Source organism: Terrapene carolina, unplaced genomic scaffold (genome assembly GCF_002925995.2).
Source record: "Terrapene carolina triunguis isolate 2854851 unplaced genomic scaffold, T_m_triunguis-2.0 Scaffold66, whole genome shotgun sequence".
Classification (NCBI taxonomy): domain Eukaryota; kingdom Metazoa; phylum Chordata; order Testudines; family Emydidae; genus Terrapene; species Terrapene triunguis.
Window position 1 is genome coordinate 77,573,087 of NW_020664417.1, and position 72,089 is coordinate 77,645,175.

Genomic DNA, 72,089 nt, shown 5'->3' on the forward strand with positions numbered 1-72,089 from the left:
ACATGGTGTGACAGGATCCCCTGGGTGCAGCCTGGAACTGCGGTACCACTGTGCCCTCTTAACTCTCCAGCTTGGGCTGTCTCTCACAATGCTTTGCTAGTGACAAGCAGCAAACCCTTCCAGGTGCTGTGATCATTCAGCACAACAGCATGTGAAGCCCCACACCCAGCTAGATTGTATTAATGCTCCTAAAGCGACTCTCAAATCACACAGAGAAAAGTAACAGCCAATTCCCCTCAGTTCCCCAGCTTTACACTCCAGCGCTGTACCATCTTGCCCTGGTCAGAAGCCTGACCAGAGTAAGTTTATTACCCAGTCTGCCCCTCCCTCAATGTGGAGAGGACATGCATCAGCTTTTGTAAACTGAGTTGAGGTTTCCCAAAACACTTCAACCAAAATATACTGTTTTGGGTAAAGTATAAAACAGATTTATTAATGACAGAAAGATAGATTTTAAGTGATTTTAAGTGGTAGGCACAAAAAGGTCAGAGATAGTTACCAAAGAAAATAAAAGATAAATGCACCATTTAAATCTTAAACCTTATTACACTAGGCACTATTTTCTCATCCCACTGGATGTTACAGTTCATAGTACACAGGCTTCCCTCTTAAACCTGGATCAGTCTCCTCAGATGAAGTTGTCGTTTTCTCAGTGTTCTTGTTGTTTCCAGCATAGGTGGGGGAGGAGAAACACATGCTGCCACTGTTTCCTATTTTTATCCTTAGTCCATGTGCCTAGAAGACACTTGCTCAGACATGTCCTGGTGGGCTTTGCTGAGTCACTGGGTTGAGCAATCCCCCTGGTGTGGTCTAGTGCAACTGAGTCACAGAGTTGAGCAGTCCCCACTGTGTGGTGTGTGTAACCTCTGGATTACAACTCCCCTACTGATGAATGGCCATTTGAACACCTTCCTGGGGAGGGGTCCTTTGTATGTCATTAGCAAATTTACAGCATATTTCAGTAACAACCACACAGCAAAATCTCAATTCCATACACATATACATATCTGGACAGAACAACAGGTTTCAGCAGATTATGGCCTTTCATATGGTATCTTACATGGCATGCTTTGTATGAGCTATCACAACCACATATGAATGATGAATATGGGGGTTACAGGGTGCTATTTTGAGGTACAGTGTGTCTCACATAGGAAAGATGAAGGTAAGCTAGTTCTTCAGTGGCCTGATCCTGCTTCTATTGAAGTCAATCTGAGTTTTCCCCATTGACCTCCATGGTGCAGGATCTCTCTCGTTATGTAACTCTTGTTCATTTTTAAATATGAGTCAACAGTGTGATGCTGTTGCAAAAAAAGCAAACATGATTCTCGAGGTCCCTTCCAGTCCTAGAATCTATGAATCTATAGAATCTGTATATCCAATTTTTAGATCTAGTGGTTTTCTTTTTCTCTCCAAGACATAATATTCATAGTTTAAACGAGTAAAGCCCAGGAAGAGGGCAGGAGTATACGTGAGTGTTGGAGTTAGGTGGAAGAGAGAGAAATTTGAAGAAAAGAGAAGATTGAGGCTGAAGTATCAGAGCGGATACTCCAGGAATAAGGGATGTTATGAGAAAAAGCAGTCACCTGTGAGATAAGAAATGCAGGGGAATAGCAAGATAACCTGAGTTAGCAGAGCATAGGATGTAAATGGGGGAATATGGACAAATGGAGACAATATGTAGGCAAGAAGCTTTATTGGGCCTTGATGGTGACAATACTGAATGTATCCCATCCTGAGGTGACGTACTCAGAGATAAAAATTTCTAGACACCATCAATGACTGCTTCTTGGAGCAGCTAGTTCTGGAACCCACAAGAGGAGATGCAATTCTTGATTTAGTTTTAAGTGGCGCACAGGAACTGATCCTAGAGGTGAATATACCTGAACCACTCAGTAATAGAGACCATAATGTAATTAAATAATTAAACTTAACATCCGGGGGGTGGGGGAATACCAAAGAAACAAACCACAGTAGCATTTAACTTCAAAAAGGGGAACTATAAAAATGAGGAAACTAGTGAAATGGAAATTAAAAGGAGCAGTCACAAAAGTGAATGCCTGCAAGCTGCATGGAATTTTTTTAAAAACACTATAATAGAGGTATACCCTCAATAATAAATAATAAAATAATAATAATAATAATAATTAAAAAAAACAGTAAGAGAACCAAAAAAATGACACCATAGCTAAAGAAAAGAGTAAAAGAGGTGGTGAGAGGCAAAAAGACATCCTTTAAAAATTGGAAGTGAAATCCTAGTGAGGAAAATAGAAAGGAACGTGTTGTGTGCTTGAAATTAATAACGATTCAAGATGGTCAAATAACATGCTCAAATGGAATTATTTAATCAAATATTAACAATCAGATTAATACAGCACTATAAAGAATAAAAAAAGAATATATATATTACTGCCCTTGGTGTAAGGTAAAGAGCTGGCCTCTGTGGTTATTTCTGCACTGCAACACAAGCCCGTGCTTAAGCCCAGGCTCAAGCCTAACTCCCCTTGCATCTACAATGCAATTGCACTAACCCAGGGTCCCAGCACCATGACCCAGGATACTATCCCCTGCCCCACTTGACTCGGGTCCCTGGGAGTCAGCCAGAAGTATCCCACAATTCCATGGAATAACTTCCTAAGTCTTCTCTATCCCAACAATCTGCAATCCACTCTATTGAAAATGGAAGCCAGCCCTCCTTTGCGAATGGCAGCATCTCATGTCAGCATTAGCTGATTCTCTTTGATCACTGACCTGCAAGCACACTATCAGAGAACCTTCTGGGTTTTCAATGGAAAGCAAACCCATCAAGCCTTTTGCAAAGCAAGCTGCATCAAACTTCCTGCAACATGCAGAATGGGCAGTAACGTTTTCCCACGGTCTTAGAGCTAGAACAGCCACATTTTGGAGATGCTAGGGATGCTGGAATATTGTTACTTTGACTCGGGTCTGCACACTGCAGTGTGGACACCAGAGCCTTAAGTTTGAGCACGAATTAGAAAAGTCTTAATGTAGGGTTAAAATACAATGTGGACACTCAAGCCCAGGGTTCCCTAACATGGGTCAACTGACAAGTCCCACTAATCCTGGAGTTACATTGTAGTGTCAACATACCCTGTGTCTCTCTCCTCTGCAACTAGTGGGATGCTGGCAGTTTGCACTCCCGGACTTAACGTTCAAACCCTCTGTATTCTATAGGGTGAGAGACAAAAACTCCTTTTTGGAGGGAAAATTTCCTTTCCATGATTAATTTCACTACGCTTTCTGGTTTTGACATTTTCATTTTACCTAATTCTTTATGAAATTTCTTTTATGGTATCTTTAGGTTACATGATTGATAAGCTAAAGGGAATTCTAATCCGGTCATTATTACTGACAGCTGTGACAACCGACAGTTCTTGCTGAGTTAAAAACATCTTTCAATGGATCCTTATTTCATCCATTAAGAAAACATCTGCAATAGCAAGTACCTCTTATCAATCATAGAACATAATTAAATCATAAGCATCCCTTATCAATCACACAGTCTTGTTTATACCATACTTCTCTAGACACTTACCAGTTTGAGAAGTTTTTTCCCTAGACATTTGTATTTCCACAGACTTGGAGACAACAGTAGTAATGAAGTACAGCCCAATAATTGATCACATGAAGTTCCTGCATTCCGGGCCTTAGAATTCAGACACACTCTTTGCTAATATTGTAAAAGATCCTGTGGGGGGGGATTGTCAGTGTGCAAAGACTATAATATGCAAGAAAGAGGAAAAAAGGATTAATATTTACTAACAGATACTAACAAACATAAATTTGGGCAAGTCAACTGTAAAAATATAATTAAGCAGACCACACAAGAATCTGAAGAGTAACTAGCAAGAGACACAAAAACTAAATAGAAAAAAAAAAAATGAAGTCAAGCAGAACCAGGATGCCTGCCAAACAAACAATTTCAAGATCAAGTTGCTAAAGGAGCACTCAGGGAAGATATGGCCAGCATGAAGAAGCAAAATGAATAATTTGCATTTGTGTTCACTGAAGAGGGTGTGAGGGAGATTCCCAAACCTGAGCCAGTCTTTTTAGGTGACAGATCTTAGGAACTGTCCCAGATTGAGGTGTCAGAGGAGGTTTTGGAACAAATTGATAAATTAAAACAGTAACAGGACCAAATGGTATTCAACCAAGAGTTCTGAAGGAACTCAGACATGTAATTGCAGAACTGTAGAATGTAGCCTATTACTTAAAATCAGTCTCTGTACCAGATGACTGGAGAATAACTAATAGAACACCATGTTTTTAAAAAAGGCTCTGCAGGCAATCCTGGCAATTACAGGCTGGTAAGCCTAACATCAGTACAAGGCAGACTGGTTGAAACTAGAGTAAAGAACAGAATTATCAGACACATTGATGAACATGATACGTTGGGGAAGAGAGTCAACACGCCTTTTGTAAAGGGAAATCATGTCTCACCAATCTATTAGAATTCTTTGAGGGAATCAACAAACACGTGGACAAGAGTTATCCAGTGGATAAAGTGTACTTGGACTTTCAGAAAGCCTTTGACAAGGTCCCTCACCAAAGGCTCTTGAGCAAAGTAAGCAGCATGCGATAAGAGGGAAGGTCCTCCAATGGATCAGTAACTTGTTAAAAGATAGGAAACAAAGGGTAGGAATAAGTGGTCAAATTTCACAGTGGAGTGGTAAATAGCAGGGTCCCCAAGGATCTATATTGGGGCCTGTGTTGTGTAGCCAATTAGTTCATTTTATCATTCATTTATTGTATGTTGTGTGATGTTATGATTAGCTCATGTTATGTCATATATAATCATTGTATGCTAAATAGATTTAAATTGTAGGATTATAGAAGTATAAAATTGATCAGTAGTTAGAAGGGATAATTATGTATTAGACACCTAAGTAAATCAGGGCTGAAACGCAAGGCCTATAGGCTGATGCCTGTAAGATGTCAGCTTAGCCATACTAGGCCATAGGCTTAAGAAACGTTTGACATAAGTAAGTGACCAAAAAGTGACCCTATGCCACAAGATCACAAGAAAGATGTGCCAACTGGTGATATTGCAAAAAATTGATTGCAATGTACTGTTTGAGATCATGATATACCTTGTTGTAACATCTCTTACAACATGTGTCCTGACTGCAGAGTACATGTTGTGCGTAGATACTAAAGAGAATAAAAGGAACTATAAACAACCTCTGAAAAATCCCCCCCCCCAATATTCCTGGGGGGCACAATACAGATAAGGAAAGAGCGCTGACACCTTCATGAACACATACAGAGAGTTATGTGTAGTCAGAATCACAAGATAAAAGAGGGATCCCTGGTTGGGTAAAACTAGGTTACCTATGGGAAATCTCCAGTGGGAAACATCCCACTAATGATGATCAATTGACAAAGCGTCCATCAGACTCAAAGAATATCATTGAGGATGTGAGTACTACTACAATGACACTTATTGCATAGGTCTTTATAGGATTTCTATATACATGGGTAATCAGAATTTTGCTTGTAACTTTAATACACTTGTAACTTACTGTGAAACAGACTAGAACTTGTACTTGAAAATGTATAAAGAACAGGAGTAGTTGTGGCACCTTAGAGACTAACAAATTTATTAGAGCATAAGCTTTCGTGGGCTACAGCCCACTTCTTCAGTATATATAGGCATCCGAAGAAGTGGGCTGTCGCCCACGAAAGCTTATGCTCTAATAAATTTGTTAGTCTCTAAGGTGCCACAAGTACTCCTGTTCTTTTTGCGGATACAGACTAACACGTCTGCTACTCTGAAACTTGTAAACGTATGTATGGTCACTATCCTTGGGCCGAGGGATGCACTGGCCTTGGCTTCCTGCAGCCCCCATTGGCCTGGAGCGGCGAACCTCGGCCAGTGGGAACCGCGATCGGCCAAACCTGCGGACGTGGCAGGTAAACAAACTGGCCCGGCCCGCCAGGGTGCTTACCCTGGTGAGCCGCGTGCCAGAGGTTGCCAACCCCTGTCCTAGAGGCTTTAAATCAGAAACAAGTATCAGAGGTGACGTTCGCTTTGTTGAGCTTAAAACTGTAGCAACCAGAGTCAAACCCAAAGTGGTGTAATGCAACATCACTAAATTTACTTGAAATAAAATAAAATATTACAGACGTTCAACACATTCATAAATGATCTGGGAAAGGGGGGAAAAGGGTGAGGTGGTAAAGTTTGCAGACAATACAAAATTACCCAAGACAATTAAGTCCAAAGCTGACTGCAAAAAGTTACAAAGGCATCTCACAAAACTAGGTGACTGGACAACAAAATGGCAGATGAAATTCAATGTTGATAAATGCAAAGTAATGCACATGGGAAGACGTACAAATTATACATACAAAATGATGGGGTCTAAATTAGCTGTTACCACTTAAGAAAGATCTTGGAGTTATTGTGGATAGGTCTCTGAAAACATCTGCTCAATGTGCAGCAGTCATCAAAAATCTGACAATGTCAGGAACCATTAAGGGACAGATAATAAAAACAGAAAATATAATGCCATTATATAAATCCATGCTATGCCCACACCTGGAATACTGCAGGAAGTTCTGGTTGCCCCATATCAAAGAAGATATATTCTAATTGGAAAAAGTATGGAAAAGGGCATCAAAAATGATTAGGAGTATAGAACACCTTTGATATGAGAAGAGATTAAAAAGAATAGGGCTGTTCATTTTAGAAGAGATGACTAGATGATAAAGATCTGCAAAAACATGAATGGTGTGTAGAAAAGTGTCATTTACCCCTTCACATAGCATAAGAACCAGAGGTCACCCAATTAAATCAATAGGCAGCAGGTTTAAACAAACATGAGGAAGTACTTCTTCACACAACCAACATGTGGAACGTGTTGCCAGGGCATGTTGTGAAGGCCAAAACTATAGTTCAAAAAAGTATTAGATAAATTCATGAAGGAAAGGTCCATCAATGGCTATAAGACAAGATGGTCAGAGATGCAACCCACACTCTGGGTGTCCCTAAACCACTGACTACCAGAAGCTAGGACTGGACAACAGGGATGGACCACTCAATAAATTGCCCTGCCCCGTTCGTTCCCTCTGAAGCATCTGGCATTGGCTTCTGTCGGAAGACAGAATATTGTCTAGATAGAGCATTGATCTGACCAATCATGGCTATTCTTATGTTCCCCTGACAAGGAATTTGAATTGTATATGAAAAGAGATCAAGATGACAGTGAAGGGCTACCAGAAGGGCAACCTGGTCAGATTGGCTGGCAAGGAAGAATTCTCAGCCTCCATCCTCTTTCAGTAACATCTCAGCATCCATTTCCAGATCTTACCCCAGGATCTGTCTTTCACTCCTGTCCCCTCTCTTCACTTCCTTGACTGTAGAACCACCGAAATTAGAGACGGAAGAGACGATCAAGGCAAACCTTCCTGCTTTTATAGTGTAGTCATCAGTGAAAGGAGCATTGAATCATAGCAAATGACAACTAGAAAGTGGACTATCATGGTTTTGACACCAGAAGGAGGGAGATCAGGAATTTCTCATTTGATTTAGCCTCCCCAACACCATCCACTCTTCTACTTTGTTTCCCAGCTTGTCACTGTTGTCCAGAACTAACATGTACTGATGTGGAAGCTAAAATAAAAACATTGAACAAGATTTTGCAGTGTCAGTGTCTGCTCTTTTGTCGCCCCCCCCCCTTCCACATTTTTTCTCCCTGTATCCATTTATGAGGTTCAGTCTTTGTCTCTTTATACAATCTAGTGTGCCAAGATGTCAGCGAGAGTTGCATGAGAACAGCACAGAGCTATTAATAGGGCTCCTGATTGGGGTGTTTTATTACTCAAGTTCTAATCAATGTAATAAGCTGAAGGGAGGCAGTCATTGCAAGTTGATGAGTCGGCAAGAACACTAGGTCCGATGTACATCATGAGGCCCTGAGTAGATGACTGTGAAAGTAATACCATTTCATGGAGACCTTTGGATACATTCCTATAACTATGCCTGGACTTTATGACTAACCCTGAACTACCATTCAGTAGCCAGTACTCTTGGTCAGCATTAGAAGTAACTGAAAGCCATAAAAAATGGCGGCATCCTTTGGATTCATATTCATATTCTCTGTCCCATCTTACCCAGTTTCCCCTAGTCACCATTATTAGCACACTAAGGGAATATAGACAAATTTACATTGCTGTGCACCATTTTCCCCCCCAATGTGAAGAATCCTATCTGTGCAAGAACTAAGGACATACTGAGGGCTACGTTCATCTTCCATCTAAAAAAAAGTGTAAATCCATTGTGCACTTCCTACACATACCCCCAAATCCTTGCACCCTCCCCCACTGAACAGTGGGACCGCTTTAGTTATTCTGCTGGAATGCCCCTTGTTCCCATAAAAAATGTTGGGAATTTTTGTTGTATCCAGTTAAATATGTGCTGTTTCATGTGGCTGCATTATAGAAATGGGACAAAAGAACCTTGTGTTAAGCTATTAAAATGCTTTTGGATCCGTCAGTCTGAGTATCACTGTATAAGTGTCTGTTATGATCAATAAAATGAATTCAATCTTCTCGCTGATTCAAATTCACAATTTCATTGAGACTTTTCAAGAAGTATAACCTAGTCTTATGAAAGTTCATTTAACACTGTCCTTTCTAACCCAGTAACAACAGCGTATTATACCCAGTCTTTGCTACAATGACTCCCAATATGGTTCTCACAAATAAAATGCACTGCTGACCATTGGGCTGTCAGGTTCCCAAACTCTCAAGTTCTCCAAATTTCCAGATGTTTCTTCATGATCTCTAGTGCGTATTGTGATCCTGTGTCCACAGAGCTCTCCAGTCAGCCAGCCTGTGTCTGGCTCTTTCAGGAGTCCGGGCCCAATAAACTAAACACTCATCTCATCCAGCTTTTTCATTTACAGTAGCTGCAATGCAAGCAGACGATAGCCTCAGAAAGGAACCAAGAGTACAGGCATGCATAGCGCCACCTACATTCATAGCCAGGGAAACAAGTGCGAAGTGTCATAACTAAAACGCTAAGCTATGCTACTGCAGTTACGAAGTAAAACTGAAACTAACAACATTAATGAAACTAAAAGAAACTTAAACTGAGCTGCATTGACATTGACTAAAGCAACTACAGAGCAGGGGCAGCTGAACTGCAGCCTTCCCATTCCACTAATTATCTTTCATTATTACAGTAAAAATAAGTTGCTGTATTATGATTCCATCTTTGTTCTGGGTTAGCTTATTAAAGCATTTCATATCTGCATCGTAACATTTTGGCAGCACTTACTTATTCAATATCAAATCTTCCATTTTATAAGCCTTACAGAACTGTTTATCAAATAAAATTTATATTAATTGCTGAGAGTTTTATTCCTGACTTAGTGAAAATTAGAAAGTAAATGTGCTATTTTTCAGGGATAGCTGAAAAGCCACGTGAAACCAAATGTCTATCCCACCTCAAGGACACAAGTGGGACTGAAGAGAAGTGGGGTGAAACCCTGGCCCCACCGAAGTCAGAGAAAGAGTTTTGCCATTTACTTCCAATGTGGCCAAGATGTCATGCTAGGTTCTGTTTCCAGCTCTGGCATCAGCCTAGTGCGTGACCTTGCACAAGCAGGGCCGGCTCCAGGCACCAGCTGAGCAAGCTGGTGCTTGGGGCGGCAGATTGTTCGAGGCGGCATTCTGCCCAATCCTAGGGCGGCACGGCTGCTTTTTTGTTCCGCTCTGGCTGCCCTGTAGGGGGCGGCGGCGCGGAGAACCAGAGCGCCCTGCAGGGCAGTCCTCTTCCTTCCCTCCCCGCCGACTGGAGCGGAGCCCTCGCGGCAGGCGGCAGCGGCGCAGCGGGAGGGGCCGCGTGGCAGTGCCCCTGCTGTAGCCCTGGCCGCCCCCTTCTCTCTCTCTCCCGTCCGCTCCCTCCCCCTCCCCCGCCAGCCGGTCCCCCTGCCCCTGCACTCCGGCCGCCCCGCGGGTTTTTTTTTTTTTTTGCTTGGGGCCGCCAAAAAGCCAGAGTCGGCCCTGTGCACAAGTTACTTCACCCGTCTGTGCCTCAGCATCCTCATTTGTGAAAATGAGAATTGCACCTTAGTTGTTGTAAAGTGCTTTGAGATCTATGGATGAAAAGCACCATATGGGCATGAATCTACTCAAGTTAATAGTAAAGGCCTCCAAGACAAGTCAGTGGAAAATTCTCCTATTCACTTTAATGGGGAAAGAACAAGCCCTAATAGAGAAGTGACTAAATGAAGAAACAGAGGGAAAATAATAATCACACAAAAGATAGTTAACAAATATCTTTAAAGGGCTTAATGAAAAATCATTCACAGGTTTATTAACAAAAATTGTGTGTGTATATATAAAAACCTTGCTCGCTATCTCAGAGAGAGAGAGAGAGAGAGAGACACAGACAGACACACACAACAGCAGTGTTTTTCTGTTATACTGAATGTTCAGAAAGGAAAATTGTCCATTCATGTAGACATGCAACAAAATAAGAGTTGGTCTTTTTGTTTAAAGTTAAAACAGTTTTTAAAAAGACAAGGGGGACGATTACATTGGAGATGTCCTAGAATCTAGTTATCAGAGTTGAGACACTGACAGTGTGTATTAAAAAGATTGGGTGGTAGAATCCATCTCCAATCTGTGTTTCCACCAGAGAAAGTGCAGAGTAAAGAAATTGCGTATTGCCAGCCTGCAACCAATGTGTTCATTATTTATTTGAATCTGTTTATATTCTAAAGTTCAATGAGGATGCTAACCACGGTTTCACAAACAACGGGTGTCTTTCCATTGAATTTAAGGGCCCAATCTAAGTCTCATTAGAGCGGAGTGTTAATGCACCATCTGTGTGTGATTAGAAGTCACAAATGAACACCTTGAGAAAGACCCAATGCAGAAGATACCTGGCTTTGATCTCCCACAAAGCTCACAGACAACCCTAAATCGTATCTGCACAAACCATGGCAGTGTGCGAATGTGGTCACCCAGAACAGACCATGGAACATATAACAACTCGGTGCCCAATTCACAAATACAAAGGAGGCATCACAGCAACTTCGCTACTCCAGACGCAATTATCTGGCTTAACCATCTAAACGTAAACTTATTTTTGTTGCTCTACATTTACATCAGCCATATGAAGAAGCAGCACCTCTCCTCTGTGTTAAAATTTAATAAAAGTTGCAGTTTAATTCCGTACATGTGTCTATTCTCATTTTCCCCACTGCATCCACATCAATGTCAGCTTCCTAGAGAACCCCTGACCTGCTTACTTAATGCTCCAGTAAAGGATCGACATGTTAAACAGAAAAACAAATTATTTTCTTCTTTATTGTTGGCAGCTAGACATTGCATATGATTAGCAAAATGTGACTCCTCATCCTGTGGAATTATAGTATAGTAAAACAGGGAATGTTCTCAGAATAGAAAAAGCTTTCACATCAAGTACATACACAAAAGAAGTGCCAAAAAGAGGATAGATATTTAGAAATTTGGTAAACCTTTTCAGCATTCACTCAGAGGATTCTCCTCAGCCTGTAAGTTAGAATCTTTAGCCAGGTTTTTTGAATATTAACCTGATCCTAGATAAGTAATGTACATTCATGTTTTTATTGTAGCTTTGCCTTGATAAAGTTTCTCAACAAAATTATGAAAAAATTGCAAAAAAGATAAAAGTTTGTTGCATTTGAAATGTAACAAATTTCTTTTCCTGCACATTTTAAGCAAATATTTTTGGAAAAAAAGATGTAGTTTTCTTTCCAAAAGTTACTCCATCCCCTTTTGTGTGTCTATTTTCTGCCTGGTTTTTAAAAGAAGTGAGGGTAAAGTAACATTTAAATACTTGCTTTAACTATTTTACAGCTTTCAAGTAGAACAAAGTGGATGTATTTTTACATCTTTTTCAAGTGTGGGGATGAGGGGGGAAGGAGAAGTAAAGAAGTGAGGGAAAGTGGGAGTAAAGCCCTGCTCATACAGAGATTAACTCACATGCTTACATTTATATCCACGAGTAGTCCAATTGGCTAAGAAAAGCTAAGCACATGCACAATTTTTTTTTCTTTTTGCACAACTGGGACCTAATTTAGAAATGGTTAGAAATCAAATCATCTCTTAAATCATTTGCATTCTTTCTGTGGGAAGAAGGTCTTGAGGAATACAGTGAAAATGAAGAAAGTTGGGAGTAAGATAATCAAAAGATGACAGGCTTGATGAGTTGGATAGTCTTTTCCTGTCCTCTCATTCCTTGGATATTTAGAGCAATTTAAAATGCCCCTTAATAAGGGAAGTAGCGTTTTAGGAAATGCAAGTATGCAGCAAAAATACATTTGCATTCAAGAACACTTTTTAAAATTTGCATTCAAGCATTTTCGCTAACACCATATTTTCCATCACACTTTGATTAGGAAGCAGCTAGAACTGGTCAGTGCAATGCAGCAGCAGGTCATGAGGGAAGAAGCTTTAAAACCTGCATTCACATCATTTTATTTTAATTCACCTACAAATTCCACATACTTCCAAAGTAAGGAATTTGTTTTTAATCTAAAGAAAGAGCAAGTTACAAACTATGAAAAGACATTCAAGCCTACACCCATCACCCACACCCCCTCTATATCAGAGGCTTGATCTTACCCTCCATTAAAGGCAATGGCAAAATCCCACTCCCTTTAATGGTGCAGAAGCAGGTCCTAAGTAAGGGCCCTTGTGCCATGCATCTGCTTCTCCTGTTTCTTCCCTATCCATGCTGTTAAACGTTTTGCATAAGCTTAACTACATGGCAGAAAATGTTTATCACATCCTTGCTCACAATTCCCCTCTCTGTGACACACAGACTCATGTCAACAACAGGAAGTTAAAATTACAAGTCAGAAAGCAAGCAAACCCATTGTCTATAATGCAGAGTTGGAGACATTCCTCACCATGTTTAATCCATTGTATGTGTTAGTAAGCTTTTCTGTCACATTCTACCATGTCAGGTCCACACAGATTGGGAAACTGGATATTTTTCATTATTATTTTACAGAGAGACCATTTCCTAGTTTGCACTAATTACCAGTCAGTGTACTGTGTACACATTCATGTTCTAGAGATTTATTTTGGTGAAGTGGCCATATTTTTTTTTAAAAAGAAGTACTAAATTTTAAAATGTTATTAATTCTATTATACCATATACCGATTATGCAGTGCTTTTTCATCCATAGATCTCAAAGCATTTTACAAAGGAGATATCATTATCCCACCAGGACATAGAATAAATACAGTCTTTAAAGTAACTGATTAAATGTTCATAACTAGAAAAATCAATATTACTAAACTTTACTTACAATTGTGCTTACTGGGAGACCGTAATGATATACACATGAAGGCTGAAATTATCAAACTAGTGACACCATCCAGAGGCCTGATTTTTAGAAGGATAGTGTTCAGCACTTTCTGAGGATAGCCCCTTTCAGGTGACTTCATTTAGGCACCCAATATCATCTAGCACTTCTAGGCAATAAGAACTTAATTCTACTCTAATTAACACTAATGTATAATCACGAGTGACTTCAATGAAGTCAGTGCAGTTATTCTGGTGTAAAACCTGGATAGTGAGAGCAGAACTAGGTCTTTAATATTTAATGTGCATTCTAGGGCTTTGGCCAGGTGGAGGCTGAAATGTTAGCATGTAATAAAGTGTAGGCCATGCTTGGTGTCAAGTATAACACTTGGAATGGTGTGCAACAGCACACAGTGTTAGTTATTACTTCTGAAATGTAGCAGTTGATGCATATTATGTTTTATTTTTTACTACAAGATGGATTATTATTCCTCGTTTTTATGTTGTCGTCTACTTGATTTTCCGAGACTTTATCTAGATTTGTTATTCATCACAGGGAAAACCAGATAAATATTCCTATGCTTGGTGTTTACCATGACAATACTTGTCTGCTCTAGTTCACGTCACTATAAGTCATGCCACCACACTTTGAGAATTTCCTTTTGTACCCCGTTCAGCCAAATTCTACCCATAGCTGAGCATGCATTCACAGGACAGGATTTCCCTTGTTTTGTTGATTTTGAACCTTAGTGCAGAATGAAAGGTCAGAGTTCAGCTTGCAGATCCAGATTCCTCCTAAAGGCAATGGAAGGTATGAGGCAAAATCCTAACCTTTAAGATACTGAGGATGTCTCTGCCTTAGAGGAACAATACAGTGATTGACAGCTAAAATCCTTTACATAATTGCAAGAAAAGCAGGATTGTTTTTATCTTCTTACAGTGAAGATAGCATTCACATTAGCAAAAGAATTGGACACAGTTTAAACTAGACTTATCCCTAATAAAGAACTATGTAAGGAAATTGCAAGCGGTAATATGTAACACAGAGAAACAGATATTTCCCTCAAAGCATTTTCTGTTGTGATTGGCTTCAACAGAACCTTCTGTATTCAGAGTGAGTAAGGGTATCAGAATCTGAGAGCACCAAATACCCACTATATAAATATGGTTAAGAAGAAGCTAGAATTCAGGGCAGTGTAACCGTTTATGTAATGCATTAGGTTAACAAAGTAAACTACATGAGGATAAGCTGATCAGAAATACATTTTATATTGACTTCAAAACCATAACATTTATTGGAAATAAAGATATGTTGAAGACAGAGCTGTTTAAGACAAAAGTAAAACTTTTGAAGAGAATTAAAATTATCCATAGACTCTATGGATGATTCTCTTGGGTATCCATCCTGAAAATACGCTACTTCTCAGACATAGGAATTTTCCTGAACAAGATTTAAAAATATATATATCAAAATTCTGTGATATAACTGTATACTCATTGCAAACCATAAGCTATAGTCTCATCTCTGCTGTAGGGTCTTAATGCAACAAAATATTTAATCAATTCTTCACATGAGGAATCCCTTTCTACTCTAAAGGGCTCCTCACATTCTTAAAACTAAGCACATGCATGGACATTTGCAAATTGATGGGGGTTTTAACTTATGTATCAAATATTTTGTAATTTAATAGTGTGAGTTATTTTCATACATATCAACAGTTCAGGACAAAGACATCCAAGACTGAAATGTCAACATAAACCAAAAATATACCAATATTATCCAACAGATAGCATAAAGGTATTTGTAATCCTTTTGCCACATGTTGGTGCTAGCAACAAGGTGGCTAGTTCAAAAGAGCTATGGGTGCATCTTAAAATTAACCACCGCCACCAGCTCAAGCCACCACACACAGTATCTGGGATCATTACCTTTCCTAGGTGTACTTTTTACTTCCCCACTCACAAGCACTGAATCTGTGTGCGAAACAAGAAAAATCTATATTGGGAGGCAGGGGGAGGGAACACAGCAGTAGCAAAGAGAGAAAACACATTAATATCTAAATGGACAAGTAAAACATTCCCCCACAGTAACTTTGGCAGGTGCCCATTTACTCAGTTCCCCATGTAGCTGTGTCAATGTCCATTAGGCAAATATCCCTTTACCACTTCCTCCTTCTCCATTTGTTAAACTCCACTCATGTTTAGGTGTCAGTAGTTAGCTCTGTAGAGATGCACTTGAGCAGACCTATCTCCAGTCCTTTGGGAAGTGCTAGCTGGTCCTGTCCCGAGGCTCTGTGTCCTAATCCAGCTATTCTGATTTCAGCTTTGTTTAGTGGCTGGGTAAAAGGGGCCTGATCACATTTATGCCGCTCTGCTCCTGCCCTCTGCATCATCTCCCACCAAGAGCCTTCCAAGTGGTGTAGAATCATCAGTGGAGGGGAGCCAGTAGTATACAGGATTCTTCAGCAGAGTCTTTGCCACCAACAATGCACTCATAACTATACAGTGTTTGTCTGCAGTTATGGTGACTCCCAAAGTGTCACTGGAATTCTGGGTAGACAGCTTATGCAAATGAAGCTCTCTCTCAGTCACATTTCCCCCTTTTCCAATAAATGTGGCAGAGAGATCCTTCTCCTTGGGAGCTTTTGTACACAGAGCTTATGTATTTTAAGGTATCATGATGGTTATCATTAGTTACTTGTAGTTCCCACAAAGCACTAGTTATTTTTTATTGTAAGTATAGGGAAAAAACATGCTACCATCATGTGGTAACTCTTGGCAACTGCTGACTTTCTAATGGCAACCAATTCATTTCTAAATAGAAGCAGCTGGGTCCTGAGCACTTTTAAAAATATGGTCCTTACCTGCATAATGCAGCAACTTCTTAATAAAGGCTGCAATAAATATATGACAAATTTTAACCACAAACTGTAACAGGAACAAATAGCTGAAAATTGGATTATATTTCTCTGCATAGGAGAAAAGATGGGCAAGTGAGAGGGAAATGTGTTTGCGATTCAGCATTTTATATGTTAAAGTAATTCTCCTGATATTTTTCCACCTGCACCTCACATTTAAGAAGATTAAACATGAAGGTTAAAAAAAATCACCAAAATACATATTAGAGGGACTTGATAGTATATTAAAGAGAAAAGGAGCATTTCACATGCAAGTCAGACTCAGATCTGGATTAGTCAAGTAATACTGTCGGAGACAGGCTCAACAAAGGAGTCATAGACTGAATTAAATCAAGACAGCCAACCAAAATCACCTGCTATCTGAATGGCCTTTGCTTTTACAAGTCTAAAATCTGTGTGGCTTTTTGTGTGGTTTGGTTTTTAATCTGGATTCCAATTAGCTAAATTTTCAAAGAAGGGGACAGTGGAGTGGGGATAAGTTGGGTTGGATAAATATTTCCAGTTTGGGTCCCTCTCTCTTTTAAAAAAAGATGGCCAAACCAGTGTGGCAAGTTGTCGTGAAGCCATGAATCAGATTTCAAACTTCCCACTGTCCAGGAATTTTCAGATTTTGGGATTCAACTCAGGACCATCTAAACAGATAACTAGTTTTGTGTTCTGCAAAACCCAAACCAGGGGTGTGGTCAGACTTGTTTCCCAGGTTATATAAGTAGAGCTGGGTAGAAAATGGTCCCATTAACATTTTAGAGATTTTTTTTTAAAAGGGGGGAGGGGATTCCCTTTCTGCACTGGGGGAAAAAATAAGACCCTTTAAAGTTTTTAGGTTTTTTGTTCCCCCCCCCCCACTTTTTTTTTTCATTTTTAAATGACAAACCAGAAAGAAAGGATTTCTCAGGATTGAACTTCTGGTAAAAACAAGAACCACCTCTCCATAGCCAGGTGGATAGGGCATGCCCCTGGGGCTTAGAAAACGTCCAGGTTCAAGTCCTTACTCTACCAGATTTAGACTAGAGCCTTGATCCCAGGTCTTCCCTAACCCACCTGAGTGCCCTGACCATGGGGCTATTGGCTAGTGTAACTGAAATTTATTGCAGGACTGTTTCAGAGAATCAGGTGGGTTTGGTTTTTTTGGAAAATATTTCAATGAAAAGTTCCTGACCAGCTCTATTTATCAGAGCCCTTTATTTGCGCAGCCTGACTGTAGAGATTCTGGTTTATTGCCTCTCTTTAAGGAAATGAGTTTTTTTATATTAATCCCTTTCAAATTTGTCCTTCCAGATTAGGATTCAGGCACATAATGGAGTAATGTGGGGAAACGTGCACCACCAGTGCTTGTGCTATCTGCAGATTAAAAAAAAAAAAAAAAAAACTGGCTTTACTTTCTAGTGCCGTCAATCCAGACTAATGTCAATCAGCACTAATGTCACCTTACAAGAGGTAAGTACATCTTTAATTTTCTATTCTGTTAGTGCTTTGGGATGTAGATATATGCACATTTGGTAAAGTAGTTTTATCGTTGCCAGTGACTTAAAATGACTAATGTGTTAACCTGGTCATTTAAAGAACTAATAAAGCCACTAGAAAATTTAATCTAATTTAAACAGAGCAGATATTCTTCTCCAAAAATACACTTTTAATAATTGTCCCTGAGCCTAAATAAATAAAAAGAAAACCAACAATCATTGGTCAGAACCAATTGGTCTGTATCAAACTGTGTTTAATTTAAGATACAATCATCAGATCCTGCCTTAAAAGAAAATTTTCATTTTCTTAAAGCAAAGATCTGCTCTTTGCCACCATCACAACTATTCTGTTCTCTGGTCTTTCAGTTCATTGAAGAATACAAGTGAAAGAGGAGGGACCAGTCAGAGACGGGCATATACTGAAAGTTTGCTTCAGATTGGACAGGAATGTGTGTGCATGCAGGCTTGATCAGTTAGCTTTGAGCACGTGTGCAAGTAGCCTCACTGGCCACAGTGGTACCTGCTCTGGACTTACATCAGTGTACCAGAGATCAGGATCTGCCCATTTATCTCTGGAGATTACAGAATGCAGGATTTACTTGTGTCCATGAAGTTTATCTAGTTTGAAAAACTTATAGGGGACACATGGATGTCCATTTCAAACTTGTGGGAGGATCACAAGCAGGGAAGAGGTTCCTCAAGGAGTCTGGACACAAGTCCAACACTAGTATGCTGAACTTATCTGTGATGACCTGGTCCCCCTCTGGTGAACAGCTGACACACATACACACATTTTGTGACTATCTGGTACTGTTGCTGCCATTATCCAGGATTTATTCACTCCTTGTCTCTTTTAGACTTGGAGTTAAAAGGTTTTAGTCTTTTTCTCCCCCCGCCCCAGGAACTGGAAACCCAGAGATACACTGTTGTGGTGGTAATTATTATATAGCATCATTCTGAGAAGCCTCAGTCAGATTTCTAAATAACTTAGTAGCACATATCAGGCTGAGTCTTAGAATTAATGAAAACAAAATATCTTATTTATAATACCAAGAATAAATACAATCTAACAAAAGGACTGTGTAATGGGGTGTCCACTCACAAGATGCGCCTCCTTGTGGCTAGGTCTGGGAATTAGCTCTCACGCCATCTGGCATCCTCTTCTGTCCATTGCTCGTGCTGTGGTTGCTCTGACTGTGTGTGTCTCAGACTTGGCCCTCCTGCCAGGTCACGATGTATTCCCCTCTTTACGGGGTAACAAAGTCCCACCAGACAAACTGTCCAGATGCCACCTTAGATGGTCTTCCAGTTCCACTTCTCCAGGTCCTGTGCCATTTTACAAGTGGTTGGTAGGGGAACCTGGGCCTGCCTGCTACTCTGGGTTCCAGCCTAGGTGTGACACTAGCAAACCAGATGCCAGTTTATGCCAAAGAGCCCAGACCTCCTGACAAATACACAGCTGGAATTAGTCTGGTACACTTGTGTATTAATATTGTTAAAATAGGTATTAGAGTTATAAAAGTGTGCTTAGTCTTTAGACTTTATTGAATGCTTGTAAATTGCTGCAAGCATTAATCTCACGTATCACATCTGCATTCCATATTTTAAGGCATTTGCTGGTCCGTGAGAATAGGTGTTTGGTATTCCACAATGGGGTCAATGGGCCTTCTCTGTAGGGCAGGACCTGAGGATAAAAGAGTTTGATTGCGCTCTTCCCTTCTCCTCCCTGCTCCACCCCTCCTCCCCAGAAGAAGAGACATGCAAGTGATTCCTCCCATTGGCTGAGCTAGCAGCTCAGAGAAGGGGGAAAAGGGAATACAAATCCCTGACAAGGATAAACTGTATTTCTGTGCTGCTTGGATTCCCACTGGCAAGGTTTTCTAGGCATAAGAAAGAGATGCCCAATGTTTAGCTTGGCTTAGCCCTAGGGACCTATAGTGCTTGTTTGTTTTAAAGGCTTCTATCACCTTTTGAAAGCATTTGTGTGTATGTTTACCTGATTTAACCTTGTAAATAACTCCTATTTCCTTTTCCTTCAGGACTGGCTACAAGCATTGTCTTTGGTGTGAGATCTAAGGTGCAATTGACCTGAGGTAAGTGACTGGTCCTTTGGGACTAGGAGGAACGTCAATTTTGTTGTGATTTTTGGTGTAAGGGACCATCTATCCCAAAGGCAAGCATACCTCAGTGTCAAGATGGATTGGCCTACCCAAGGGGATAGTCTGGGACTCCACATTAAGGCTCTTATAGTGTTTGAGGAGATCATACCTGATACTTGGTTGATGACATTTAAGTGTAGCATTCACAACTAATTAGGGGTTTGTGTCATGCTTCTGACTAGTCTGCCACCACTTCAGGACAGCTTGAAAAACTCTAGCACTAACAATGTAGGTCTGTTTAGTCGCAGACCCTATTGCTCTTCCCCTGGACTCCTTCCTACAGCATCTCTCTAGCTCTTTACCTATCTCTGGGTTATAGTCTTGGCTTTCACAACATCCTCTGGCAAGGAGTTCCACAGGTTGACTGTTCAAGAAAAAAATATTTCCTTTTGTTTGTTTTAAACCTGCTGCCAATTAATTTCATTTGGTGACCCCTAGTTCTTGTGTTATGAGAAGGAGTAAATAATACTTCCTTATTTACTTTCTCCACACCAGTCATGATTTTATAGACCTCTATCATATCCCCCCTTAGTTGTCTCTTTTCCAAGCTGAAAAGTCCTAGTCTTATTAATCTCTCCTCATATGGCAGCTGTTCCATACCCTAAGCATTTTTGTTGCCTTTTTCTGAACCTTTTCCAATTCCAATATATCTTTTTTGAGATGGGGCAACCACCTCTGCACACAGTATCCAAGATGTGGGTGTGCCATGGATTTATATAGTGGCAATATGATATTTTCTGTCTTATTATCTATCCCTTTCTTAATGATGCCCAACATTGTTTGCTTTTTTGTCTGCCGCAGCACGTTGAACAGATGTTTTCAGAGAACTATCCACAATGACTCCAAGATCTTTTTTGAGTTGTAACAGCTAATTTAGACCCCATTAATTTATATGTATAGTTGGGATTATGTTTTCCAGTGTGCATTACTTTGCATTTATCAACATTGAATTTCATCTGCCATTGTGCTGCTCAGTCACCCAGTTTTGAGAGATCATTTTGTAGCTCTTCGCAGTCTACTTGTGACTTAACTGTCTTGAGTAGTTTTGTATCATCTGCAAATTTTGCCATCTCACTGTTTACCCCTTTTTCCAGATCATTTATGAATGTGTTGAATAGGGCAGGTCCCAGTACTGACCCCTGGAGGACACCACTATTTACCTCTCTCCAATCAGAAAAACTGACCAATTATTCCTACTTTGTGTTTCCTATCTTTTAGCCAGTTATCAATCCATGAGAGGACCCTCCCTCTTAAGCAAAGCAAGCTGTCATGGGATAAGAGCCTACAGCCACTGGATCCCCCTTGTCCACATGCTTGTTGACCCCCTTCAAATAATTCTAGTAGATTGGTGAGGCATGATTTCCCTTTACAAAAAACATTTCAACTCTTCCCTAACAAATTATGTTCATCTATATGTCTGACAATTTTGTTCTTTACTATAGTTTCAACCATTTTGCCCAGTACTGAAATCAGGCTTACTGGCCTGTAATTGCCAGAATCACCTCTGGAGCCCTTTTTAAAAATTGGCATCACATTAGCTATCGTCCAGTCATTTGGTACAGAAGCTGATTTAAATGATCAGTTACAAACTACAGTTCGTAGTTCTGCAATTTCATATTTGAGTTCCTTCAGAACTCTTGGGTGAATACCAACTGGTCCTGGTGACTTAATACTGTTTAGTTTATCAATTTGTTCCCAAACCTTCTCTAATGACACCTCAGTCTGAGACAGTTCCTCAGATTTGTCACCTAAAAAGAATGATTCAGGTTTGGGAATTTCCCTCACATCCTCAGCCATGAAGACCGATGCAAATAATTCATTTAGTTTCTCCGCAATGGCCTTATCATCCTTGACTGCTCCTTTACCATCTCGATCATCCAGTGGCCCCACTGGTTGTTTAGCAGGCTTCCTGCTTCTGATGTACTTAGAATTTAAAGAACAGCTAGCCAAAGACCCAAAAAGTAATAGAACATTTTTTTGGCCTTCCTAATTATATTTATATACTTCATTTGCCAGAGTTTATGCTCCTTTCTATTTTCCTCACTAGGACTTAACTTCCACTTTTTAAAGAATGCCTTTTTGTCTCACTGCTTCTTTTACTTTGTTGTTTAGCCAATGTGGCACTTTTTTGGTTCTCTTACTATGTTTTTTAATTTGGGGTATACATTTAAGTTAATCCTCTATTATGATGTCTTTAGCAAGTTTCCATGAAGCTTGCAGTGATTTCACTTTTGGCATTGTACCTTTTAATTTCTGTTTAACTAACTTCCTCATTTTCATGTAGTACCCCTTTCTGAAATTAAATGCTATGGTGTTGAGCCACTGTGGTGCTTACCCCACCACAGGGATGCTAAAATTCAATAATCGGTATATTATAGTCACTATTACCAAGTGGTCCAGATATATTCACCTCTTGGAACAGATCCTGTGCTCCACTTAGGACTAAATCAAGAATTGCCGCTCCTCTGGTGGGTTCCAGGACTAGTTATTCCAAGAATCAATTGTTTAAAATGTCAAGAAACTTTATTTTTGCATCCCAACTTGAAGTGACATGTACCCAGTCAATATGGGGATAGTTGAAATCCCCCATTGTTATTGCAATTACTTATATAAATAGCACCACTGAAGTCAGTGAAACTAGTTGCATGAATAGTTGTTCACAAGCATGAATCCAGGCATGCTAAAATCAGGAGTTTTGAAATTTAATGGGATTTGATAATAGTGCTTCAGTGGCAGAGAACGGTTTGACAATCTTTTCAAATTTATTTCCCCTTCAACCTAGTCAGAAGCCAAGTGCATTTAGAAAGGTACTGAGCACACTCCACTCACTCTTAGATCTGTGGATTTGATGCTCAGGATCTTCTAGGATCAGGCCCATAGTGTTGTACATAGTAAGTGGTAGCACGGTATATCAACTTGAGCTGAGCAAATGATTTATAGTGCATTATTTGACAGATTTTCCTGTTTGTGAATTGTTTGCAAACAGACTAAACATTCATATTTACAACCATTCATGAATGCGTTCAGTATTTAATTCTTGGACTGCAGATAATTTGTGAAGAGTTTGCGGTGTATATTCACAATTCACACTGTGCTGGAAAGTTATAAAAGAGTCATAGGTGAGTTTCCATTCCTTGATTTTATGATGTATGTAGCTAACCACCACAACTTAAATTGTACATATTGCAACCAAATGTACAATTTGAAATTTGCTGTTGGTAAATATTCATGGTACTAAAGCTGTAATATTCAAATATTTCCAGAAAGCCAACATGGAAAGGTCACAAATGCAGTCAAATTGGAATTCTTATTCATATTCAAAATATTCATGTACAATATTTCCTCTATTCTCTCAACTAATATCAATCTGACACTGTGTTTTGAGCAGCATAACAGATGAACAGTTGTATCCAAATAATATGGGAATATTTAAAGAGATCATTAAGGAATTATACAAGTTATAATAAAAGATCCTGCAGAAAAATCCTGCAGATTGTTATTTTGCTTAGTTATAGTTAATTAAGCATTTCTAGTGTTGCCATCTGCTTTATGGTCCTTAACAGCTAATTTGAAGAACAAGATTGTAATAAAATAATAATAATGCTATTGTTGATTCCCAAACCTATGTGAATCAACTCCTAGATACAAATTTCTTGACTAACCTCAGAATCCTGTAATGATCTGGTAAATACAGTAGCTTATATCCTTCTCCTTTTTTTGCAGGGGCATGATTTGTAGGAGTCCCTATTAAAAATTCTACCACCAAAAAGAGGGGGGTGATTTCCCCTCTCTCTTCTGTAGTTCACACTTACTCTGTATATTGCTAAATCATATCTCATAGAGATAATTTCATTCCTATAAAAATACCTAAATGTCTCTATCTTTTTCTTTGAAATTACCTGCAATCTGGTGCATTCCAAACTCTTCCCCTGAAGAAGATATCTTGGGGGCCCCCCCTCACAAGTTTGTCATCAAACACATTTCAAGTTCAGCAGAGTGACCAATCTGTGTGAGTACTGTCAGTGGCACCAATTCAGGAAAGTGCTGTGCTGAATAAGGATGATTACGTGCATGCTTAAAGTTAAAAACATGTTCACATCACAGTAGTCTTGAAATCATGTCGGCATGAACAGGAATGGATTTAAACATGTACTTAAATGTCTTCCTGAATCATGGCCAATACCCAGTGTACTTTAGCCAGCAAACATGACTGAATAGGCCCTGGGAGCAGGGCTGATAAAGAAGGGAGTATCATTTTCTGAAGAAAATTTTCATAATAGAACCAATATACTCTGGTCTTGTGTGCCAAGTAGTTTTTGGCTTTTCTCTTGGTTGGGATTATAAGAAGAGTTAGAAGATTCCAAATTCAACATCAGACAACTGACTTGCTAAAAGTGAAACGTGTGTTTAAATGCCTTGCTGAACTGGGGTCTGTGCATTGAATGACAAGATCTGGCCCACTGTCTGAAATGTGCTTCAGAATCTTTTTGGATGAAAGAGACTGTTAGAATTATTATTTTTGTGATTAGACAGGAATGAATAGATATCAGTTGTCTGCAGAGAAGTTGATTTAATTTTATCTCTGGTTTAGGATGGCTCTCATTTCCCCCTCCACATCCCTGCCCAAAAGCTTGCTATTGTGTATGAGACAGACCAGTACAGTATCTGCCCAGCAATCTTGCTCACTGTGTTTTTGTTGGGTTCAGTTTAAAGAAGCTGCTAACTTTTTTGCTAACAGCAAGTTAAATTTCCTTTGTAGGAATGATAGGGTGGAAAAAGCTTGTCTCCTATATTACGTGTTCTGTTGTTCTACCCTGGCATAGTTACTTCCCGATTCATTTTTAATCACCCTTTCAAGGGCCAATCTAATGCCCATTGAAGTCAAGAAAATTCTTCTCATTGTCTACAATCTGTGTTGGATCAGGCCCTGAGTGCTCAGTGTTTTCTGCAAATATGTTCTTAACTTAGGGCTTTGCCTTTCTCCTCTTCTGGGGAGAGGGCCAACCAAAAACCCCCACAAAAATTTTAGTTCAGGGGCCATCTGTCCCTTATGCAAACAAAGCTAGTGTAATATGCAGTTTCTCCATCAGAAATTAAGCCTCCCCATAGCACACACACCCCAGCTCCTTTTTACTCTTTCCTGTATTGGTCAGTAAAGGAATCGATGATTAACTTGGCCTTGTGCTTGGACACATTTAAGACATTGTCCTCTGTCCTGGAATCTGGTAAATTTTATCATAAGTAGTATGGGTGGCAGATCTTTACTTTTAGGGTTTTCTGTTTGTTACAGTTTTCTTCCTCCTCTGTAAAAGTGAGGCACACAAATAAGCTGGTGATGGAGGAATGGACACTAATCTTTTAGGCCCACATACATGCTGCAAGAAACCATCTTGATTTTTTTGCAGCTTTTAGTGGGACCAAGAAAGAAGGCTGTGGTTGAGATTTTCAAAGCTCACTAGGAGATTTAGCCATGCAACCAGTTAATGGTAATTGAGCGGTTAAATCCCCTAGTCAGTTCTGAAAAATATCAAGCTATGTTTGTCTCAGTAATACCAATTTTGTTTTCAGCCATTTTAATGGCAGATTACCCAGTATCTGGTTTAGTATTGATAGTGGCAATAGAATTATTAGTTTTGATCTGAGCTGTAAATCCTTCTCTAGAGCTTATTTTTTATTGGACTTCTGCAATGTTGGTCGAGTGACAAGGAACCATGCTGTGATCTCTTGCTGCAGTGGCACCCTGGTGTGTTCTCTGTCTCTTCATTAGTCCCAGTGAGTCTTTATAGATATCAAGAATGCTGGATTTCCCCGATTGCTTTGTGTTGGTTTTGTGTTTTGCTTCCAGATTTGTGACATTTTCTTCAGGAGGGTGAAATAGTTCTATTTTAGTATTTCAAAAGCTATTAAAAATAGTGAGAGACTACATAGATAAAGCTATTCATCCTAACTATATTGTAAAGTGTATATATGGTAGCATCAGAGGTATCCAAATAAAAGGATCCCAACAAAACTTTAATGCAGCCAGAACCCCCACGTAGAAGCACCTGTGTCCTCTGGAGCGGACTACAGGCAGCTCTTCACCCAAGAAGATTTTCTCCTTCTCTTTCCATTTCCCCTACCCCTCAAACCACATCTGCCTGCAACCCAGCTAGCAGGAGAAAGGAAGCACACTATAATACTAAACTCTTGTTGTCAATATACAAAACATTTTGGTAAAAAAGTAAAAATCAAGTTTATTTAACAAAGAATAGATTGTGAATCTAAACACATTAGCATAGCCCAGACAATAGTTACTATTCAAAAGACAAATTAAATACATTCTGCCATAGAACATCAACATTTAGTAAATAGATAATTCAATCATTCCAGTTCAGTTGCTTTCATCGCTTTCAGAAACAAACAGTCTCTTTGCTGCTTTGACAAATCAATAGTTCTTCCACATTGTCATAGTAATAAAAGAAAACTAGTTTTATGATCCTTAAAAAGATTATTGTGCAGAATACTCTCAATATATTTCATCCTATTCTCTTTGACAGAAGAAGAGACTAATGGTGATTTAGGGGACAGGTAGCGTTCAAGTACTTCTAAGAGAGCACATAGAAAAAAAACAAATGCAGAAAATCCCAACCAAATAAACTGTGCCAAAAGGTAATAATTTACTTCTATTTTAGCTCCACAACAAAATATACGTACCCAATGACCTTTCCACAGAAGATGCTTTTCTCTTCCAAACTTGCTGCATAACTCAATACAGAATAAAGCACTTGATAAAGTGACAGTTCTGATGAGTTGTGTGGCAGACTAGGATCAAAGACCACAGTGATGGGGACTATGGTAAGAACCTAGACTGATTAGATCAATTATATCAGTAACTACATACGAGAAATAAACCATACGCTTTGGCTGTAACTTCTTCAAAAGTGACTGTGGACACTGGCAATCTCTAATGCCCTCTCTCAGTAGTTTTGTTTGTAGTAAAATATTCAAGTCTACAATATTCCTTTCTTTATTAAGGATATAGGTAGAGGAAAACAGCATTACCACTAACAGTCCACTCTATGAAAGCCTGTGTCTTAGCAATGTTGATACTGGTAGAAACTTCAGACTTTGTAACTAGATTATGGTGTCATATTTACCACTTTCCTTCTACTGTTCCTAAATCCTTCTTCATTATCCCCCATGTATAAGTCTCTGACAATCCTGCATAATATAGTTTACCACAATAGGCATCTGATTTATAGTTCACCAAACACTATTAGTTGTATGGTTTTTTCCATTGTTAAGTTGTATCTTTATTTTCCTTGTAAAAAACTGAAGCCAAAAGCAGTAAGACAGACAATGGATGTCTGATCTGCACTCTATTTGTCAATAGAAATCATTGTTCCTTGCTAATTGTACAGTGAATATTTCCTTGCTACATTTTGCACTCGAGCCAGCTAATTAGCCTTCATAGTTAAATTAGTCAGCATCAGTGGAATAGACAAAAGAGGTCCTTTTCACCAAAGTGAGGAATATCAGTTCCAATATCTACTGATAGATGGGGATTTGGGACAGTATTGCTTAACCATAGAAAATACATATCACACTTGCCATACAAAGAGATAACCCATAGATTTCTCCGGAACTGGTTCAGTTTAATTTGTGAGCAAAGTAGTTCATAAATTACCTCAGACAGTCTCACTGACTGCCAAAATGCCAAACTCTTATTTAACAAAAATCTCTGGACACTATATCAGACAGTGTCTCGTGTGTGAAATTGCACCCCATAATGCTTTATAGAAATATGCTTATGAGTGTAAATATGACATAACTGGAATATGTTTTATGCTAGATATGCCATGTAACATATCTTTGCAAAGGTTATGTTCTACTGAATGTATTCATCCTATTTGTATGCATGTATCATTTTTATATCTGAAGTTATGAGCATTGGCTCTATGCTTGTATTTAAAGTGTTTACTGTAGAAAGCACCTATGGCAGATTTGGTCAACATAGTGTGAAGGGGTTATTCAAGTAAATGGAAGTACTTGCCTAAGCGCTGGGGTCTCACCACTCTGTGAAGCTTGAATCGATCGGGATTCCCAGGTGGTGGTGGTAGCTGAGGGTCCAGAGTGCTGGAGACCGGCAGAGCCCCCAGCACAATCAGTCAGAAGAAGATGAAGTCCCAATGGAACTGATGCAGATGTTGGATACAGGCATCAGAGCACTTACTTGAGCATGGGTAGGGGTTTTGTAGGGAAAGAACAATGGTTCAAGGGAGAACACTAGATTTGTTTATGGGTAAACTGATGGCTCAAGGGAGTATACCAAAGTTGTTTTGTTCAGGCTAGACCGACCATAGGAACTGATCATTCCTGGCTATGGTAGGTGTTCCTTTGAGGGAGCTCACAATGCAATTAGGCAGCTTCAGTATTTTGGAGATACGATTTCACCAAAACTATTTACCACCTGCCTTGAAATGGTTATGAACAAGATCAATTGGAGGAGTGGTGTTAATATAAATGGAGAACGATTATCTCATCTCAGATTCGCGAACGACATCGTACTAATTGCCAAAAGCACCAACCAACCGCAGAGCATGCTACGAAGACTCGACAAGAAAAGCAGTCAGGTCGGTCTGAAAATAAACCATTGCAAAATGAAATACATGCGATCAGACATCTTAAGAAAAGCCCGAATAACGGTAACAGGATAAGAAATTAAAGAAGTGGAACAGTACATATATTTGGGCCAAGAAGTTAATATGCGCCAAGACACGAACAGAGAACTCTCGCGAAGGATTTGGGCAGGATGGTGTGCGTTTAATTCCATCAAGGACGTCCTCAAAGGAAAAAAATCAACAAGACCACATGTACAAATATCTTCAATTCAACAGTGCTGCCAGCCATGCTGTATGGAAGTGAAATCTGGGCACTGACGAAGAGAGAAGAACAGCGGCTGTTGGTAGCTGAAAGGTCAATGGAACGAGCTATGTTGTGAATTTCCCTTCTGGATTGTGTCCCAAATGAAATTATTAGAGAACAAAGCGGTGTGAAAGATATTGTCATGGAAAGCAGATATAATAAGATACGATGGGCGGGCCACATAGCATGGTTCACGGACAATAGGTGAACCACAATCATTACTGAGTGGTACCCGCGAGAACAGAAAAGACCACCTGGTCGGCCTCCAAGAAGATGGGAAGATGACATTGTTAAAAGTTTCGGACGAACATGGAGAAGAAAGGCAAGAAGAATGGCAAGAAGAATGGCGGATGTGTTGTGATCAGCGCAGTCTTAACGACAACTGAAGACTGATCGATCCAGGTGATCCAGTATTTTGGAAAGCAATAAAGGATTTATTTCTAGAATTGGTCTGATAACTACTGAGCTGGGTGTGTACAGGTGCGGGTTCGTTAACATCTGGAGCAGAGATTCCCCATCATGCAGTGCTTCCCTGCTTTCCTGGTCCCAGAGTTCAGTGCAGTTCATGCCTTATAATCTGTGTTCTCCATTCTGTATGCTAATGGAGAAGCCTCCCTGTCCAATCTTTGATGCAAATGAGGCTAGGGGAGTTTCCTTAATCCTGTCATCCTTGTCAGGAGGGGTTTAGGTATGTCTTCCACTGCCTTTTCATTGCTTTTTGTAAGTCTGTCTTCTGATCAGCTTTGGTTCAAGCAGAGGCTGGGGATGGGGGCAGGGAGGGAGGTCTTTCGTGAGTCAGACAGGCTGGGTACTGCGCCCTGGTTCCCCAAGAATGCAGAGCTGATAGGTAACACCTCACCTCTGTTTGCCCGAAGCTGGGAATGGGCAACGGGGATGGACCACTTGATGATTACCTGTTCTGTTCATTCTCTCTGAAGCCCTGGCATTGGCCACTGTCAGAAGACAGGATACTGGGCTAGATGGACCTTTGGACTGACCCAGTACGGCCATTCTTATGTCCTAACTCTGGAACTTGCTGTCTGCCCTGGCAGACAGCCCCTTTTCATAGTTGAATCTGTAAGCAGGAGGTCATTTCTGGGGCCAACATATCAATCTTTTTGGCTGATTAATAGTCAGCATGGAAGCTATCCCTCAATCAGCTGGACAGGCACTTTTAAATTACAAGTTTGAACTACACTGAGCTTGTGTATATACAAAAGGAAAGAAGAGAATTATATGTCTTGTATATTCAAACACAAGCTTTGCCTTCTACATTATTTTTCATACTACCTCAGTGAAGTAGCGTCAACATTTTGCACAATAAAGACCCAATAAATTCTTTCCCTACAAAACTCTGAATGAGTGCAAGTCACTCCCACTGAAATAGTTAAAGCTGCATACACATCCAAAGACATAGGTTATTAAATTTTTGGAAGCTTGAAAGTGCATATTTGTATTTCCACAGATTTTGTCATTGGGGTTTAATTTAATTGGTCTAAAATAAAAAGCCTCAAGTTTTATAAGACTTGTTTGGTCTTTGGGTGTAATGTAAGTTTCAGATTAAAGTAATGTGTTAGCATAAAAAGAAAGCCTTTGGTATTTGAGAAGTGGAGTGGACATCCCTCCTTCCTATTTCAGGAGGGACCAGTAGCAGCACCTATTAAGGTTTCCCAATACCTCCCATTATAAGATGCTGTTTTCAGTTCCTTATAAGGTTGCCAAATTTTAACTGTTGGGGCTGGAATTTTCCATGACAATTGTCTGACTCAGCCTGAATGTTTTTAGAAAGTTTTAGCCAAAAAGGTTTGAAAGTTTGAAAGGTATGAGTCAACAGTGTGATGCTGTTGCAAAAAAAGCAAACATGATTCTGGGATGTATTAACAGGTGTGTTGTGAGCAAGACACGAGAAGTCATTCTTCCGCTCTACTCTGCGCTGGTTAGGCCTCAGCTGGAGTATTGTGTCCAGTTTTGGGCACCGCATTTCAAGAAAGATGTGGAGAAATTGGAGAGGGTCCAGAGAAGAGCAACAAGAATGATTAAAGGTCTTGAGAACATGACCTATGAAGGAAGACTGAAAGAATTGGGTTTGTTTAGTTTGGAAAAGAGAAGACTGAGAGGGGACGTGATAGCAATTTTCAGGTATCTAAAAGGGTGTCATAAGGAGGAGGGAGAAAACTTGTTCACCTTAGCCTCTAAGGATAGAACAAGAAGCAATGGGCTTAAACTGCAGCAAGGGAGGTCTAGGTTGGACATTAGGAAAAAGTTCCTAACTGTCATGGTGGTTAAACACTGCAATAAATTGCCTAGGGAGGTTGTGGAATCTCCATCTCTGGAGATATTTAAGAGTAGGTTAGATAAATGTCTATCAGGGATGATCTAGACAGTATCTGGTCCTGCCATGTGGACAGGGGACTGGACTCGATGACCTCTCAAGGTCCCTTCCAGTCCTAGAATCTATGAATCTATGAAAAGTTTTGAAGAACAAAACTCAGGAAAATTACATGTTTGTTTGTTTTTTTTAACATGGGGAAAACAAACTGGTGACTGTTTCCTTGAGAAGCTCTAGCATGTGCTTTGGACAAGGGACCTGAAATTTGGCAGGATAACAGCTATGTGTGTGGAGGGAATAAGGAGCCTGGAACTGGGGCTGAGAGACTGGGAACCTTCAGGGCTGGGGAAAGAAAATAGTGGATAGGAGAGACTGATGAAGAACTGGCTGCTTTGAGAGAAATGGGCTGGGAAAGAGTAATTATATGATCATATGCTATCAAAATTCATACACACAAGGTAGGGGAAGGGCAAATTCAGATTGCCTAGGAAACCTTGATTCTTACGTTTCCTAGCTTCTGAGTGCTTGACTTTGCAACCTTAATGTTCTATTAACATATTGTGTGTGTGTAAATTTATATATTAAAAAAATAAATGGAGGTGCCAATCCTGACTAAGGCTATCATTTAAAAAGGGAATTTTTAGTAGAAGTCATGGATAGGTCACGGGCAAAAAACAAAAAATCATGGTCCATGACCTGTCCATGACTTATGCCATAAATACCCCTGATTGAATCTTGGGGTGGGGAAGGAGGATGCTGCCAGGGGGAGCCCCAGAAGGCCAGCGGCTGCTCAGGTGGTCCCCGGGGCCAGCTGCATCGGCCGCTGCTTGGGTAGTCCTGGGGTCAGCCACACTGGCCGCTGCAGAAGTCACAGAGGTCGCAGGAAGTAACGGAATCAGTAGGAAGTCATGGAATCCGTGACTTCCGCAACCTCCGTGACAAACACAGATCCCTAGTCATGACTCCACAGTTAAGGCCGAGTTCAGTTTTGCACTTAAAGCAGGGATTCAGCCCCTTAGTTATGAATTAAAGATACAGCATATCCTCCCTGAATTTACAGCTCTTGCAGATTGTTCTGCAACATTAACTGAGATCTTGCGCATAGGCTAGCATTGAAAAATAAGGCTGTAATTTGCTTATGTTATTAACAATTTTTGTATTATGATTATACTGGCTGACAACAGATCTTAATGAGACTGAGGCCACAAGGTCTCTCTTAATAAAGATGGCTGCTGGCTTCACTGTTCAGAAACAATGAAAGATAGTGGCCATTTTGAAAAAGGGCACTTCAGCTGGGGGTGGCTGTGACCTCAGTCCCAGTAGGGATGATATATCATAGCATATGATAGTATTTTGAAAGAAGGCATTTTATGTAAGTTTTCAGTAAGTCACAATAATAAATAAAATAAATGAATAAATAAACTATAACTTCTTTCCAGTTTCCTTACCTGTGTTATTAATACCATCTCTATGTCCACTAAAGGTAGGACAAGAAGTAATGGGCTTAATCTAGAGCAAAGGAGATTTAAGTTAGATATTAAGAAAAGCTTTCTAACTATAAGGGTAGTTAAGACCAGAAATAGGTTTTCAAGGGAGGTGTGGAATCCCTATCACTGGACGTTTTAAAGAGCAAGTTAGACAAATACCGGTCAGGGATGGTCTAGATATACTTGGTCCTGCCTCAGCGCAGGGGGTTAAACCATGACCTAGTGAGGTCCCTGCCAGCCCTAGACTTGCTATGATTCTGTTTTAGGCCCACTGGTGTCAATAAAACTAAATGGGGTAGTAAGCAGGACACCCGAGAGCAAGGGTGTAGGATTGAGCCTTTAGGTTGAGAAAATTAAAAGCCTTTTCCCAAATCTTATTTTCATTTCCATTTGCTTTTTTCCATTTCACTCCAAAGTGAAACTGACTAGCTTATTTTCACTGAACCTTTTTAGCTTATTTAATATTAATTTTACTTTCTCAGGACCCAAAATCCTGCAACATCTGGAGTTCAGACACTGCAGAAGACTGTTTAACTTGAAAGAAAAGCTGTTTTCCTTTGATTTTTTGCACACTCAGAGACAATCCTGTTTATCTTGAAGGGTTTTTTTTTTTTTTTAAAACCAATCTTATTTATACAAAACCTAAAATTTGGGCTGAAGTCAAAATGACCATGTCCTTTAAAATGACCATGTCCATTTTTCATAATTACTTTCTTCCACTTTGCTTTGACTTTTTTGCAAAATGTTTATTTATGTTTTAGAAACAGATTACTGCCCTTTCTATACTATTGAAAAGAGAAAAATATCTTTGAAAAAACATCTGGCCTTTATAAACACACATGTTGATAAAAAGCAAGAAAGAGATAAAGTTCTTGAGTTAGAAAGGTTAATATATCACTAGCCAGAGAGAATTAACACTGTTCTGGGATTTCCATCAGTTGATAACAAGACAGCAAGAGATATGGCATTAAAACCAATAACATACAGTATATTTATTAACGGCAACAGACAACCCTCCAAGTCTCTTCATTTTAGTCATATATGTCTATATGTGAAATCATCTCAGTTCTTAAAGTTCTGATTTATTAATATTGTAGCATGAATAAAAAAAAATCAGCTAATACAGCCCCTCCAAATCCAAAATATTGCAAGATAGTTAAGCATATCCACCCCAAAAATATCTCAAAACCTAATAGCTATAAAAACTCTAGACCCAATAAAATAAATATCAAAGACTTACTCTGAGTTGATAGGTTTTGTTCATATAAATGTAAGAGAGCAGCAAGTTTCAGCTAAGATTTCTTCAGAAATGAGCTACCACCAACTATGAGTTGGAACTACCTCCCCATCTGTCATACAACATAAGATGTGATATAGATTGCTCTCTCTTAATTAGCATTAATTAATTCCAGGTGTTATTCCCTAGGATCCATGGCGAATCTAATATTGCTTATGTCCTACAGCTTTGGCAGGTGCTAAATAGAGGTTTGTTTGCTTTCAACACTTGTGTATTTGCACCTAATTTTTCAAATGTCTTTTCCAACTGAAGCACTTAAAGTTGCTCTTTTGCTCCTTAGAATAAAAACTGTGATGTTGTCTTCCAAGGGAAGAGGTAGAAGCTGTGCTCTAAAGGGTTAAGCTTCAGTAGGAAGTTGCCATTTGCAGGAACCAGCTGCAGACTCTGATACAGGGAATACAGCTAGGCTACATTACAGCAACATATAGCTGTGGGGAAAACTAGGAGTTTAAATCCTATTTGTAAAAGTGACTTAGGTTCCCAAGTCTCAGTGAATGTTATTTAAAAATTTTTTACTCCACAATTATTGATAGTACACTAAGTGTTAATTTTTAATCCCACTGAAACAACCATTAGTGTTTAAGAGAGTTCTCTATACATTTTTATAGCTCAAAAATAACAGAAACCTGTTAGTATAGTAGCAATGCACTGCCTTATCATATATAGAAGCCATGTGTCAGCAAGCAGGATGTGGGCAATCATCACTAGTGGTTAGAGCCAGAGTCAGGGCCCTAGAGTCAGAGCACCCGTTTCCCGTGTTACAAGGACCTGGTTTGCAAAAGCAGAAGTCTCCTGCTATGTATGGCAGATGTTTTTGAAAGGCTGCTGCAGAAAACCCCATTTGCTGCAGCTCCATTTTGGATTTAATTAAATAATTTGTAATTTATTTACAATGAACACCTACAAATGACCTTTAGTACTAATCATCTGACAGCATCCACTGTCCTTCTCAAGCTCCAGAAGTTCTTATTTCATACCCTAGTTTTCAGGCTTCCTTCTCATAAACCACACAATCCAATGTTCTCCCCACCTGGTCTCACTGCTGCCCTCTTGGCAGCCCAGACCTCTACAATCCCTGATGGACCAGTTTCTGGAGTTTAGAGAGACATTTCCTGGCATCAGGAAGTCCAGATGAAACCGCCTCAAGTGGACCAGTTTTCACCCTTTCAACAGTCCTCCTCCCACCGCTGACTTTTGACCCAATGTTTTGCGGTGGCTCCAAATAACCAGTAGGCCCTCACAGAAGCCTTAGATTTCAACGTACTCTCTCACGTTAACCCAAATATTTTACCTCCCACATACCTCACACCTAAAATAATAACACAGATACACACGTTCTCCACACAGACCCTTTCTTACAAACAGCTTTGGTTTCAACAAACTGGCATTTTTTAATTGAAAAATCCCCAATCAGTTCTAGTCCCAGCCTGTTCACAAATCCCCTTAGATCAAAAACCCCAGGTTGAGAACCCATAGAATAAATTATTATAGAAAGGCTGCGCCGCCTGGTGCTCCAGGCCTGGGGGGGAGAGGGGGCTTCAGGCAGAAGGGGGTTGGCCAGGCCGGGCTGGCGACTAGCCTCCCCAAGCCTGTGGTTCACCCACCGCCCATGAGAGAGAGTTAGAGACTGGATTTTTGACCAGGAGAACAGCCTAATCAAGTAGGTGCTAGAGGCTGATAATGAGACCTTGCCAGAGTTTCCAAAGATTGGTTTTATTATATAATTATACGTTATTCAATTACAGATCCTGCTTATTAACTCAGAGACATTCTCTGCCAGGTCATCACAATTAGTATATAATTCAGTCCCTGAATCAATTCTATCAAGATGATGAGGATGCACTTGATAAGATCCTATTTGCTGAATGCTGGTAACAAGAGGCTTCCTAAATAAAGAAATAAACAATTTGTAAATTGACAAAATAAAGTGGGAAGACACTGCAAATACATTATTTCTGCTGGATGATGAGTCTCAGCCTAGTGTTTATGTGGTGGAGTGTTACAGTTAGAACTGTCAAAATCAGGGTTTTATTATACATGATGACAAATGTAGACCTTGTATGAGAAATTTCCAGTATAATGAAACCTAATCTCTCTAATTTCAACATTTTATTCTGTACTGTTATAGAAATACACAGAATGATTTGATGTCAAAGATACTGCAGCTGCTTATTTCTTGATTTCCTCAGCTTTCCTACAGTTCCTAGAATTTTGTAATGACTTCATCCATGATACTGTTATAAGTTAACAGAGGGCCAGCCCTTGTGCATGTTAGGAGGGGAAGAGCTAGTAAGGGCTCTCCCGACGGGCAGACTCCATGGTCTCTGGAACACACAGAATACTTATGTCTCTAGATTGTAAACTAATGCAAAGGGATAGGGAAGAGTAGAGAGAAGGCAGGGGGTGCGGGCTCTGGGGTGAGTCTGGGGATGACAGTTTTGGGGTGCAGGAGGGTGCTCCAGGCTAGGATTGAGGGGTTTGGAGGGCAGGAGGAGGATCAGGGCTGGAGCAGGAGGTAGGGGCATGGGTAGAGGCTCAGGGGTGCAGGCTCCAGGTGGCGCTTACCTCAAGCAGCTCCCAGAAGCTGCAGCATGTCCTTTCTCCAGCTCCTACGCGGAGGCGCAGCCATGCAGCTCTGCACACTGCCCCGTCCTCAGGCACCGCCCCTGCAGCTCCCATTGGCTGCGGTTCCCGGGCAATGGGAGCTGCAGGGGCGGTGCTTTGGGTGGGGGGCAGTGTGCAGAGTGGAGCCCCCTGGCTGCCCCTACGCGTGGAAGCTGGAGGGGGCCACGCCACTGCTTCCGGGAGCCATGTGGAGCGGCCCCTCACCCTGCTCCCCAGCGGGAGGTCAAGGGTCGGATTAAAATGGCTGATGTGCCAGATCCGGCCCACGGACCATAGTTTGCCCACCCGTCTTAGTGTAAGGTAAGTAGCACCAGGAGGCAGTGGGGGATAGTGGAGAGGGCACTGGAGGGGCGCTCAGGAGACATGGAACGTGTTCCTAGCTGTTCCAGGGTCTGATGGGTGACTTCGGCAAGTCACTTTGCCTTTCTGTGCCTCAGTTTCTGCATCTGTAAAATTAGACTAATGATACTGACCTCCTCTTAAGAAGAGCTTTGAGATCTACTGATGAGGAAAAACTCTATATAAGAGCTAAGTGTGATTATTGTGTTTCTCTGAGCAGCAGGAGTAATTGGCTGGAGAAATGTGTCCAAACCTGTTCTGTCTCTTGAACTATGTGCCCACAACTTCAAAAAGGCAAGTAAACGTTCATCCTAAAGCAAGGGCTCCCTGATTCAACATCCACCAACCAGACACATTCTTAAAACAAAATAGAAGTAAAGGTGAATAAACTCCAGACTCTGTTCAGATTACTACATTTGGTCTTATATTTTTACTCCTCTACCATGGTGTTCCCAAGTAATCAAATGCATTAATTAATGTATTATTAATACATATATTTATAAGTATTCCCTCTGCATGGTATCTCTGTGCCAATGAACATGAAAGAATTCTTATTGCACTACAGAAAACTAAGAGATTCAGAGAAATCCAGCAGTTCTATTTAAGAAGCTATTTTTTGGTATACAGAACACAATTAAAAGGAACATTTCCTGATCCATAGCCATGCAAATATTTGGAAGGATTACAGAAAGCACAGAATAATTGGTCATTAGTTTCTAAACATGTTTTATCTTGTGAAATTAACAACTGAAGCTATACAGCATAAATATATTTAGAGAAGGAATGTAATCCTTTCATTGCTGCATTTATACATATAAAATAAACTGGTACTCTGCATTTAATTTATCACTTACACCGAGAACATGCAGAAACGTGTCAGCAAGAGATTAATTTTTAAGAAACAAAGATCCTGTTATAATGCAAATGTCCCTTGTAGGGTCAAATCTTGTTTATCTAACTTGCATGAGTAATCCCATTATACCTACTAGGACTGCTCAGGTAAGGGAGGGAAGTAGGCTCATAAACAATAAGAGAAGAGAAATGCAGAAGACAGAGATTACATTAGAACAGAAGCGGTCTGGTGTGCAGACTATCAAGGTTTGATGGGGTGGAATCACTGCAGGTGATGTTGTGCTTTTGCAGCATGATAGGAGAGTGCTAATTCACCTCACTGGTCCCATCTCTGAAGTTTACTGATGGCTTGAAATAGACTATTTTGTTGCAGCTGGTTATCCTTCCATCTGCTCCTGCTGCTTAGGTCTGGTCTACACACACATTTTGTACCAATATAACTATTTCAGTTAGGGGTATGATTTTTCACCCATGCAGTTGTACTGGTACAACCCCCTATCGTGGACCCAGTTATGCTGATCTAAATGTGCCTTACAGTGGCATAACTTATTCCCCTTCCTGGGCAGAAATAAGCTATACTAGTATAAGTGCTTTCACATAAAATATAACTGTATCCATGATGGGGGGCGGGGCGGGTGTGTGGGTTGTACCACATTAAGGATATGGTTTAATGAAAGCAGTGCCACTTGTGTGTGTAGAAAGCCCTTAGGGTCAGGCGCTCATAGCTCTAAATGGAAAGGAACCCCTTCCTCTGCAGCTTGAATGAAGAGGGAACTAGCATCTAGTCTTAAGTGGGGTAGGGAGGCCTTTTAAAAAGATCTCTGCACATGACTCACTGTTCTTGTATGAAACAAGCCACTGACTGTGTGATCCCACTGAAATGAATAGCTACCCTCTTCGAGGACAAATGTAAGAAAGATACAGGGCAAAGTCTATTTTTAGTGGGTACCCTCCACCCCGAGACATTTGTAGCAGAGTGCATGATCCTTTTCAGGGTTGTTGCTTGAAAACATATTTTTTAATCTGATCAAATGTTTTTTATTAGCTCCTTGCTGGCTGTGGGTCAGTGGATGTTCAGCACCAAATAAAGGAAACCCCTTCAACTACTGAACAGCTAGTCACCCTATCTCCCACAGCACTGGACACAAGCAGGAGCAATACAGCAATCCTTGAGAGTAAACTGAGGTGGACACCACCGCTTCTGTGAGGAAAAGGACATCTCCCAGTCCACCTGCTTCCATTCATCTTATTATGAGTAGAAGCAGGAGGGACTGAGTTGATGAGTGACATTTTCTCCTGTACAATAACAAGACAACCATCTTTTTATGCACCTGTGGCTGGGCATTATGCTGCAAGAGAACAGGAACAATAGCCCCATTCTCCAAAGAGCTATTCTTAAACAGGAGAAGGTGAGGGTGGTTTCCTTTCTATAGCTCTTTGCACCCAACTGGAGACCGGTTGCCATGTTCCTCTTCACTCCTGTGGCTTCTGCGGGAACAATGGGAGTTTAACCTGAAGAAGATGATGGAAGTAGCTATCATGTACCTTGACTGTTTCAGGGCATCGTTGAATCTTTGGGGCAGAGGCAGCTGGTGATGCGATGCTCTGACACTGGCCCTTGGGAAGCACAATGTCACCTGCACTGGACCTTCCTCCAGGCCAGCAATGAAAACCTTTCTGTTTAGCACTTCAGTGAAACTGCAAACCTGACAATCCAGCTGGGTGGGCTTGGTATTTACCCGAAGCACAGAGCAGTGAGGTTCTAAGGTGTATGTGCAGAATTATTTCTAAATTACAATCTTTTCAAAGTTTTCCATAATAAATTAGCTGCTTTTTTAGAGGACTTAGGGGCTGATTCTCCTTTAGTTCATGCCAATGTAAATCAGGAGTAAGTCCACTGAAGCCATGGGAGTTATATGCAGGTAAGCATGGTGTGATGCGAGCATCAGGCCCATACATAGTGCAAATCCACCTACAGTTAATTAGTTTTCATAATTGCTACATATTAAAGAGAACATCACAGAACAATGATTTTGGCTCATATTGGCTGGATCAGACTAATTGCTTCTGATTCTCTCTCTGGTACAGCTGCTACTTCCTTCCTCATCCAAAATCCCCTGTTGTATAACTAAGCACGGCTGGCGCTCACGTTTGCAACATTCAGAGAGAGAGAGCAAGTGATGAAGCATGTTGAATTTATAGCTTTGACCTTTTCCTCCTTTCTTGCAACATGCTACTTCTAGTGATACTGCTTTGCAGAAAGCATTTGACAAAGCTGCTGTTGACCAGTGATGGATTGTAATGGCATCAGGGGAACAGGGATGATTTTGTTCTTGCTGCACTTTTGCAAAACTGCCCCAAAAGGGGAAAGGAGTTCCCTGGTTTCACTTACTGGGCCAGAATCAATCAGGTCATGGTAGTGAGGCGTAGGTTTCACTTAAGTCTTCTAGTTTGAACCCATAATAGGAGAGAGAGAGCCCATTATGTAACAATAAGAAACAATCACATATCACCGAAAGAGTGACTTTCTTCTAACACTGAACAAAGAACTTTGTTAGGTAAGGAAAACAGAATTGTCCCTAAAGCTACACTCTATCACTCTGCTCCAATGTCGAGCTTCTGCTTAGAACCTTCCCAGGCCTGGTTTCCTGCTACAGTGTTAAAGAAACAGTACACATATTTCACAGTCTCCAGAATAGACAGGTAGTCATAGTGCTAGTACCTTCCCTTAAGTTTTTTGATCATAGAGAGGATGGTTTAATTTGCAGTTAGGAAACTCACCAGCAGATGCTGCTGAGAGAGATGTACTGAAGTAGTACCTCTTCTTCAGCTAGTATAGTCATCTCTGAGAGAGTTCGGACTCCCTGATTTTTCCCCAGACAGAGATGGGAGACAGTGTACTTCCTGCCTATGGATCTCCACCAAGGACTATGATGACAATAAATAAGAACAACATGCAAGAGACAGAAATAGAATTTCCATTTCCACATCTATATGTAAACATATTGAAAAGATTATAAATTCATGCCTAAGTGTCTGTAAGATCAGGGCTTGTGTGCTTGCTCTGATCCAATTTTACCCTGCATGCCTGAGAAGTATATTAGCTTTGTTTTTGTTACTTAAATCTGCTTTTGGTTGGAGGCCAAACGTCTGATGGATGTGGAAGGGCCTGAAGTAAAAAGTTTAAATTTATTTCCTCCTCATTAGCCATGGCAGTTTCCGGGACCCCATTTATTTACTTAACTGTACAACTGACTTCAGTGTGAAATACCACTAAGTGAGCCTACATGCAACTAGGGCAGCAGCTGTAACAGCTACAGCAGTTATAGATCAGATTCAGCAGCCAGGAATATAGCGAGGGTCACAGCAAGGTGGGCACTCCTCTGTGCCTAAGAAAAACCTGAAATAGAACACTTCAAATGCATTGTTCTTTTTAAAAAGTATTTTTGGACTCATGAAAGCAAAAGACTGATAATACCAGCTAGAGCCAGTCATAATGTGTGCAGATCCTCTGAGCTTTGTAAATGCACCTCATTCCTGAACGGAAGTCAGATACATCTTTGCTTCACAAAGTTTTAAACTTGGGTTGATAATCTTAACAGCATCAGGAAGTAACTATATCTCATTTAACCTATTAACTAGTTGTTTCCTTTTATGGAAGGCTAGTTCATTTAACTCCCTAAATGGCAGGTGTACATTGTTTATCGTCCATCTCTTCTGAGTCATGCTCCGTCCATACTACTACTTTCATTTAATTTTCATCTAGTAAAATAGCACTCCCACACGATGCATAAGTCTTAATCATTTCATATATATACACACCTATTGCAGTAGCAACTAGGAGCCCCAATCATGGACCAGAACCCCCGCGTGCTAGGCTCTGTACAAACTGAACAAAAAGACCAGACCTTGCCCAAGAGGGCTTACAAAATATATACCTACATAAGACAAGAGACAGCAGGGGGATACAGACAGATAGGGGGTATAAGGAAACAATGAGACAAAAGATCATTTATATAGGTACACTTACATACATTTAAATAGACAAAAAACAACCAATGGACAATATCATCATAATGTTATTGAAAAGAATTGTTAAAGTCAGGTATTAGTTTACAGCAAAAGCAAATGCAAGTTTTCACACCAATGTGACTCCATTGACTTCAGTGGAATTATTCCAGATTTACATCAGTGGCAGAAGGGAAAATCAGGCCCAATTGTGTTAACATTGGTGTAAAATCAACGTAAGTGCGATGAAAACCTGAAGTAATGATTATTTCAGAAATCTTATGTAATCAGAAATAACACAGTAAAAATAAAGTTCAGAAGTATTTTCACAATTCTGAGCCATATGCTTCACTTGCACGTAGGTTCTTATCCTCAGTCCAGCCCAGCCCAGATTGGAGGAGAGAGGAAGGAGCCTCCTTTAGATCACCTTCATGTTTCACCGATCCTGGCCTGGCTGTGCACTGTGCTGGTCCCCAGGTGTAACTTAGAGCAGTTAAGGACCACGTCTCCAGTGCCAGCCTTCCTGGTTATGTGTCTTATGCCAGCCACAACAAAAGATGTGCTATGGGAACCTCTATGCCATTGGAGGACTCCATTTATGACTCCCATTCTGGGTTTAGACCTTCTTTGCACCTGCGGTGTGGCTTAAAGTGGTTACTGTGCTGCCAAAGATTGGAGCCGGAGCATGCCAATCCCAGTGACTTACCTGGTGGTTTTATATTATGGACAAATGCCCAAGTAGATTCAGACCAGCAAACTCATTTCACTCGTGTGTCCAGTTAAACTTTAATCCTTATGCTCATATTAAGTGCAGTAGACTGATTGCGCCATTAAACTTCACCTCTGTTTTAAATGTGAAACCATTTAGAACTAGTAACTACCATTTTATTACAGGGTGCCCAAGAGAACCAAAACAGCTGAGATAGGATGGCTGCAGGGCTGTTAAATGATAATATGTATATATGATATTAGTTCAGAAATGGAGAGGAAGTTATTTACTTAACAATGACAAAATTACTGCTGAGAATCCATATTAATAGAAACAGAGTGAAACTGGAAACTATCATCAGGAAGGAGTCAGGGTAAGTTGGGTGCAGTGCTGTACCTACAAAAGCTGTTTTGAAGGCAAAATTACTTTAAAGAAAAGCCAGTGTCCTTTCCTCCCGCTCCTCCCAGACAGCCAATAGTATGAAGTAAAGCAACAGAACCTCAGAACAAAAGAACAAGAAATCTAAACTAGAGGAGTGTAGGTGGATGCCTTCGATTGATACGGTATTCAGTATAAAGGTATGAATGTGGTTCTTGTTCTTGCCCTGCCTTGACTTCCTCTTATACAAAATCTCAGATATATAAGGCAGGGAGAAAAAAACATTTGAAAGCAGAAGCAGTAAATGTTGGGGGGTGAAAAATGAAACAGGTTTAGGAAATCAAAGTGTCTACAAAGCATCTGCTCTGCTCACAGACTTCAGTAAATAGTCAGACTCAGAGTATCAAAGAAAGATCCTAAACTAAAGAGAGTTATTAAAAGCAGACATTGTCAAAGCAAGCCCATTTAAAAGTGTATTTAGAATTTTTTATCTGTGTCATTACAGCAAGAGGTGGATGCATGAAAACTAGAAATGGGTGGGGACCAGGTTTTCAATTTAGTGGGAAGTTCTGCAAATTTCTTTTCCCCACTCTGGAATGGGATGAAAACAAAAAATTCATAAGTTCCTACTACATAAAATTTTGAAGAAAAAGAATTGCCGTTATATTTTGTTCTGATTTTGAACTATATATATATATATATATATATATATATAAGAAATTTCTAAATGAAAAGTACTTTTGAAATGAAAAATCAAAATGTTCCTGTGATGGGTGGACCCTAAACTGAGCAACCTTACACTGAGCAACAAGGAGTTAAGGAATTACTCTGGGCTTAGCCAGCTCCGCCCTGCCACACCTGTAGCAAATGCACCCACTGGTGAAGGAGCTAAAAGGTAAGAGAGCAACTCATTTGGGGGCAGGCCTGTTCCCGGCAGCTTCAGGGAGACAAGGTGAGGGAAGACAGAGTCTTTCCCAAAACAACTCCCCAAAGTCCCCTGAGATCCTGCTACCGAGGCAGCCGGAGAGGCAAGCTGTGACACTCTGTACCTCAGAATAGCACCCTGGAATGCTGATGTCACCACTGAGATGGGCTGATGATGAGTTTTGTACAAAGTATGCCTTGTGAGGTATTTAAGAAGTCTTTTTTTGTTGAACATTAATATCCTGTTGAATTATGTGTATTATTGTATATGCAATTATGAAGTCTTGCTATATGTGTTACTGAAATATGTTGTGAGGTTGGGAGATGCCCTCAAGTGACCTTACAATAGGGATAAATGAGCAACTATCACTTGCCAGGCAGGCATTAATGGCCTATCAAGAAGAATCTACTATCCCAGAGACTTCTCAGAGAGGGCATGTATGCAGAGAGGACTACCTGACCCGATAAACAAACTAGGGAAATACAACCTTATTGTACTACTACAAGGTGGGTGCATAACTGGTGGGAAAATCATTCCCAGAGAGTAGTTATCAGTGGTTCACAGTCATGCTGGAAGGGCATAAAGAGTGGGGTCCCACAGGGATCGGTTCTGGGTACAGTTCTGTTCAATATCTTCATCAATGATTTAGATAATGGCATAGAGAGTACACTTATAAAGTTTGCGGACGATACCAAGCTGGGCGGGGTTGCAAGTGCTTTGGAGGATAGGATTATAATTCAAAATGATCTGGACAAACAAGAGAAATGTCTGAAGTAAATATGATTAAATTCAATAACGACAAATGCAAAGCACTCCACTTAGGAAGGAACAATCAGTTGCACACATACAAAATGGGAAATGACTGCCTAGGAAGGAGTACTGCAGAAAGGGATCTGGGGGTCATAGTGGATCACAAGCTAAATATGAGTCAACAGTGTAACGCTGTTGCAAAAAAAGGAAACATCATTCTGGGATGTATTAGCGGGAGTATTGTAAGCAAGACACAGGAAGTAATTTTTCTGCTCTACTCCATACTGATTAGGCCTCAACTGGAGTATTGTGTCCAGTTCTGGGCGCCACATTTCAGGAAAGATGTGGTCAAATTGGAGAAAGTCCAGAGAAGAGCAACAAAAATCATTAAAAGTCTAGAAAACATGACCTATGAGGGAAGATTGAAAAAACTGGGTTTGTTTAGTCTGGAGAAGAGAAGACTGAGAGGGGACATGATAACAGTTTTCAAGTACATAAAAAGTTGTTAAAAGGAGGAGGGAGAAAAATCATTCTTAACCTCTGAGGATAGGACAAGAAGCAATGGGCTTAAATTGCAGCAAGGGCGGTTTAGGTTGGACATTAGGAAAAACTTCCTAACTGTCAGGGTGGTTAAGCACTGGAATAAAATGCACAGGGAGATTGTGGAATCTCCGTCATTGGGGATTTTTAAGAGCAGGTTGGACAAACACCTGTCAGGGATGGTCTAGATAATGCTTAGTCCTACCTTGAGTGCAGGGGACTGGTCTAGATGACCTCTCAAGGTCCCTTCCAGTCCTATGATTCTATGTCACAGCAAGGATTTTTCTAGCAGCTGGAAGAAAGAATGAGAGGGACAGTGACATCACCAATTGGCCTCTCTCTTCCCCCCCCCCCCCAACCCATCCCAACACCTGAAAGATAGTCTGTAAAAAAGACTTGGAACTAGGAAGATTGGTCCCAGGCTGAAAGGGAGTCCAATCTGTGTATTGAGAAACTGTGAGCTGCTTATAAGGTCTGTTAGGGTGAGAGACCGTTTGATTCAAATCTTGCTTAATCTGTTAAAGTTACAATTTAGACTGTTTCTATTTTATTTCTTAGGTAACCAATTTTGATCTCTATCCCTGCTACTTATAATCTCTTAAAATCTTTCTTTCTGTAGTTAATACTCTTTTTTTTAATATATATATTTTACCTAAAACAGTGTGGTTTTGGTCAAAGTACTTGAGGAATCTCAGCTCAAATTACAAAGGCTGGTGCATGTCCACTTTCCTTTGAAGAAGTGGCAAACTTATTAATGAACTTGCACTGTCCAAGAGAGTCTTGAGCAGCGTAAGATGGTATATTTCTGGGGTGTAACATGGGGGTGATTGGCTGGGGCCTCTCTCTGTATGATTCATGAGTGGCTCAGGGAACATTCATGCAACATTGCTGCGAGTGGGGCTCTGTATGCTGATGGCTGAGTGATGACAATGCCTGGAGGGGTTTGCTGATTGTCACTGGCATGGCTTTGTGAGAGACAACCCAGGTTAGAGAGTTAAGGGAATACAGTGGTCCCACAGTTCCAGGTTGCACCCTGGGGATCCTGTCACAGAAACATTGCCCTCTCCTATGAGCTCCACCAGCAGGGGGAAGCCTTGGACTGAGCTGGGCCAGGAGGAGGCAGTTGCCCTCATGCTGTCTTATCCCCACCGCTGCTGCTCCTGGACCGCTGCAGGGACCAGCTGCCTGGGGCCACCCAAGCAGCAGACAGCATGGCTGGCCCCAGGGCCGCCTGAGTTGCTCAGGCAGCCCTGGGGTCAGCCGCACTGGCTGCTACAGAAGTCAGAGGTCCTGGAAAGTCACAGAATCCGTGACTTCCGTGACCTCCATGAAAGACTAGCAGCCCTAGTTAGACATCAACAAATTTGGAACATTCTGAGAGCAAGAAAAATAGTCTATACCCATTTATGAAGGTTCTGTGTAGTACCCAAAGTTTCTTAACTTCACTTACAAGGACACCAGACAATGCTACAATAGACATTATACACCACATAGCATTCAGGCCGGTAGTATGCAAAAGAGACAGGCAGCAAATGTGATAACAGAACAAGATAAAAAATGAATGCTACAGTCTGAAACAAATTCAGATGGATAAAGGATGGCATCCCTATAATGGCAAAAGTGTGACAATAACTCATACATAATGTAAAGATCATGCATAGGCCATACAGGGTACTCCAATTAGATGTTATCCTTGCACACGCTTTATATTAAATTGTGTATAACTGAACATTGTATGGGTATGCATCATCCATACATGATCTTTGTATTTTTGTCAGTATGGTTTATGTGGTTAATTGCTAGTAATTTTCGTCTTCATCTCCAACTGGTAGAGTATAGAATAAAAGACAAAACACCATATCAACTGTGGATGAACACATTTCACAAAGCGATCACTCTATATTAACCTCTCAGTCCTCATCCTCAAAGGAAACCTGCAGAAGGCCTTCAAAAGACAAGCCGGATTTTGTTAGATACCAAAAATCATGGACTGAATAGAGACACTGTTGTAATAAGCCATAAATACAATCTATAACCCACAAAATCCCCACCTCTCCCCCCACAGCCTTTTTCTCTCTCTCTCTCTCTCTCTCTCTCTCCTTTTCCCCCTATAACTGGAGAGTTGTTAACTAGGAACTTCACCTTGAATGGTGCCTTGAAATATGTATTAACTACTTAAGATAAACAACCTGTTCAGACCGTGTATTTAGCTGAGATACTTTGAGTACAATTCCCAGACATGAAGAAGAGCTCTGTTTAAGCTCAAAATCTCATTTCTCTCACCAACAGAAGTTGGGCCAATAAAAGATATTATCTCACCCACTTTATAATTCTAATATACTAACTACAACAACAGTGCATCCAATATATTATGGCATTTGTTCTTTTGAGCAAAGATCAAGGCCTGCATTTCCAAATGTTTGTCTCTGATGTTTCTGAAAATCATGTCACTTATATTTAGGTATCTAAATAGGGATTTAGGTTCCTAACTCTAGGCGCCCAAATTTGAAAACGTAGGCCTGTGTCTCAGTTACAATATAGTCTCTTTCTGGGATGTATTCAGAAGTTTCATTGCCATAGTTGCAAGCCTTGGAACATGTTCTAGTTTTCTGCAACTTCCCAAATAACCCTGATTCAGCAAATATATAGGACCTGTGTTCTGAGCTTTAGAACACCAAAACTGAGCTCCCGCTGAAGTGTATACAATACATCTCTGTGAAAGTGAAAGTCTGACCTTGAATTGGTTTGTATTAAGAGGCAAACTATTTCGGATTGTGATTCTCATCCTGAGAGTCCAAAACCTTTTAGTAGCTTCCAAAAATTAAAATCCTTTTGCTTGGTTTCACTAATTTTGCTTGTTTATATTTGATATGGCTGGTGAATTGTCTGACATGTACTTACTCTGGAAGAAGTAATGGAAGGATTGTAATACAATACAGCTTTCTTGCTCACCGTCTCCATGAAATTTATGCTGCTTTTTCTTGGTGATGCCAATTATCCTCCTTATACTGATCTCTCCTCTCCTGAACATTTCAATTTTTTATCAGTCATGATTGCCATTCCTTCTGGTGACTGAGGATGTATGCTTTGCCTTACCTATGGTCACAACTTCTACCTTTCTGGGTTCTGAATTATCACATACTGGGACCAGTTCAGCCATCTCTCCTCACATTGAATAGTTCCTTACTCTGTGACCAGTCCCAATATTATCAGTAGGCCACTCATTTGAGTAAAAGTGAACACAACTGGCAAGATCTGAACCATAGTGTTCACTCCAGTTTTTCTATTGTTAATGAAAATACAGGATGAACAAAAGATGATGCTAAATGGCCTTCCACCCATTCTAATACTACATTTAAGACCATACCATAGTAATCAGTCTTTAAATGTTCCTAATGATAACACAACAAAGAAGAGTTACTTGGCATTTCAAGCTGTTTTGGTAATTTTTCATCATCATGCTGCAGATCAAAATTCTTGTAAAAGGTAGATATAACTTTTTTTCTGTTTGAGCACAAATAAATGTGGTCCCAGGTACAATGCTGCTTGTCATGTCACTCTCCTGGCAGTCACTAAAGAACTGGAATTCAATTAGAATGTTCTCCAAAGCCATAAGCAGACAGGCTTTGGAGATGTCGCAATGCATTGCTGGTTGGGATCCTGGTGTTTTTGAAAAGCCAGGGCAGATTTTTTTTTTTTCTTTTAGATGATATAGTGCTGATAGCCGAAAATACAGTCCAGCTTGAGAGAATGCTTAAAGAACTGAATGCGAAAAGTAGTCAAGTCGGATTAAAAATGAACCAGTGGAAAACGAAATATGAGATCAGATGATCTGCCAAGAATCCAAATAACTCTTGGAGGAGAGCAGATCCAAGAGGTCGACAAATACGTTTATTTGGGCCAGGAAGTCAACATGCACCACGATCAGAAAAGCGAACTGCCGTGCAGAAAAAAAGCTGGATGGTGTGCATTCAATGACCTGAGGAACATCTTCCAAGGAAAGATCAGCAAAAGAACTCGTGTGAATTTTTTTTAACTCGACCATGCTTCCAGTGATGCTATGTGGCAGCGAAACATGGTCGCTGACAAAGACTGAAGAACATCAACTGTCTGTCACACACAGGGCGATGGAATGAACATTTTTGGGCATTTCGCTCCGCAATCACATCCCCCAATGAAATAATTAGGCAGAAGTCTGGAGTGCGAGATGTTGTTGTTGAAAGCAGGCTCAGCAAAATGCGGTGGGCGGGACATGTGGCCCGACTCAGTGACAACAGATGGACTGCAGCTATATCTGAGTGGTATCTGCGAGAACTGAAATGGCCACGCGGTCAGCCTCCAAAAAGGTGGGATGATTTCCTAACAAAGAGATATGGACAAGCATGGCGAAGGATGGCCAGAGCGAGAGAAGATTGGAAGACGTGTTGTGATTGTCCTTCATCAGTTAAGACTGAGCCGAACAGTCTACACAGGGGGGATCTGTAGAGGAAATGGTTTGGGAAACGGGTGAATCTCCAAACTTTCCTCAGACCAGAACAAATTGACATTTGAAAAAAAAAATGCATCCATGAGGTCCAGGAACAACAGAAAACGATCATTCTAGAATATTCCACTCATTACAGATCAAAGGACCTGGGATCTGTACTGGAGATCTGGCATCTGAATTAGGACTTCTTGAGTTTTTGGTAAGAACAGGTATTGAGTTCCTAGTAAGGGAGTGACTGTGGCAATTCTTGTATTAGGTCTCTGACCAGTCCCACTGTGAAATTGATTTTTCCAGAAGCCTGAGCAGTCTCAAGCTGAAATGGGCGATAAAAATGCTTTCTTTCCAACTCCTGAGTTGCTATTTACCATCTCAGATAACATAACAACTAAGGAATAGGCTCCCAAGTACCTCTTTTTCTTGTAGCTTATACTTGATTGTTCCTTAATACCCAGGATTGTATTAATCTAAATCCAGAACTCCACTGTAGAGTGGTCAGGGTGCTAGCCTAGAACTTTGAAGACCCAGGTTCAATCCCCTACCCTACAATTCCCAGAAAGTTGCTTATGCTAAGATCCTCAAAACTATTTAGGCTCCTGATTTCCATTGAAATCAATGAACTTTGAAGCCTAAAAACCTTTGAGGATCTGGGCCCTACTCTCTCTGTGCCTCCAGTCCCCATCTGTAAAATGTGGGTAATAGTACTTGTCTAGCCCAGAGGGATGTTGGGAGGATAAATACTTTACAGACTGTGAGATGCTCAGATATTACTCGGGTGGGAGGCTATATAAATACTTAGATTCAGGGTATCATTTCCAGTGCTTTTCTATCAGCCATTGGCCTGTGCCATTCGTCTACGAGCAGTCCTGTTCATTCTCCTATCTTGTTATTGATTAGAAACATGGTCATTATCTGGTCTCTTTGGAGAGATTTTTATCTCAATTTCTTTTTTGTAATATGGCAATAATTCTTCCAGACCTTACAGGAGAGTGGTATGGGTTTAATTCATTAATGTGAGGTGTTCAGAGATTGTGGTGATGGATGCCACAGAAAAGCATTAACAAATAAACCCTGTACACTTTTCAGAAAGGCAAGAGTGGTAGCCAACAACCTGAGTGTGTGCGCCTTGTGGAGACAGAACTTCTTGCAGCCAGTTCTGAACAGAGAAGTACCTAGAGATACAGTTGCAATGACTGGCAGTTTCTAATCTCTCCAATGGTGATTATATGGATCCTATATCCTAACGATAGTCAGTGCAGGTGACAGGTGGACAGGAAATGAGGGAGAAACTCCAAGTAATCACAACATTGATCCTAGACAGGGAAGTAAATGGGACTCCAAGAAGCTGTAAGAATCCTATTGCAGGATAAACCCAAGAGGGGAATAAAACAGACTAGTTTATTCTCTCACATATGGGGTATCACAAACTGCTAGCGACAGTTAATTACTTTGAGATAATACCAGAACAGCAAATTTATGGTAGAGATTTAAATATTCATTTAAAAATAAATAAACAAAAACAAATAAAGCATTTGACTTTGTGACATTTGATTTGCATATCTAGAGGATTATGAATGTTATTAATATTCGTTCCCAAAATAAAAGACAAATTTGCAAAGATTACGTAGAATCCATCTGAAATGGATTATCGAGGAACAGTAAATAATGAAGAATGTAACCAAGCCAGAAAAAAGAATTTGAGTTTCAAGACTAATAGGTGAGAAAGACAGTTCATTAACAGATAAATGCAGAATAATGATGTGACCTTAATTTGTCTTTTCAAACATACATTAATCATAAAATACAGGGAAAAGAAGTCTGAGAGGTAAAAGATAAGTCTGTGTGTGTCATGCAGGAACAATGAAGAGCAGAGAAATGAGACAAAGAATATGAGCGACTATGGGAGGCTTTTTTGCTTATTGTATGCATGGTCCCTTTTTTATATTTGTTTGACTCTGCTAAAGTTAAAGGTAGGGGTATATACAGAGTTTCTATATGGGCCCATCTTTTAAACTAACAATAATATATGTGTAGAATCAGGACCTGAACTGAGGGATATGGAGTGTTCTTTTGTCCCCATTGTTAAAATAGTTAGGGCTAAATTCATTGGTGTGTGATGAGGGCTTTGCAGCACGCTGGTGATGCAAAGCAACCACAAAACCAGTGTAACTGACTGGTCAAACCAGGATTACAATTGTTTAGCTTTATCAGCATGTGCTGTTAAATTAAGCCCTTAATTCCATAAATCAGTACTTAGATTAATACACATAGGGAGAAGACAAACAAGCAGTGTTTGTCATTTATCGTGTAGTGCATTAGTGAAATGAAGATAAAATGGCAATAGAACATTAACACATTATGCAAGTACAGCCATTGCAGACTGTAGTCACTATATAGTAAACTGAGCATCCCCAACTTCCTTTTCTCTAAAACATATAATCACTTGCCACCTAGTGACTTAACAGGTATTAGCAACGTACTAGTTATTAAGCAACAAACCTGGCTATGGAAAAGTGCATGATTCCTTTTGTGGGAATTCATGTGATTATTTTTTTTTATTCCATTGGGATAACTTCATCACCCCAAATTTTATTTTCCACAAATGTATTGGCCAATCATTACTTTTTCTCATTAAATTATGCAACCATTTGTGCAAGTCCTTTTTGTATAAAATTCCATGCTGCTAAATTTCAAGAAGAAGCGGAAGTAGGAGCGTGGTTCCCCCACACACACTTTTTTTTGGGAGAAGTTTCAGAAAGTTATCAGTGGGTGAGTATGAGAAGTCATAGTGAAAACTGATATGGAGCCTTAGCTAGAACAGCATTATCACAGCCATGCTAAATATAATCCTCAGTATTGACCACTAGTTCTGTCATTATCTCCATTTAACAGATGGGTTAATTGAGGAAGAGGCGTTAATTGACATGCACCGAATAGGAGTCAGTGTCACAAATTGCAGAAGTCAGTTCTTGTATCCCATGCATTTTCTGCTGTGTAAGAGGATGATTTCATAAAATTTGTCATAGCTATGCAAGTTCATATTGTGGCATCAACATATTTTCCCATTTATTTCACTCCCAATTAAACAATAAATATGCTCTTTGCTCAAATTGATCAATTCATTTGAGAGTTTTTTGTGAGCATACCCTAAAAAGCAGGAATAAATTACATGGTCCATTGAAGTATACTCACATTTTCTAGTTTTTAAGAAATATCGCCAGTATAAAATATTCAAATTATTGCTCAATAAGGCACTCAAATATCATGGTGATTAGCCTGATACAACAGCCCAGGACAGAACACTATACAGAATAAATATATTAAACTAGTCTTGAAAAAAGCATGAAAATAAATAAAGCAGAACCAGACAAATAGCTTCTGCACATTGAACATCTGAGACTTGGTTGAAATATACAAAATAAAATAATCAGCCCTTAATAGAATGAGGATGGAATAAAACAACAGGAAGCTGTCACTTTATTTTGTAAATATTTATGTCCCTCTGACATGTTCACCATGTTGTTGTTTTTTATTTGGATAGTATTGGTAATGAGCTGTTTACTTTCTTCTGATCTAAAGATACTGGCATGAAGATTTAGCAGCCTAATTAAATGTGAATAAATAATTTTCCTTTGTTAAAGCATCCCACATACAATTTTTATATTACTATATGTCTTGTTGGAGAAGTTTGAAAGCTCTCTGTGCCTACCATAGAATACGGTATTTACATGAAATATAGATTTATACTCACCTGATAGTGGAATGTACTAATTATTCTGCAACTCTATAAGAGAGGACATATGGGAGCTATTGAATTCTTTTCCTTAAGAGAGACTACATTTCAGAAACAAACAAGATGAAAAAATTGTTGTGGGCATACTTTATTTAATCTAAGAAGGAAGGTCTTTGGGAGAATAATATGGGAACTGGTATACAAAACAGAAACTCCCCACATTTGGCAAGCACATATTAAAATGTATCCTTCGAAAACTTACACTTAGCAGCCTTCTTGACTCGGTCTTGAAGTTCTGCGTAGATCTGAATGTTGTTCTTTGGTCTGCTGGTTTAGTATTTCTGTGGCAAATATGCATGAATCTCAGAAAAATTGTTCTACATTGACAGGTCAAATTGTCAGTTCATTGCTAAGGTCCCAATCCTGCAAACATTTAGGGATGTTCTTAGCTTTACAGACATACGTAACTCCATTGAAATCTATGGGATTACTCACATGCATAAAAGTAGGAAAAAATGTCTACACGGGGGAGGGGGGGAGGAATGCAAAGCTTTTTGATGTACGTCTGGTGACTTGCAGTACACAAATTGCACCAATAGTGTGCAAATGGGATGCCTGTTCCATTTTAAATTCTCATCATGGCAGCAGTTTTCTGTGAACTGAATGAGTAGCATTCTCGGGGTGTATCAGAGTCCTTTGCTTTGCAACTGAGCAACATGCATCATGAGCCTGTTTTTTGCTGTGAATTGTGGGTTGCAAAGTGGAAGCCAGATGGACTCAAATGTTTTTTGTTTTTGTTTTTTTAAATGTTTCTGCTGTTGCCGCCCCACTCTTCCTTTCTGGGTGGGCTAGCGCCAATTTTGAATCGCTATCTGCCCGCATGGACCCAGAATTGCACCACACTGCTGTAGTGGCAAATGTGAATAAACAGAGGCTGCTTGGGCTCTATTACAGCATTCAAACCTGGATGCATTCGACAGTAGACTTCGCTTGCCGCAGCACTGAGCGGATAGTGCTGGTGCAGGAGAATATTCAATGGGCGCATCAGCGCTCCTCCAGCAGCAGCAGATCACTGTGAAGCTGTTGCGGCAGGACAAGGATGCTGAGCTGTTGGATTTAGAGGATTGGCTCCAGCATCTGCTACACACCATGCAGTACTGTTTCTGGGCCCAGCATGGAATGATGAGACAGGACCATTCTGCAGACCTGGGATAGCCAGCAATGGCAAGAGAATTTCAGGATGGGGACCTTTTTTGAGCTCTGTGCAGAACTGACCCTGGAGCTGCAGCGGCAGCATACAAATGTGTAGCTCCCCATCCCGTGGGGAAGAGGGACGCTATTGCCATCTGGAATCTGGTCTGTAGCCAACCTGTTTGGCATTAGGAGCTCAGCTGTGGGAGCCACTGTCATGCAGGTCTGCTATGCCATTGTAAGGTTCTGTATAGCTGGGTTATAAAGTTAGGTAATGCTCAGGAAATTGTTGACAGCTTTGCATGCGTGGGGTTCCCAAACTGTATTGGGCAGTTGATGGAATCCATATGCTTATCATTTGCCCCCAGCCCTCCACCAGGCTGCAGAATTTATAAATAGAAGGGGGTATTTCTCCATGGTGCTCCAAGGAGTGATTGACCACTGTTGCAGGTTTACAGACAATAAATGCTGCATGATCTGGAAGGGTCCATGATGCAAAGATGTTTCAGAACTCATTTTATTTCAATTCATTGAGAAAGGATGGCTTGCCCCCAAGGACCACTATGGATATTAATGGTGGGGAGATTGATCTAGTTATTCGGGAATGCCCTGGTTAATGAAGCCATACACAGGCCACTTGGACAGAAGGAGGGAACATTTTAACTATTGCCTTATCAGTCAAAGAATGTGCATTTGGCCCTTTGAAAGTCAACAGCACTACTTTGAGAAGTCTTTGGCAGCAGCAGGGGAAAACAAGATGGGACCATTCTAGCTGCATGCTGTATTCGGCACAATATTAGTAAGACCCAGGAGGAAAGCCTTAATGATGGGTGGGAGGCTGAGACGCAGAGACTCAGGCAGCAGTACAAGCAGCCTAACATCCCGGGGAATATTGTCAGGGATGCCTACTGTTCATAGTTTGAGTTTCATGCTTGAATACGTGTAGCTGTACATCCAGCTGCTAATCTGTGGAGGGGAGAGGTTGGACTAGACTGTGAGCAGTGCAGCATTGTTTGAGTGGTGGAAGTCAGATGTTGCCCATGTACTTTTGTAAACCTGTATGAATCGTTCTAGCTTTATTTAAAGCCTTTTGTGTTACATGCAGTGATGAGTCATCATAGACCAAACTGGATTTTAAATGCTTTTTATTATAAAACAGTAACGAAGCCAAAAATAAAAGTTTTGATTGAACCCATGGAGAAATAATACTTTATTATTTGAAAATACATTTACCAACACGATCTACTTACTACCCAACAAAGAGCAAAGCTTTAAATAAAATAACAGTGCAAACCAAACTGAAAGTGCAACAATGCAGACTGTGTAAAAATAGGGGGGGTGGAGGCAGCACTTAAAATTAGAATCACGTGGAGGTCTTCCCTCTGCCTCTTCTTATACATGAGGATTCTGGCGTTGAGTGGCTCAGCTTGAAGTTTTCAGGTGTTTTGTAGAGTGCTGGGCTACCAGGAGCCAGTGTTTTCATTTGCCCCTTAATGGGGAATGGCCTCTGGGACAAGTGCTGCATGGGTATGATGGGGAGGAGTTACTGCTGGTCCCTGTAGTCAGTTTTGCCCAGGGGCTAAAGGACTGGGCTGGCTTCTGGCTAACGAGATTGCAAGGCCTCCTGGCCTAGCAGGAGGATGTTTTGTAAGTGTCTTCATGAATTGCCTTTGCAGCTCCACGTCCTTCTCCAAGATCTCCTTGGCCATGGTTTTGCTTTCCTTGGCCACTGCCATGATCGCCTGGGAGAGTTGCATTTCTTTTTCCCTCTGGGTCACCATGTACTGCCTCCATCTCTCAGCCAGTGCGATCTTCCAGAGGATGAAAATATCAGCAATGTATCTCAGGTATATCACCCAGTTGAGTGAGATCCCTTGGCTACTTAGTTTCATTAAGAACTTTTGGTGAGGGACCTTGTAAAAGGCTTTCTGAAAGTCCAAGTACACTATATCGACTGGATCACCCTTATCCACATGCTTGTTGACTCCCTCCAAGAATTCTCTTTACAAAAGCCATGTAGGTTCTTCCCCAACAAATCCTGTGTGTGTGTCTGATAATTTTGTTCTTTACCATAGTTTCTACCAATTTGTCCAGTACTGAAGTTAGGGCTCACTGGCCTGTAATTGCCAGGAACTCCTCTGGAGCCCTTTTAAAAATTAGTATTACATTAGTTACCTTCCAGTCATCTAGTATAGAGGCTGATTTAAGTGAGTTTACATACCACACTTAGTATTTCTGCAATTTCATATTTGAGTTCCTTGAGAACTTCACAAAATAGGCAGGTGATATGTCCTCTGCCAAATTGCCAAGCAGCTGTGTGAGTGAAACTAGGACTGGGATACCAATCAGTACTGGATAAAGAGCAAGAAGCTCAGGACTAAGTACACTGAAAGGAGGGACAAAAGGAGACAATGTCCACAAAAAGGTCTTTACTCCAGTGGCTGGCCACAAGTGCTTCTTGCACTGATACTTCTCCCCAGATGGCAATGAGATCCAGGATTTCAGCACCTCTCTAAGCAGCTGCACGAGTCACATTGTGGGGCTTCTGGAGTGCTACTCTCTTTGTATCACAAGATTGCTGACATCTGGATCCAGAAGCAAATGGGCAAATTCTGGCTTTGTGCCAGCATTTAAAGAGAAGAGGGGATGTCCTGGGAACTTGACACTAGAGCAGGGGAAGGCAGACAGATGAACGGATACCTCAGTTATGGCTGACCTGCAGAGCACTGTGAGATAGCCATTGGAAGCATAGCAAAAAGCAGTGCACAACAATTATGTCCACACGAATCATAGACCACATTAATTCCATTCACAGCAAAGATAGTCCACTTGACAAGAGCACTCCAGAGTTCACAGCCAATGCAGAGTTAGTGCTTAGTGATGGATTACATCATGTGTATGCAACTGTTTTCAAACTAGATTAACTTGATGTAGACAAGCCCTAAATTCTTAAGTGTCTGCAGGATCAGGGCCTCTAATTTTTCCAGTTCCCACGGCACAGCAATTCCCATATCTTTGGTGAAAGTGCTTGGGATCCCATCTCACACTTATATGTCTGACCCTGTAGGGTCAAATCAGTTTTAAAGTTACAGGTCAGCTGCAAAGGGCAGTGAAAGCAAGGAAAACATTCCCCAAGGGCACTCTACCTCACTGCACACTACAGAGATTGCCTGCTTTGACCGCACTTTGTAGCAGAGCTGTGAAATCTCTTGGGTGGGTTACCATAATTCACCATGGATGGCATGTGCCTGGGCAGATCAAGAGCATGGGTAGTATGTCTGTACCTGACAGCAATCCACTGATACACAAATCACTCTAGGGATGGGGCAGAGGGGTGCGTGCAGGATATCAGCTGCTTCACTTCAGAGCCTGTGTTTATTGGCAGTCTTAACTCAAATATTGTGATCTTGTGTCTGATGTTCATCCAAATGGTTTGGATGCCCAAAACCCAAGGACAAGGATGGATGAAGTCAAAGATGGGTCCTCCTGCTTATGATCTAGTTGAGGCAGTACCTCAGTTATGTGGCCAAATCCTTTTAACAATATTTGGGGCAAGGCTATGGTCAGCCTACCCGCTTAGCATTAGGACTTTACAGAAAGCCTTACAGGATTGCACTGAACCAGTTACTGCTGGGCTGTTTATTGGTTTAAGGTTGTGTTTATTTCCTTTGCCCATGGAGTTCACACTAGTGTGCACATATTTGGGAAGCCACAGATGAGTGCTTTTAAATGTCTGAAAATGTAAACAGATGTGTAATGAGAGTTTTAATTCTCCCAAAGAATCATTAATAACACTTTTCCTCTTCAAAGTGGTGATATATTTTGTTATGTTAGATCAAATAACCAAGTTATAGTAAGACACTGGACCAAGTTCATCTATACTGTAATTCTTTTTAAGTGAATGAAATACACCAGGAATGAATCTGGCCATTGTTTTGTGCCAAGACAGCACATTCATGTCTCTAGAAGCTAAACTAGTAAAAAAAAAAAATCCTTTTCATCTCTGAACTGGAACCTTTTCCTACTGTGTCCAAATCAAATGCATTAATGCACCAAAGCCCACAGAAACAACTGTATGTCTGTGCCTGAAAACTTCTGTTAAATCTAGATTAATGGAGTAAAAAAAAAAAAAAAAAAAAAATCCTTCATGGGCAGAGTGCCATTTGCAACAGCACTTCACCATGAAGCAATGGCTATAAAGTTATGAAAAGTTCATTTGCCAATATGAAAGAGAGGATTTCATTTGTGTTTCTTGTGAGCTGATAAAAGATGGATGAATATCCTTGACATTACCAACTTTCAGAGATGATTTCAGATCCAGATAATGCTCCATTTCTCTTTTATTATCCAGCTGAAAAAGTGTTCTGGATTGGAATTAATTAGTGCTAGATACATCAATCTCATGTGCAAACAGTTTTGCACATGCCATGTTGTTTAACCCAATAACTTCCTTAAAAAGCCATGCTCCATGCATGCTGTCACAACCTATTCCAGTCCTCCCCAAGATGGCCAGCAGTCTATTGCAAATGCACCTAACCACAGGATTCCATGTGCTTCCAAGCCAGATGTGTCTGGGCAGAGTCTAGTTATTGTTCCTAGCTACGGAGTGTGCAAGGCACATTGCTGATCTAAGAGCTTTCATCTGAGCCTTTCCTTGGGATGTGGGACTCTGCAGTCCTGCCTCCCTAAATCCTAGAACCAGTTCCTCAGTTGCTTACACACAGTCCCTCAGAGTTCTGCATAGGCTGTGATCACTAGTTTAACCCCTTCAGGAACTAAATGGCAGGAAAGAAGGAGCATAGGCTTAGCAAAGGATTTTCTTAACCATGGTCTATCTACTCTTTAAAAGTTCTACAGATCTTCAAAAAGTAATAAAAGCCATGAGATGCATCTGTCCCTAGTCTGTTCCTACCCCTGCTATGAGTCCAAGGCTTGTCAGCATTTCAGGCTAGATGGAGTCCCTCCTGCATGTCCCACTTACATGTGGCAATTGTCTGAACCCCATTCAGAGAAGCAATTCCCCCCTTTAAATATAGTCTCCCTCCTTTTGCCATGCACCCGGACTGAGAAGCTGCAGTTCTACCCACTATGTAGAAAATGTAATGTTTCCTGAAACTGTGCCAGCAGTTGAGGCCATCAAAGTTGATGTTCCTAGATTGGTGTATGATGGCTCCTCAGTCAAAGACCTTCAACAAGACTTCAAGCAACTTTGTGGGCACAATCGCTGTCTGGAATACATCATAATAGATCTGTCTTGGGCAAGATTAGATGTGTTCAGCACATAGCACAAAATGGAGATCACACTACAAAATGGAGGTTTGCAATACAAACTAGAAGTCACAATTTGGTGTGGACATATCCCACTCTGTCACACTGGCCACTCCACCATTTTTCAGATGAGACATGAAATTGAAGAGCTGATTACTAGTAGTCACTAAAGACTCCATGGAACTTTTCACAAGTTTAGGGAGTTTTATCACTAATGTCCTGTCAAATTTCTAATCAAGATTATTACATTGTGCCTTCCTAAATTCCCTGGACAATTTGGATTTGATAGTCTTTTGTTCACTTTGTGTCCTAAACTGTTGTGCATTTTTAAACAGCTTGCATTTCACTGCATTTAACTCATGCATGAAGTAATTCCTGTAAATTATAAAGCTTTTTAGGTCATTTCATCCCAAAAAGCATATGTACATGTATGCTATGGATGAGTGTAAAAGGGCAGGCCTGCCCTGTAGCATACACCTGCTGGCCAAGCATGACTTTATGGAGTCCTGCCTCATGTTACTCTGTCCAGGGCTCCTTAAATACACTCCACCAATACAGAGTCCTCAAAACATTCCCCTTCTGAGTTTTTAATTTATTTTATATACAGATCACAAGTAGTCCTGGGGCTTCTCCTTTTTGCCCAGAAGAGAATCTCTTTCCCCCCCCCCCTTGCCACTTCCCAGCCCTTCCACCTGGAGTCTTTTCCCATGGTGTCTCATCTCAATTCTGGGGCTTCTCCCCTTTTCCCCAGAGAGGATCCAAGCCTTTCAGCTTCACCTTGGTTCTTCTCTGCCTTTGGCAGGTTACTTCCAGCCCTACCTGGCTGGAGTGTCTCCACAGCTTCACTCTGCGCCCCTCCACCTTCCTCTTCTCATTTCCCTCTTTATAATGCCCAGGGTACCCTTCCTAAAGTCCACCTGGGCAGCAGGTAATCAGTCACCGGTGCACTGGGCTCTTAAAGGGGCCAGTCACCCTGTGACAATGAGCATGTATAAAAAAAGAAAAAGGTATCTACAGATAAATGGAAGACAGTTTGCAAATTTTATACTCTAGGAACAGCAGTATGTAAATGTTGCCTCTCTTTACTCAATCTTTATCTATTTGTCTAGATATTTATAACAGTCAGTTTTACCAAGAAAGAACTGACACTCGCTGAGGTTGGAGCAAAAGCTTAACTACCCAATATCTTTAAGTAAATTTGTCCAGAAGAAACATTTATTAAATTGAATTGGGTAGCAAAGGAATTAGCCTGTAGTGAAACTAATTAAATAGCATAAGCTTAATTTTACTGTACTAGCTACAGAGATGATATCATTGACATAGGATGAGGGACCCACCTTGTAATACCCTCAAAGAACTAAGTGGAGCACGTCTCTCACTAAATCAAAACCAGAGAACAGATTGGAAAAGGATTTGAGACCATGATTTTTGCTGAGGACTGAGATAAAATAACCAGTAATTCTCTTCTCTTACCTGTCATGGACGATAACCACACTGGATTCCATATGTATCTTACTTCATTCCTAGCACAAATGGGACCTTTCTGTGTCCCCACCATGGCATTCCCAGTCTTCATGAAAACATTCTGAACTTAAAAGTGAACGGCCAAAGATTTCCTCAATTTGGAGGCTAGGAGCCATAGTCTAAGATTTTAACATCAATGTCCTTCAAAGTGTAAGAGACTATTGTGCTATCTAGAATGACCCTGGAAGTAAAGGGGTTTGATGAGACGTTCAGGAAATCTGTGAATAAAAACATATAGCCCTAATCCAGATAGAGCTCTCAGAACTATCAGATTTTAAACTGGAATATGGGAGAACTAGTGATGGGCAAAATTCTAATCTTATTTGCCTAGGCCTCTGTAATAGGTTTGGATACTTATAAATTTATCTGAACCTTTTGAGATACCCTCAAGTCATGAGCTCCCTCTCTCCAGTTTCCTGTACATACAAGTTTATTACCCTAACAGTCCCCATGCTACACTTCCATCCCAGTCTCCTCATATATCTTCTTCCTCCCCTTCCCTCAACAGATCTGACTCTCCCCTTCCCAATGGTTGGTCTTCTAAGTGGAAAACCCAGCAATCTGCTACCCTCTTCTACATTTGGTTTCCCCTTCCAGGGATGATCAGGCAACCATATCCTCAGTATGGTATTCTAGGGGCAACCAATAGAACCAGCCTCCCTCCACCCATGTGTCAAATGGCCTCTACTCTCTGGAGTTTTGAGGAGTGACCAGCACACCCACTCTGCAAGCTGACTTTTTTGGGGGGTAGGGAGAGGGGGCATTTGGTGGACACAATCACCCACAACCCCCCACTGATCTTCCAGGTGTGAGTAATCTGCCCATTTTCTATTCTGGAGGTGGAAGAAGAAATCTCCTTAGCAGGCTTCAGCAGCTTCAATCCTTCAAAACATAAAGGCCATTGGTATTTTACAGTGCCAATCAAGATTCAGAAGTCCTTGATCTCTTTCTCTGGTCCCAGACAGAATTGCCACAAGAACAGCCTTTCTCAGGCTAGGTCTACACTACCCGCCTGAATCGGCGGGTAGAAATCGATCTCTCGGGACGCGACAATCGATCCGCGAATCGACGCGCTTACTCCACCAGCGGAAGTAGGAGTAAGCGCCGTCGACGGGGAGCCGCGGAGGTCGATTTTGCCGCCGTCCTCACAGCGGGGTAAGTCAGCTCCGATACGTCGAATTCATATCTTAAATCGAATTTGCATACTTTAAACATCCCCCCCCCCCCCCCCCAGTGAAGACCTGCCCTTAGGGTACTTCTGCACTTTCAGTCCTGACTAGAAACACAATGTGAAAAATAAGTAATCTGAACATTCTGAACCAAGTAAAAGTGTGTGTGTTTTTCTAAATGTGGGGAAAGGTTTGGGGGAGAAAATCCTCTATTTTACATGAACTGGTTCATTCTAATAAGAACCTCATGGAGATCATAGTAAAGAATTACATAGCAACAATAATAATGTTCAGTCAATAATGACAGACCAGTTATCTGAGGTAAATTTTTATGTTGCTCCAGTGACTTCAGTGAAGTTTTGCTAATTTCCCCCAGTTCAGGATCTGGCCTGAGGCCCACTGATACTCAGTTATCTAGAGAATAGAGGTCAGTTTATTCATCACATTTTGTTAAAAAAGAAATGAAGATTTGAATGGAGAGATCTTACTGGACTCAAATGAACTGAAATGACTGAGATTGGTGTGTTGAGAAACTGATCAGTTTTTCATTGTATTTGAAATAGACATATTTACATCGTATGTGACCATGTCAATTACTCGAGGGTGAACATCTGGTTTGACATGGTTCAGGCATAATATAAATTCAGACCTGTACAAAAATAGAAACAAAAATAAGGGTTGTGTTTTTTTTAAAGAGTTTTCAAATCTTTTTGATAGAAGACTTTGAAAGTGTTCTGAGAATGGTGCTGTAATGTGCAAGTATTAAAGAAGAAGCAAAAGAAAGATGGTTGAAGTCGGAAATGTTCCTGAAGAGAGTGAAGAATGAAATTATGAAAAGATGTGACCTGAATAGCATGGCAGGAAGAGAGCTCAGTAAAAGAAATGGCAACTTTTTAAAAGCCTACAAATGGGTTTTTAAGAGTAGTAGGTGCCATACCTTTTGTAAAATTGTAAGTTTAAAATTAAGTAGCTGGATATAATAGGACTTGTTATAAGATTAACCCAAGGGCATCTTTTTTTCATTTCACTCAGTGGTTAGTCTCATCTTGGCCCCTGCTTTTCACATGTCACAATTAATGATTCCTGAAGACAGCCTGGTTCTCAGCTAAACCATATACATTATATGTGGCATTAGAGATAAAACTCAGGTTCTTCTGCTCTAAATATACATGCCCACTCCACTACTTGTGCTAAAGGGGAATCTTCCTCAGCTACTAGTAGTATTAAGGCTTAGACTGAGGAGCACAGCAAACTAATTTTATTTTTGCAGGGAAGGATGTGGCTAGGGAAGGGGTAAACATTCAGTTATAAAAATCAAATCAGTGTTTCTAGTCAATAGTCATTGTACTGATTTCCTGGACATGGCTGGTGCAGCACCTCACAAATGGGATAAATCAGAGAGAGGCTGCAGAGAAATACCTTCAAATATTAATATTTAAAAAGCAGAAGTCTGATACAGCTGCCATTTTTCTTCTTTCTCCCTCCACTTCTCTCCTCTGCTTCTATCATTTCCTTCCCTTTATATTTTCCTATTTATTTATTTTTTCTTCTTTTCACTATGGCTCTGCCGATCTTTCCTGGGAAAAACTTTCCTCCACACTGGAGCAGCTTCTGATTTACGCTTTTATTTGTTTTGTTTTCTCTTCCCCATCTCTCCTTGCATTCTTTACACTCCCCTTTGCTTTGCCTGCTCATTCCTTCTGTTAATATCTCTCTGCCTTCCTCCCTTACTCCCGCCAGTTCTATCCAGATCACTACTGCTCGCCACCAGTCTTTAGGAGTTCAACACACTACTCAGATCTGAATGTCTCCAAGGCTCCCTGCTCTAGCTAATAACCACAGGGTGACTCCAATAATCAAGCACCAATTGAATTTGGAAACACCATTAACTGTAAACCTATATGATTCTCCCCCCTCATTCAATCAACCCTCACTCCAACAACATGAAACAGCTGCCTTTAAAATATTTCCAATCTTCCCTAGTACAGGGAATGTCCAGGGCATACTGTGTATACTTTGGCCTGGTCTACCAGAATACCAATTTGGGTTAGGGGTGTGATTTTTTTTTTCTTGAATCCTGTAGTTAGAATCATAGAACCATGGGGTTAGAAGGGACTGCAAGGGTCATCTAGTCTAACCCCCTGCCAAGATGCAGGATTTGTTGAGTCTAAACCATCCAAGACAGATGGCTATCCAGACTCTTTTTGAAAACCTCCAATGAAGGAGCTTCCATGACTTCCTTAGGCAGCCTGTCCATTGTCCTACTGTGCTTACAGTTAGGAAGCTTTTCCTGAGATTTAATCTAAATACCACTACAGCTCCTAGTGTGGACATCTATAGACACCTTTACATATAGAGCACCTTTTCCATATGGGAAGGGGAATAGGCTGTACCAATGTAGGGCATTTTTATATTGGTATAACTATGTCCACACTAGGGGTGTTGGACCATTTTAATTATACCAGTTAAAGCGGTACAACTATCGTGGCCAGAAAAGACCTTAGATCATTTAGATATTTATATAGCTTCTAAGGATGACCTCTGTAACTGAATTTATTCCTCAGAATGATGCATAGTATTTTCATATATCTTTGTAAAAGACATCAGGACTATTTATTTGTTGTATAGATTATTGCTGGAAGTATTAATACATTTCTCCCCTAGGTTTCCAGTTGTTTTTGATGGCGGTAGTTAATGACTTGGTAACAGCATCTGTTTACATATATTTTTCCAGTTTAAAAAAAATCTTCCATTATTTTTAAGGGACAGACATAAGAGGGAATATATGACTTATGTTCTAGACACAGACTGTTTTTCTGCCATTTGTAGTTGATTCTAAACATAAATTGCTTTTAAATCCCATATTCTGATCACTTTCAGCACTGTCATTAAGACCTCCCAGCTCTACTTGTGTGAGTTTGGATACAAATTTCTTTATGTACAGTAGAAAAGTTCTAAATAACTTGTTCTAAAATCTGTCAATATGAAAACCAATATAGAATCCTAGAGTATTATTCCTGCTCTCTTCCAACGGGAGCTCTGTGGAAATCCAGAAACTGTTTTATCCTCTGCTATCCTTTAGGTACCAGTAAGATTTCCTATCTGATTAGGACGTAGAATCAACTGTTATCACAGGACTGAGTGCTGTTGGGATTCACTCACTTGTTTGTTCTGTTTGCTGACAAGGCAGAAGTACTGGGATGTGAACTGAAAGATACACCATTTAATTTCCTTGTGCTAGACAACTGAAGAGTTCAGGTTACACAAACTTCATTTTCTGACACAATAGGTTAGAACTTGTTTCAGTGATTTCTTTGGCCACTGACTACTATTTATGGAAATGCACCCATTCTTACTGGTACCGTGACTCATCCAACCCCCATTTGTATGCATATTACCATAATCTAGTTTTTGACAAAAGGGATTATCTCCATTTTATTTGTTTCTACAGTGCCTAGCACAGTGGGGCAGTGATCCCTGATTGGGGCCTCTAAGCACTACTAAAATATAAATAGAAATTAAGACCATAATTTATCTAAGGTGGCCCCTATTAGGGTAATTGAGCACCTCTCAATCTTTAATGCATTAGCCTCAATACAGCCCTGTGAAATATTATTATCCTCATTTTACAGATGGGAACTGAGTCAGAGGGACTTGACAGAGGGTACCCAGGAAGCAGGGAACTGAACCCAGCTCGCTAAAGTCCTAAGCCAGTACCATAATGACTATCCCATCCTTCCTCTCTTGTAATACAAAAAGTATGTATGCTCAAATAAAGGAGTATGTTATGCAGGCACTCCAAATTGTGACACAATGGTTACAAATCATTCTTTTATTCCATTAATTTGCATGTGCAGTTTGTAAGTCAGACTCCAGGTCTGGTTTAACAAATACATGATGCAATAACAGTTGGTGGTTGAATGATTCCTAACCTTACTGTTACTTACAAAATAGCCATTTACTCCAAAATCAGCATTACAATTCCTTATGTAATAAAGAAGCCATTTGTTTTTTGTCTGCTTCTCAGTCCTTCCACAAGGACTTTGTTCATTCTACTGAATGGAATGTGTCAGATCTGCTCTACTTTATGGGATCGTGTTGCCTTTTATCGGCAGCTTCAGCTTATATAGGATGTAGGCACAAATTCTGCTCACTTTACTGCTACAAGCAGTTCTACTGACTTCAGTGGGACTATTTGGGTGGGTAAGGTAAGTTGACCTATAAGCCCTAACAGAGTACAACTATACAAGCTACACTAGCAATATTGCTAATGCAAGAAAGTCATTGATGGCTGCAGCCTATGTTGTATCCATTTGCCCCATGGATGCACAAGGAGGCTAAGGGAAGTTGAAATCTTTGTGCTCCCCAGAGCAGAGAATTCATTTCTTCATAGCAATCCTTGAGCACAAGACACCTCAGAGGGGACAGAAAGATGGTACAGCCATGGCCCTATGCCATGTATGCACCAGAACTGGTCAGCCATGCAATGGAGCATGCTGCACCCCCTGAATAGATCTAGCAGTGGACATGTTCATCCCATCCAATGGGAGTCCCAGGAAGTACTATGCATCTTGTACACTAAGATTGAATAATAACCAAAAAAAAAATACACTCATCTAACCGCCATAAAATTTGTCTTTCAAACCTAATTACTGAAGTAATGAACCATTGTTACTTCATAAAATTTCACTGATTATCTAATTATTAATAATTAGGGATGTGTCTGAGTATAACATTAATCAAAACCTAATACAAAGTATATAGTTTTTAAAAAATCAAATACTTTCACATATCGTTTTACAATAAGTTATATTTCCCATTCACTCTGATTTCATTTCCATTTTTTATTTCACTAGCACTGTACCAGTATTATTTGGCACTGAAATATCAAAGTAAGAATACATTGAAAGACAAATAGACTATGGTCCAAATTCATCCTTGCTATGAATTCACTGGATGAATTTGGACCATTACATTTATAGGGCCACATTCACAGATTCATAGATTCCAAGGTCAGCAGGGATCATTGTGATCTAATCTGACTTCCAATATAGCACGGGCCAAAATAGTTCCCCAAAATAATTCCTAGAGCATCTTTTTTAGAAAAATATCCAATCTTCAGTTAAAAATTGTCAGTGATGAAGAATCCACCATGACCCTTGGTAAATTGTTCCAATGATTAATTACTCCCATCATTAAAAATTTACATCCTATTTCCAGTCTGAATTTGTCTACCTTCAACTTCCAGCCATTGGACTGTGTTATACCTTCCTCTGCTAGACTGAAGAACCCATTGTTAAATATTTATTCCCCATATAGGGATTTACAGACTGTGATCGAGTCACCCCTTAACTTTCTCTTTGTTAAGCTAAATAGATGGAGTCTATTCACTGTGTATCCTTTCTGCCAGATGGAGTCAGCAACAAGGGCCAGGTTCAATATCTAGGGGTTCCTCTTAATACAAAACAGAACTGGCTCAAGCCCCTTCCCAGTAATCGGGGAAAACTAAACACCACCCTGAGCACCTCTAAGAGGCAATACTGCAAGTGCTGAGTCTGTGTATAACAAAAGAAAATGTAATGGAAAGGGAACCCAGTATTAATTGGGGGAAAACACCACAACCACAATTTAAAAATATTATACCCACCCCACATTATCTCAGGCAGTGTCCTTTGCCTCAGTTTCCCGCTTTGAGGTGTGAAAGTCTAATGAACCAATGTCCCTTCAACACACCACTCCCTGTCCCCCTCTGCTGCAGCCCACTCACCTTTGGTTGTCCTGGTCAGTGAGGACTCTGAGTTCGGAGTGGTGCATTCATGTGGGTTCACCTCTGTTGCAACTGACTCATTGCTGCTGCTATCTGTGCCACTGTTTGTTGCTGTTATCTCTGCCACTGCCAGCTGCTCGCTGCCACCTCTGTTGCTGTTGTCTTTGCTGCTCAACTCTGTCACTGTTATCACATCTGCTGCTTGCCACTCACTGGCACTTCAGTGATGTTACATGCTGAGCATCCACCACTTGGCCAAGCTCTAAGTGATTTCAGCTCTTAATGATTTTACTGGTTAGTAGGGACCTCTCAGCTGTTGCCTCTTTGTTGTCTTCTAATGCAACACTATCCCCACACCTACTCATCTGTGATGTGAGCTCTAGTAATCACTGAGCGGAAACAAGGGCTCTCAGTTCAGTCCAATCAGCTCTGTCTATAAACACTGGAGAAGGGAGGATCAAATGGTGTCTAGAACTCTTTAGACAGCATCCATCCCATCAGGTAGCAACACCTGTTCCAACTCCCCCTCCTCTTATTTTCACTAGGAATTGGCATCCCTATGGACCCCTGCATGGCTGGTGTGATCAAGTCATGATTACTTGTGTTTAAGTTACCATTATTTTTTTCTTCAGTGATGAGTTGCTCTTTATCTGTCAAGACAAGATGTAATATAGAATTCCCCTGTGCTGGCTCCAACACTTTTTGAGTTAGGAAATTCTCATCTATAATATTTAGAAATTCCAGAGATGTTTTAGTACTGGCAGCATGACACCTGCAGCATATGCCACTCACATTGAAGTCCCCCATGATCACAAACTTATTTTTCCCCCTACACTCTATATATAGGTGTGTTAGGAGACAGTCATCCTGTTCCCTAGTGTGATTTGGTGGTCTGTAGCAGACTCCAACCAATATTGTGCTCTGTCTGTTAGGACACTGATCCATAAGCATTGAAGATCATTTTCTTCCAAATTGTCAGTGAATCAGAAATAGGTAGTGCCATTTTTGACAGAGTGCCACTTCCCCTCTGCCTACTCGATCCTTCCTAAATACATTTAACTATTGATTTTAACATTCCAGTCATGGGAATCATCCCACCAGGTTTCAGTAATACCAATTAGATCAAATTTATTCTCATAAATGAGCAATTCCAATTCCTCGTTTGTTACCCTGGTGGCTAGCACTAGCCTATGAACTAAAGAATTTCTTCTCTTCATGTCCTTTGGTTCCTTGACTAATTTTATTCTCAACATCTCAGTTTTGTGCGGAGTGCTCATATCTGTCCTCTCCCCCTGTTTTGCTTTTAGTTTAAGGCCCTCCTGATTACTCTAGCCCTAAATCTAAGTAGTGTGACAGACCGAGACCAGTGGGGTACAGGAGTCTGGTAGAGGGCAAATATACTGGTCACTGGATGAGTAGTTTTCTGTTCCCTGAGTGACCAGAGAAGGGGCTGCACTAGAGTAATCAGGAACCTGCTAGAACCAGTTAAGGCAGGCTGGCTAATTAGGACACCTGGAGCCAATTAAGAAGCTGCTAGAATCAATTAAGGCAGGCTAATCAGGGCACCTGGGTTTTAAAAGGAGCTCACTTCAGTTTGTGTGTGAGTTTGAGGAGCTGGGAGTGAGTGCTGCTGGAGGACTGAGGAGCACAAGTGTTATCAGACACCAGGAGGAAGGTCCTGTGGTGAGAATAAGGAAGGTGTTTGGAGGAAGCCATGGGGAAGTAGCCCAGGGAGTTGTAGCTGTCATGCAGCTCTTACAGGAGGCACTATAGATAGCTGCAGTCCACAGGGCCCTGGGCTGGAACCCAGAGTAGAGGGCGGGCCTGGGTTCCTCCCAATTGACTTGGACTGTGGGTTCTTCCAGAGGGAAAGGTCTCTGGGCTGTTCCCCAACCCACATGGTGAATCTCTGAGGCAAGAAAATCCGCTAATAAGCGCAAGACCCACCAAGATAGAGGAGGAACTGTGTCACAGTAGATGTAATTTACATCTTCTTCCAGCCCTCTTAATATGCAAGTTACACCTAGTTAGGCTCCTTTAGACTCAGATCCACTTACAAATGTATAACTTGCATCTCCTTATGCATCACCACTGCATTCGTTCTACAAAATATCATTCAACCCAAAGTACATTACATATGGCTATATTAGGGTCACATCCGCTGCCATTTAAATGCCCCCCATTCTGCTTTACTAACAAACAGCACAACCAGTTACTGTGCCATTAAGCAGCTAACCAGTCTCAGGCAGGAAATGAAGAAGAATAAAAAAGATTTAACTGCAAGGAAAATTTAGGTAGGCAGAATGTAATTACACAAACTAGGACACAGCCAGGCGCTCACACTGCTTTTAAACACACCCTTTGAAAGGAAGCCATGGGATCCTTAAGAGGTTAGAGTCTCTGGAACACTGGACTTTCACACAACAAAATTCCTTCTTTCACTATACTGCTCTGGCTCTGTATTGACTTAGAGGACAGAGCACCAATTACTGAATCATTGACACCATTTCCCATAGCCCTGGGTTTTCTTTGGAAGTTTTCCATTCAAACACTGACTGGACCCAACCTCACTTGTATGGTCTGTGACAGTTGTACAAACTACAGTTAACTGGTCACAAAACAACCATTTTCCTTCCAAAATAATTGTTATTAATAAGTATATGCAGAGTAGCTTGAATGAATAATTCTCAGAGTCTGGTTTAAACAGTTTGCTTCAGCTACACTCTTTACTATTTATTAGCATTGTAACATGATAGGCTAAATTGCACGATGCTGTTTCTAATCCCTGATTGGACGACAAATCAATAGAACAACAAATCAAGTGCAACTCACTTTCTGATACAAATTTTTGGAAGAATAATAATTTGTGCTAAAATTAAAATTTGGGGATTTGCAAATATTTTCACAACTGCCCAACAGTCTTCCAAATATTCATGAATAATGGAGTGGTACCCCATTATCCACTCAGCACTTTTATTTTATGATGATAGTATCAAATAATTTAATTATTCAGTCAGATCTACTTTTGAATACGTTTCAAAAAACAATGTAATTACTTTGGGCCAGATTCTGCTGCCCTTGCTAATGCTGAGTAGTCTCTCTCATGCTGAGTAGTGCCAAGTAGTGCCAATGGGGATTAGGCACATTTGAGGATCTGGTCCTTACTTTCCAAGTAATCCCATTGATTTCAATAAAATACTAGTCAGTGCAATTAAGGGTGGCAGAGGCTGGCCCTTTATTTTTAACTAATTGCTAATAATTAAGGGCCAGACTGTGCATTGATGCACAAACCTGAGCAAGGTATAAATGGCACCTCCCCCACAGTAGCCCCGGGAGGCATTGTATCTGAGGGACACCTCTTTGAGGCCCACTTCCTTTCCTGTTTTTGTCTAGCTCCATGGGGTATTAATTTGCTGTTGGCCTGCATCAGCCACAAATTACAACATTCCCTGCAGCAGCCTAGCTGCACGCAGCAGTCTGAGGATCAGAGGCAAGATTCCACTCACTGCTAGTCCATCCCTGACCATTGCTCCCGGGAAGGCGAGAATGAGTGAAGAGGAATCAGAGGGCGTATAGTGCGCACTTATTTCTGTATGCCTAGACCAGCATCTGGTAGCCTGTGCAGGGTTATAAAGGGAATCCTCACCTCTCCCTACACATTGGCCAGGCATATAGTCCAAGTCAGGATCTAGCTCTAAAAGCCAAAATCAGTCAGACAAAAAGAATTTAGTCTCTCTCTTGGAATAAACTGATATCTATGATATTCTATACAGTTTTGCAAATTATTTTCCTGTTAGTTTTCAGCATGATCGCTCTACAGATTTGCTTTATCACTTAATGAGTGTAAATAGCCATCTAGCACACTAATAGTAAAAGTCAAGATACAGAAGTACCATAGAACTAATGAACAGAAGCATCATGTCTCAGACACCTCTCTTCAG